At 36.2% G+C, this 72089-nt stretch overlaps 3 protein-coding genes and 2 non-coding genes across 5 annotated transcripts in view; 3 read left to right on the forward strand and 2 right to left on the reverse strand.

Moving 5' to 3' along the window:
* Positions 1-10238, forward strand: part of LOC146137033 (sulfide:quinone oxidoreductase, mitochondrial-like) — an 11575-nt gene extending 1337 nt beyond the window's left edge. The window contains exons 2-10 of the mRNA XM_083394987.1: positions 1-103; positions 1202-1255; positions 1807-2001; positions 3420-3509; positions 4732-4851; positions 5401-5584; positions 7024-7090; positions 7621-7800; positions 8255-10238. The exon at positions 1-103 is cut by the window's left edge and continues 68 nt beyond it. Coding sequence (XP_083251113.1) covers positions 1-103; positions 1202-1255; positions 1807-2001; positions 3420-3509; positions 4732-4851; positions 5401-5584; positions 7024-7090; positions 7621-7800; positions 8255-8315 — 1054 coding nt within the window. The 3' untranslated portion in view covers positions 8316-10238. The remainder of the gene's footprint in view (positions 104-1201; positions 1256-1806; positions 2002-3419; positions 3510-4731; positions 4852-5400; positions 5585-7023; positions 7091-7620; positions 7801-8254) is intronic.
* Positions 10239-17408: 7170 nt separating this feature from the next.
* On the reverse strand, positions 17409-41645 carry LOC146137034 (uncharacterized). The gene is made up of 22 exons (XM_083395562.1): positions 41559-41645; positions 39834-39980; positions 38335-38522; positions 37780-38011; positions 36478-36667; positions 35328-35604; positions 34750-34865; positions 34076-34161; positions 33302-33439; positions 32610-32776; positions 31924-32110; positions 30658-30781; positions 30014-30215; positions 27870-27991; positions 27334-27458; positions 25828-25975; positions 25345-25453; positions 24530-24664; positions 22794-23112; positions 20886-21019; positions 19003-19141; positions 17409-17596 (listed from the first exon to the last, which is right to left on the reverse strand). Exons 1-22 carry the CDS (start codon positions 41571-41573, stop codon positions 17465-17467), a joined length of 3432 nt encoding a protein of 1143 aa, XP_083251688.1. The 5' UTR covers positions 41574-41645; the 3' UTR covers positions 17409-17464.
* On the reverse strand, positions 23390-23464 carry Trnaa-ggc (transfer RNA alanine (anticodon GGC)). Its single transcript has one exon. It is a non-coding gene; the product is annotated as a tRNA-Ala (tRNA).
* Positions 28718-28792, forward strand: Trnaa-ggc (transfer RNA alanine (anticodon GGC)). The gene has a single exon. It is a non-coding gene; the product is annotated as a tRNA-Ala (tRNA).
* A 7894-nt stretch (positions 41646-49539) lies between the features above and the next one.
* LOC146137037 (uncharacterized) lies at positions 49540-60968 on the forward strand. Its single transcript, XM_083396322.1, has 21 exons — positions 49540-49843; positions 51051-51317; positions 51470-51584; positions 51914-52104; positions 52180-52294; positions 52804-52985; positions 53744-53855; positions 54657-54841; positions 55026-55143; positions 55486-55676; positions 56135-56246; positions 56312-56508; positions 57422-57715; positions 58046-58210; positions 58277-58375; positions 58830-59050; positions 59140-59307; positions 59384-59570; positions 59841-59964; positions 60037-60107; positions 60685-60968. Exons 1-21 carry the CDS (start codon positions 49540-49542, stop codon positions 60966-60968), a joined length of 3702 nt encoding a protein of 1233 aa, XP_083252448.1.
* Positions 60969-72089: the final 11121 nt, after the last annotated feature.

Genomic DNA, 72089 nt, shown 5'->3' on the forward strand with positions numbered 1-72089 from the left:
AAATATGCAGGATGTGATACCACCCAAGGCAACCTGGATAAAAGATTCGGTGCAGAATATTGATCCAGAAAACAATTGTGTCACCTTGGCTAATGGTGAAAAGGTAGCTTATTGTGTTAGATTTATACGCGCCGAACTTTCCAAATTCAAGGGCGTTATTTTCTAAGTCAATATGAAGATAAGTTTCGAGCCGGATTCGATCATTTTCTTGAAACCTTTTAAATGGAAAACAGATTGAGTTAATAGCTTCAACTCTTCTGTGGAAGCATAGTCGCTGAACTTTTTAAACTTAAGGGCGTTATTTTCTAGACAGTGCAAAATGACTTTTTAATTAGATAAAAAATATGATCTCTTAGATAACAGCTCTTGTCACTGAGCCAACCATTTCGCCTTTTAAAACTTTATTTTCGCACCTTTAGGCTAAAAAAGTTTCCATTGAAATTGGAAAAACGTATGCCGCCTAACAGTAATTTAAAAACAAATTGCATAAAACATAAAAAATATAGTTTTGAGATTCTTTGGCCTCGTGCCTATGCGGTAATTCAGGAATTGGTTAAACTATGCTACACAAATTGTTTGCACAGTTATTTAAAACTTGGTTTTTAGGGCGTTGTGACGCCCTGCCAGAAATTCAGGGTCTCAAAACGCTCTGCACATCCACGTTCGATGCTATGGTTAGAATATAGGTACAAAACAATTTGTCGGCATTTCCAACTCATATATAGCTTTTGAACTAGACCAATATGACTTGATTAATTTATTTAGAAATCATTTAACCCATAGTTTAAAATAATCTGGTTTTGGATTTTGGCTTTTCATGTTGGTTACAAGTATATGCATTGCACCTGTTAAAATTAGTTGCTGATTTGTAAGCACTTCAAAGCATACTTTTTATGCGTGTTTACTTAAAACATAAAATTTAACTAAATACCATCAGCTGCGAATTTGCGAATTCGTAACTTATTGGAGTCTGCTTTTCTTTTGTTGCCTTTGAACATAGAGATATATCTGAAATTAAAATAAAGGTACATTTCAAATATCTATGTTTAAGACTGTAAACAAAATCAAATTTTTACTTCATACAGGAAAAGACTAAACTAAATGTTGATTTTGCCATAATATTTATATATAGTTAGTTTTTTTTCAATTTTCAAGTAATATGTTTATGACAGCTAAAGTTTCTATTCATGTGTTTATTCAGGTTTTCTATAAGTACCTGGTAGTGGCTCTTGGGATTCAGCTCAACTTTGGTGATGTAAGTATTTTAGTTGTTTGTGATATAGGCTTACCAAACAGTATTTAAAAAATGTTCCCTAATTTCATTATTGTAGTAGAATGGACATGCAGAATCAATACACAATAACTTCAAAAAAATTTCTTTTGGTATTTTCCGGTTAACTTATTTTGTAAAACAGGCTGTCCTCATTATTTCATGTTAGTTTGTTTGTGTTTTACTCAAGCCAGAAAAGTATGTATTTTCCTGAAGTATAATTTCTGTGGTATTTTTTGTCCAGGCACGCCATCCATTGTAAAACCAGCATTAAAAGCAAGTCATTTAGGCCCGACTCATCAGCCCGAAAACCTAATTTAGTTCAAGTCATTTTTAAAACAGTGACCAACACTGGTAAATAACTTACAAGTTCCTATTAACTGGATTCATTCGAATTTCATTCGAAAACGATGCCACTTGGCGAAATATATTTTCCTTCTAAACAAAACGTCTGATACTGTTTTTACTCACGTTTTAACTATGAGTTTTACCAGTATTACCTGTATAATGCTTTGAAAATTGAAGTGCCTATTCAGATAAAGGGACTTCCAGAAGCGTTTTCCACTCCTGGCGTCTGTAGCAACTACTCGGCACAAACAGTTCAGAAAACCTTCAGTGCCCTGCAAGACTTCAAAGAAGGCAACGCCATTTTCACCTTTCCCAAACCTCCGCTCAAATGTCCCGGGGCACCACAAAAAATCATGTACTTGGCTGACGCTTACTTCAGGAAGGTATTGTTAAGGTTGAAGTTGAAAGAATAGGGTAAAATTTTTTTTTCTCGTGTCAAATATTGAGTTATTAAGTTTTGTCCCTTGGAACGTTTGTTACGTTGTAATTGGTGCCCTGACAAAAGGTTTTTTTCAGTCTTAAGACTGCCACCTGATTGTTGTTAAATTATTAAGAAAAGAAGAATGAAATAATATATTCCTCTCTTTGATATTGCTATGGTTGACTTTGCAAAAAAAATGCACTCGCCAGTTGGGCAAGTGTCTGCCAACCATCAGCATTGTCAGGACCTAAAAAACTGACCAAAAATAGTTCTTGTATGGTCATTGGTCAGCTAACAGGCTTGGGTTGTTTGCTTGCCTATTGCCAGGTTAGATGCACATACAGAGTGGGCCAAAAGTCGGCTTTCAGTTATTCCGCAGAGTTGGCTTGGAGGAAGAGGCAGCATTGAATGGCCACCAAGCTCACCTGACCTGACACCAATGAATTTATTTTTGGGGGGTGTTGTAAGAACAAGGTGTATGAGAAGAACCCAAAAACAAAAAATTAACTTTTTGACCCAAACCCTACTTTTTATCACTGTAAGCCTACTTTTGGCACACTCTGTATGTATTTTATTCGTTTTTTCGTGAGTTTGAGCCTCACCACAGGCTGGTTGTTTTGCTAGCCTGCCTTGCTTGCATCTTGGTTGACTGATTTGGTTAATCCGAACATGGGTGCGTTTTTAGACCCTCTGAACTTCTAATAGGGCATTAAATCGCGTATGTGTGTGTATTTTCATTGATTGCAGATATCGTTTTATCGTTTATATGCAAACCCATTGTTTTCTTGGGTATTTAATCTTGGTTGTTGATGTGTAAAATTAATTACTATTAAAACTACAGCTTTAAGGAAATAATCTTAAGTAGCAAATTCTTGTTTGGTCCTAGATACACAACATTTTTATATATTGAAAATCTATGATGCATATTTTTTGTTATGTATCACATCATATTAATAGTTTATTTGAAAAATATGGATTTTGAAAACCTAGCCTTTAGCATGCACATGTGCCAGCTTTTTAAAAATGTGTGCAGTGGACAAAATGGTGTTTGCCAGTGATAAACATTATGTTGTATAATGCAAACACTTATCAAACTGTCTGCCAAGGCTTTTTATAGCTGAATGTACAAGTCTGGTGTGCTATGCCAACAGCCAGGTGTTATATTAGCACTAAAATGTTGAATTGCATGTCATTTAGTTTGGCTTTTATTTCATTCTATGTAAAAAAATATTTGGTATATCACAAGAAATGTAACTTTCTGTATATATTTATATTCAATTACTATTCTTCAGATTTTTCTGTCATAATTGAACTCAATTTAAAAACATAAATATATGCAAAATTCTACAAAATACCTAAATATTTTTACTTTTAATTTAGCATGGAAAGCGTGATAAAGCCAACATAATGTTCAACAGCACGGCTGGGGCGATATTCGCAGTGAAGAAATACGCTGAAGCCCTCACTAAGGTATGTAAACAGTGCTATAAGAAGTGCTTTGTCAGCTAATGTGCTTCAGGTTCCACTTAGTCTAGCCTTCCACAGTTTTCTGTCTGCAGCAGTTGCTCTCACCTTGTCAACTTTAAAAAGGTACACATCTCTTAAACCACTTATGTTTTTTATGTGACGGTAAAGTATGTACTTAATTTAGAAGTTCAAAAATATTTTTTTGAAAGGTTTAGGAAATCTTTAAATATAGCTTGCTGAAACTTGTATGTCAAATTGGTTTTGGCTCAAAAAAAATGTTTTTGCTACCTATTTTTCTGAAGTTGCTTTCAAATCAAAATACCTTTATGTAGTTTTTCATATATAGAGTACTGCATTAAAAAAGAAAATTGTGGTCAATACAAAAAGCCATATCACTCCTTTTTTCCCGTGATACTGTTGCTTTAAGTTATTGGCAAAATAAAACGGTTAAACGTGATGAATGAAAATCTCACCTATAGCTTGTTATTAAACAAACAAAAAAATCCGATGGCAAATGACTTTATTATTATGCTCATTATTTCAAATTGATGACTGCAAAATCCATTGTTAGTTATTTGAAGTTTTAAAATGATATTTGCTTTTAATAATGTAACATTTCTCATAAATTAACTTAAAAATAGAAAACTCTCGTTGGAATGCAAAACAGCTTCAATGCACAAATTAGTTTGGACGAGAAGAAATACTATTGCTTTGCATCGTGTATCGGCAACCATCAAACATTATTGGACATCCCCGTACCTTAATGTTGATTTTAAAAAATATGTTTAACAATCATAGGCATAGCCAGGGGGGGGACAGGGGCCCTCCCAAACTTTATAAATATTGTTTTCCTAAAATAATTTGTTTTGTAGCATTTATGTGCAGTACCACAATAGTCGATGACAGGCATGCCACACTTTCAAGTGTTATGCACTGTTATGTGACAAACGATGTTCTTATTATTACGTTTGCTATATACTTATTAATGTAGTTTTACTGCTTTTTAGTTATTTGCTTTTGCCTTTTTAATGTTTTTTGAGTACTGCGTTAAAACTTAGCCAGTTGCTGCTCGAAACGGTTTGCTAGCATTGTTATTTGTGTTCGTTTCGGCGGTTAATACAATGGCAAAAGCTAAACAAAAAAAGTTTAAACTTTTTGACCCCCCCCAAAAATTTTTTTTCAACTGTCTACGCCACTGTAAACAATTAACGATTTCTACTTTTAGGTCGTTGCTGAGAAGGACATTACTCTGAACTTCGGCCTTAACTTAGTCGAAGTTAAATCAGATACAAAAGAGGCGATTTTCGAAAAAATGGCCTCGCCGGGAGAAACTGTGTCTTATGAGGTGCGTATAGAACAAAATCAATGTTTTTTATGTGCAAGTTGCAAGTCGCGTTCGTCAGGGTGAATGACACTACAATAAATGGATTAAAACGAGCGTTCATTCACCCTGACGAAGGCGACTTTGCATAGGTTACCGAAATGTTGGTAAATAATTATAAATACCAGAGGAGCTGCTTTTTTATTTATATAACTATGCCTGGTAGCAACAGTTTATATATCGAATGATCTATTTCAGTGGTTCTTAAACTGTGGGTCGCACCCCCTTGGGGGGCGTGTGAGGTTCACAAGGGGGGCGCGAGAAATTGACAAACTCTGTCTGAATTAAGACTAAACATTTAGGCGAAGTGATGTTTCCTGCTACTAATCCTTAAATTAAACATTTAGTATCCAAAAAAACATCCTTCGCATTAAAGCAACTTACCTGGAAATAATTGCTGTTCTTCTTTATGTTTTTTGATGTTGAAACAAGGACAGGCGCGAGTTTTGTTAAAATTGTAAAAGGGGGCGTGTCTCAAAAAGGTTAAGAACCACTGATCCATTCCAATTTCAGTACGAGATGTTGCACGTGTCCCCGCCCATGGGGCCTTTAGAGGTGGTAAAGTCGAGCAAGGTGGCCGACGCCGCTGGATTTGTGGACGTTGATAAGCTAACAATGCAGCACGTCAAGTATCCCAACGTCTTTTCGCTGGGAGACTGCAGCAACATACCCACGTCGAAGACCGCCGCGGCAGTAGGTTAGTTTTCTCCCTCACTACTTTTGGGTCAGGGGGTTTTTAAACTTTTTTTACCGCGGACCCCCACTTTTTTTTTGCTTCACGTGGACCACGGTAGGCAATACATTTTAAAAAATGACGTCATAAATTGACGTCACAATGCGAATAGACTTTCGAAATCAGCAGTTTTCAGTCCACAAAATGTGAAAGGAAACGGAATCTAAAAGTATTCAGTGCAAAAATGTTCTAATCTTAATTAAACTCCTTCCTTAGAATAATTGATTACTTCTTAAATATGCACTGATGTTTCAATTAGGCCTTCACAGACCCCCTAAAACTAGTTAACGGACTCCAAGGGGTCCATAGACCCCAGTTTAAGAACCCCTGATTTAAATAAATGTCGCCTTATTTTTAGTCGGGGGTTGTCAATTTTTTTTACCTTGGTTTCCGACCCTTTTTGCTTCCGTGAAATAATGAAAACCCTATTAAGTTTTAATAACGAAAAATTAAAACATTATGGTACAACAACAACAACAAGGTCAATATCAAAATGTTGTCTAGTTTAATTTTCCGCTGATATAGTTTTCTCAGTAGTTCTAAAACATGCTTGGAATTTGCTTAAATGCGGTAATTCCAATAAATACATAACATTTTTGGTCCTAAAAATGTTCCCATTGGACGAAATATGCTGCAATTTAAGTTGGGAATTCCAGCGAAAAACAACGCTAGAGGTCCACTGCTTATTCACTATTTGACTTAAAGGCCCGTTTACACTACAACTGCACTGAGCTGAGCTGAGCTGAGCGTGAAATTGTTTACACTACAACTGCACTGAGCTGAGCTGAGCTGAGCGTGAAATTGTTTACACTACAACTGCACTGAGCTGAGCTGAGCGTGAAATTGTTTACACTACAACTGCACTGAGCTGAGCTGAGCGTGAAATTGTTTACACTACAACTGCACTGAGCTGAGCTGAGCGTGAAATTGTTTACACTACAACTGCACTGAGCTGAGCTGAGCTGAGCGTGAAATTGTTTACACTACAGCTGCACTGAGCTGAGCTGGGCGTGAAATTGTTTACACTACAACTGCACTGAGCTGAGCTGAGCTGAGCGTGAAATTGTTTACACTACAGCTGCACTGAGCTGAGCTGGGCGTGAAATTGTTTACACTACAACTGCACTGAGCTGAGCTGAGCGTGAAATTGTTTACACTGCAGCTGCACTGAGCTGAGCTGGGCGTAAAAATCGCTCCAAAACGTAACGTTTTTCTATAGCTGCACTGGGCTTGAGTTTAGCAAAGCGTAACTTTAAGCTAGATACAGCTGCTGCACGGGGCTTGAGTTTAGCAAAGCGTGAAACGCTCGCCACAATAGAATTTAAATGCAAATTACGCTTTGCTCAGCTCAGTGCAGCTGTAGTGTAAACAGGCCTTAAATCTCGTTTTGTTTGTTTTTTCAGCTTGTCAGAACGCGATCCTCTCGAAAAACTTGCTCCGAGTGCGAAAAGGCGAAAAGGCCATTCCCAGGTAAGTTCTTGCAACTGAAAAAAGTGAAACTTCAATTTTCTCAATTCCAATGTATTGAGCCAAAATTTTAGCAAATTAGAATGACACAGAATGAAAATGGCTCAATTACAATTACATTAAAAACTGTAATTAATTACATAAAATGCAATTTTCAGCATTGAAACCTCAATTTTCTCAATAGCAATGTATCGAGCCCAAATTTTAGCAAATTACAATTACAATTAGAATTACATAGAATGAAAATGCCTCAATTACATTACAACTACATTAAAACCTGTAATTAATTACATCTATTACAATTACAAATTAAAGTTGATCCAACTCTGGTTTCCAACCGCTTACGCAGGGGTGTCCAACTCAAACATGCCAACGTGCCAATTTTTATCCTATAACTTCTTCCAATGCCATACGTTCTTATTTACAAAAACAAAACAAAAAAACGTTTACACAATTGGCAATCTCTCGAGGCACACAGTTTGGGAATCACTTCATAAATACAAGCAATTAAAGCTTATTCCTTATTTCCTCAGCTACGAAGGCTACACGTCCTGCCCTCTAGTGACGGGGTACGACTCGTGCATTCTGGCCGAGTTTGACTTTGACCTTCAACCCCTTGAAACGTTCCCCATAAACCAGGGAAAGCCCCGCCGGTCGATGTACCACATGAAGGCCGACGCAATGCGTTTCATCTACTGGCAGATGCTTCTCAAGTGAGTTGAAAAAGCCGGTAGACTTGACCGGGACTCCAGTCATTTCAAAATGACTTGGTTATAACACTGTTAATAGGTGATGTTATAAGTACTATAACACTGTTAATAGGTGATGTTATAAGTACTATAACACTGTTAATAGGCGATGTTATAAGTACTATAACACTGTTAATAGGCGATGTTATAATTCCGCGAGAAGCAAATTTTACTGTTGCGTACACAGAAGGAAAACTGCGCAGAAGAGTTACATTGATTCACACTCCAGACGTTTTTTTGCGTCTAGCGTCGCAAATTTCCTCGCTCCTAACCGAAAGCGTCAAAGTTGAAATACGCGACGCTTCGAAATAAAACAAAAGAGGATTAACACCAGAACCTCCCAGTCAGCTTAGGATGTGTGACATGTTCACAAGAAAATGATCGAAATTAAATTGATTTATTTTTGTATTGTTTTTAGGGGACGATGGAGCGGTCCCAAGTTTTACAGGAAGCTCATGCATTTGGGGATGTCCCGTTAAGCTACCCATCATCTGTGACCAGCGCTCGAAGATTTCGCCATTGCTGTTTATGCGCGTCACTTCAATATTCGCCATCTTTGTTTTTTACTAATGATTGCAATTTGCCTCAGATTCAGATTCAATTTATTTTGGTGAATCTTTGCAAACATTGAAAAACAAAATAACATAAAGGATAACAAAGGACAGCGAAAGTTCGGCGATCGGGTCGAGCTGCCTGACCAGAGCTTATCGCACAGTTTCGAATGGTTTTCCTTGCTACATCTCCAGCAATGTTATTACTCGAATGTTTCTGTGCGCTATAAGCTACATTTAGTAGGCCCACTAATGCTTGATACGCTAATTATTCATTTATCCCATGGGTCATCAAACTACGAAATCCGGCCGCAGAGTTAATTCTAACAAAACCCATCTTTTTTTCGGCATAGTTTTTATTTAAAATAAAGCGTATTTGAAATGTCGTTAAATTCGATTTTAAACCGAATTTTGGTGAAATGTTAATTTGAACAGATTTCTTGCATAGAGATACCAACTATTATTCATTAAAATCATTTACACCACTTAAAGACTTAAAACCTCCGTTGGGCAACGCAACCTTACTTTGGTAAACCGTATAAGATTAAAACTAGAATTACAGAACCCAGGCAATCCAGAAATCTAGATTAGAATTTGGCCCATTTTGCTCTATTATTTGAATCAGAAAACTTGAATTATCTAGTTGCCAAAATCTGCTTGATATGTTATGTCTTGTCGTCATTACATTTTTCCATCAAACATTAACCGTTTAACGAAGCAAAAATTTCCTAAAAAATAATACACATTTAACAATTGGTATTTTTGTGGCGGAGCGCCCGCCCAATTATACTTAATTTAATGAAAATATAATTTGACTTGGCGGACCACGTTGTACAGATGTTGTGTTTGCAATAATTTTATGCGGGTTTGGAAATCATGTGTGGCCCTCTGTATGTATGCAATTCATACGGCTAAAAGTACAAAATGAGTTTCTCTTTTCCTGAAAAATAGAGGTTCTTTTGTCGCATAACATCTTTCTTACTTGTGTTGTATCGTGTAAACCAGTGGTTCTCAACCGGGGTACCGCGGCACCCTGGTGTGCCATTTCTGATGCTCAAAGGTGTCGAGAGATATTTGAGAATCTTTAAGAATCTGATTTTTGCCAAAGAGTGGAATAAATCCAATTATAACTTCCTGCGTTCTGTTGAGTTTATATGCGTTGTTCCAGTTGCGTTTATTGTGAAATTATAGCGAATTACCTATGGTAAATAGGGGTGCCGCAATCTATTTGTTATTTTTGAGGGTTGCCGCTAGCCATAAAAGGTTGAGAAAACACTGGTGTAAACTCTCTAATCGTGTAAAGTTTTAAACAACGGTGCATTTAGTTGTATATACATTTGATCGAAACATTTTATTTGGATTTGTAATCTGTACCTTTTATAATTGTACGTTTCTTTTTAAAGTTAGCGCTAATCTTTAGAAATATGTCTTATTGCTTTCATTTAGCTTACCGCAACAAAACAATTACAAAGCTCCTGTTCCAAAATGAACCTGTTTGTTCGTAACGCGTTGCCATCTAAAAGGCAAAACTATAACAATCTATTAGGCCAGGGATGTCCAACCCACGGCCCGCCTGATATTTACGTGCGGCCCACCAATTATTCTCACTTTTAGTGGCCTTTTTTAAAAACAATTTTTTCGACTATCATCAAAACGTGTAGAACGCGCAGTATTTGAACTAGGCCTAATCTTGTCGCATTTCATCTTCCATCGAACACTCTGTGCACCCATCATTGCTAAGCAAGATGTGTGTTTTACTAAATATGTGTTTTTCCGGACCGCTTTAAGGAAATGTATCAGCCCAATCATGTAAAAACTTAAATTTTCGCGCTTCGCCATAATAAAAAATTTAATAAGGTCGAGATTACTTTCATATTTGCGCACGAGTTTACTCTAGAGTTTATAAGTTAAGTTGTTTTATGAAGTCACGATATGAGGTAACTTATGACATGACCCCTTTAATTTGAGAGGTTGTGCGGCCTATCGAAATTTTTAAAGTTGCAATGCGGCCCATCTCTGAATTAGGCCTACGTTATAAAATGTTATAATTTGCAGGACCAAGCTTTACATTTCCATACACCTGAACTATTACGTGAAAAAAGCTGGCAAAACTCCTAATACGATATCTTGACTCTACCAGGGATTTTGCACGATAAGCAAATTGCGATGCAACGGGTAAATATAAATTATATATATAATCTTTCAAATATAGACCTCTGCAGATTAAACTGAAGCTATTCCAACTTCAGTTTATCAGTTTAGTCACCAACACCGAAAAAAAAGCACCTGTCCTTGTGTATAATTCATTCATTCAGTCAGAGGCGGATTGATCTTCCGTAATAACGAACCTGGTGAAGTTAATGATGGTTAAGCTGGGTATATATATGCAAGGGCTATAGGCCTATACTGGGGATGCAAAGTCGATACTGATACCACATACTAGTGTCGATGCTTGTTCGATACTAAGGTAGTATCGGTGAAAAATCCATACCAAATAAATATAGGATTTTAAACGAATTTGCGACAACGCAGCGATTTTAACTTGAAAGTTAATTTATCAAAATAATAGTAGGTTAACAGCTGGAGGTAACTAAACGTTTAACTTTCATTTATTTTCTTGTTTAAGAATAGTAATGACGTCATTTGGTATCAGATCGCGAAACTTTTTCAAAAAAAAAAAAATTTTTTCCAAAATTCGGTTTCCAAATTAAATGTGTAAGACATCCCCATGCTATAATCGATGATGTTGAAAATGAATCAAGAGTTATTTGAAACGTTCAGGATGATACCTACCTCTGTATGGGCTTTAAAATTTAATTAAGTGTGGACTGTTTTTAAAGGAAAACACTTGTAATAAATCCTAAACGTACTTCGATTTAAAGCGATTGACTTTGTTATTATTATTTTTATGAGGCAAGCTGAATTCTACTTTTGTGCAAATGATAGCCGCCATGCGATTAAAGACGTGATTTTTACCTTAAGTTAGTTAAAGAAAAAATACAATACCTTTGGTTTATAATACCGTAACGTCGTCAAAACAAATTAAAAAGGATTTTATCTTTTTGGGGGCCTTAAATTTTCCAGCTCAATGTGAAGTTTGTTTGGATATTGGTAAAATGAACAGCAGGACCAGTTGACTAATTTAATGTTGCCTGCAGAGCTGTGGCATGAAGCTTCAGCGCAATTCGAACGTCGCACTCGTAAATGGTTATATTGTCTTACATACGTCATTTTACTACCAGCATCACGCATGTAGTGCTTGGTTAATTAGCGTCTTAACAGCTTTTCGAAACGTTGATCACGGCTTGTATAACTGTCTACGTCATGTTTCACAGCCACAAGTCAGATGTTTTTCAGTTTGCCGTTCTGTTTTATCTTCTATATAGCTCAACTAGTCGACTACTTTGGATACGAACTCGATCATTGAAGGTTCACTTTAAGACTGACTTGAGACAATGCGGGAGATAACCTTGGCAATCTCGATTTGGTTGACTCTGATAAGTACGATTCAAGGTGGGTTGCAAAACTTGCATAATTTATCTTGATTTATCAATAAAAAATATTTCGACTTTATGCCAAGCCACAGAATGAAGTTCAGCTAATTAGCCTACTGCTTCAAACCTGGGATATTGTTTAAAGAGAGAAATTAAACCAAAACGATATAGCAAGTTAGGCCAGAGGTTCTAAACCCGACACCTTAGGGTGCCATTTCTAAGTCTGAAGGTTGCCGAGAAATATTTGAGAATCTTTAAGAATCTGATTTTTGTTCAAATCTTACAAATCTTTGTGTAAGATTAGAGTGGAATAAATCCAATTGTAACTTTATACGTTAGAGTTGATAATTTTTTGCTCCAGTTTCATTTATTGCGACATTATAGTGAATTTCCTACGGAAAATCTTGTAGGGGTGCCGCGATCTATTTCATATTTCTGAGGGGTGCCGCTAGCCATAAAAGGTTGAGAACCACTGAGTTAGTCCCACATAAAAATATCAGGGCAAGGTTTAAAAGCTTCATTAACATAAATAAATGTAACGAAATAGTGTTTTGCGTTACGAGTGATGTTTTGGTGTCAGGATGCCATTCGGTGGTCGACATGACAGACCAGTCGTCAGCTATGATGCGTTATTCCGATGCACCAAATGAGGAAAACACCAAGAGGGTGCTGGAAGGTCACCAGCTACCAGCTACAATTACCGACTGCACTGTCAACATGGTGGGTCGCTATTAGGGATGTTCGAAGCTTTTCCTTTCCATACAGATACACAAAATTTTGTACAGAATTTTTTGTAAACTATCCGATGTGTAATAACGTAATTATTTTTAGATGAATCTTGACTTATTGGCGTGTATGCAAAATTTTCTTTGGCGCTAATTTAGTCACCACCAGTTGTTAATCGACTATTTTTTGGGTGAATTTGCCTTTCATGTAAATTTCTACGCTGAAAAGCAAAACATATAAATCCTATTTTACTTTGGTTTAGGATCGATACCACGTTATTATCGGACGAACATGGCGATAATATTACTTGATGTAGGGCAGGGATTGCAAACTAATAACCCCCTTATTTTCAGGAAAGGATAAACGTAAAAAAAAATTTTGCTAGACAACACTATACTGGTTAAATCAGGTTTGGCCAATCTGTGGGTCGTACAAAAATGTAGTGTTGACGCGTAGGCCTACATTAATTGCACTTCAACAAATGCGTGCAGAAAAGCAGACAACTAAAAGCATTTTGTTTATCGCTGTAAAACGTAGGTAGCGTTAATATTAGGGAAATTAGGAGCTCGCAGATGAAAATTCTGAAAACCCTGGTTGAACAATGCTTAAAAGCTTTCTGCTGAACTCCTGCAAAAATTGCTGCATCCGTGGAAATTTGTATTTGGAAATCGCCCTAAAACCTTGAATTACCGACCCAGACAATAAAACTTAAAACGACGCGGCAGCAAAATTTCGCATAAAATTAGCATATGATTAAATATATGACCCACTTGTGCACTTTGTAAGGATTAATGTCGTGTTTGTGACCCCGCGCAATGAAAAAGGTGAACTTCTGAACGTTAATAATAATTCATTGTAGGGGTCGTTTTCTTTAATGCAATATTATTAACTTTCGCTTATTGTTTCGCAAAATCATTTAATGCATAACTGTTCTGCAGCTCTAAAGGTCGAAAAACACTGTTATAATAGTATATATCAATGACTTATCGCCAAAAATATCGTTGAAAATAGCACGAAAATTAAAAAAATGACCTGTTTTAAGACAAAGAAGACGATCCGAGTGGGTAAGCGATCCGTCGAACCGATGAAGATATATCCAGCAAAAACAAAGCACAATGCGTCGCTGTATGATAGCTGTAGTGAGAACTTCGACATCTGCGAGGCTGTTCTGGTAAGAAATTTTTATTACTAGCACTGCCGTTCGTCTAATTTTCCGTTTTTTGGTATCAACTGGTTTGGTGAGTTTGTCCATCAAGTTAGTTAACAACTTTTTCTACTAACTTTAGAAATTTGTGCGTGTACAATATTTTCGCAACGCAAGTCGTTTGAAATGGCATTTAAATTTCGCAAATTCTCGTTGACCTTTAAGGGATTCAATTCAGTGTTGTTACGACTTAAGTCAATGACAATTGCACTTAAATCCCTGTTTTCAAATAACTTTACTTGACTTAAGTGTTTCGAACAAATGACTTAATTTGGTAAAATTAAGTGTTTTTTTAGCTTTTTTAATATAAATTGGGTTAGGTTGACCTATTTTATTTATTCTACATAAAACAATTCTCTTGCTCTTTCTTATGTTTTAGTCGATATATTGCTCGTGATCGAGTTAGTTAACCAACTTTAGTTTAACGTTGAATTTCATTGAACTTGGAATTGATTTGCCATAATTATAACTTGACTTAAAACAGAAGAGGCTTGACCTGAGCTTGGGATTGATGTTTTTACATTGCCCCTATAGCCTTTGTTTTGGAGTGTCAATATAATTTATTATTTAAGCTTTCTTTCTTTGTTTTAAAAGTAAAAAGCTTAGGGATATTAACAAAATAATACTTTGACTCTAAATCTCGATTTTAAGATTTGCTCAGAAAACCTTGAACCCGAAAATCCCGAACTAATTGTGCTTCAAGACGTTGTTAAGAAAATTAAAGAGGAAAAAGAAAAAGAACAAAGTAATGCTAGAACGCTGACTGCCACAACCACCAAAATGAAAATAAACAAATTTAAACCGAAAAAGGAAAGCAAGGACGTCAAATTTAAGGAAGCCCGGAGAAACGACATTTGTCGCCGCTGTCGCAGAATTGTATGCATGTTGTTGAGGTATGTACAGGTTGTAATGACTTTTTCAAATGATTTAATTTGACTTAAGTCCTTAGACCAAAATGACTTGACTTAAGTCTTGACTTGGATTAAAGTCATTTTGTCAATTAACTTGGGATTAAATTAAGTGTTTTTCATTAAAATTTATCTCAAGTTTTGCACATTACACACTTTTTGTGCAGTATTTTGCGTTTGTGTTATCTTTCAGTTAAATTGTTGCTTAAAATCGGACAAGTTTACCAATTTAAGTAAGTTTACTTTTATGTCGATAATATGACTTGCTCTCAAAATGACTTGGACTGGAACTTGACTTGTTATTTTTGCAAAAGACTGCTACAAAGCAACAATCATGTTATGGCCTACACCGACTTATTGCAGGGTGTGTAATCACATAGGGCACCAAATTCGTAAGTGATCAGGGTCTCCAAGAGTCATGATCAAACGTAGATGCATCGTTTGAAGCAGGGCTGCCGAGTCAGAGTCCGACTCGGGACTCGAATAAGACCTTGTAAAACTACCCGAGTCCCGAGTCCGACGTGCGCATGAGCAGTACCAAATTTTGAAACTGATATGGCCGCTAACTGTAAATGTAAAGGCGGAATGGTATTATGGTGGATATTTTCCAACCATGTTTTGTGAGTAGATGAATTAAATGACACTCCAATTACTTAATTGCTGGATATTCACCTATTTAGTTGCGTAAATTCGGTAGATTACAGGCTGAAGAGTCAGGGCCGGTCTTGGGACTCGATGAAATCGTACATTTGACAGGACTCGGGTTTATTTTTGTGGCCGGAGTCGGACTCGGGTTTTTTTTAACCGACAGGGTAGCGTTGGTTTGAAGAGTCAAATTCAGAAACATCGCATCCGTGAAACCTGTCAAGAGGTCATTAAAAGTTGTGTTGGCGTTTTACGAGGTTCGACGCAACTTTAATTGTTTTGTTTAATCACGCAAATTGATTGAAGGGTGGCATTAATGCTTGTTACAAAGGTGACTGTCAACACAGTTATTGCACCTAATGATCGGTTTTATTATTCAGGTGCTAAAAAGATCACTTGAGTATGACGCTAATTCAAACACTGATGAACCTCTTTCAACCACCAGTCCGAGATGTTCGACTATTTTGGTCCGATTTTTGCCATTATCAGTTATTTGACGGACATTGCAATATTCTTATATTCGGTTGTAATTTTATGCAGTCATACTTTCTCGTCAAAAGTGTGCTACACTTATCCGCAAAACGTCACACTTAAAACATATAATAACCGCTGTAATTAAGCAGCATTTAGCTTATAAGGCTGATTTGTAAACCAAACGTCGGTATAAGCGAAATATATCTGCTGTCTAAGACAGTGTTTTTTTTTTCGATGTGCACCTTGAACAACCTAATAATAGCTTTGTACAACCCTCACAATCAACATTGTACAAAAAAGTAAAAAAATAAACTAATAGAAAGACAGTTGTTTGGTAAATACGTTTCGTTTACCTTTTGCCAGTGGGATTCCCTCATATTTGACCCAGTATATTCTTGAGTAGGCCTCTTCGGTTTTCCAGTTTAATGAACACCGGTCCAAAAGCGAACTAACATAATCTTTTTAAAGCAATAGTATGCATGAAATCTGATATATGTAATATGAATGCAACCAAGGGTCTTGAACAGACGACCCTTTAAAATATTTGAAGCACTTTGAATTAAAAAAAAATTTACTGTGTCAGAGTCTCACGTGTTCCAAGATTCACAGGCCCATGGCAAATATTCAGCGTTTTTTTTTTTAAATATATATATATCTGAAAATTGATATCAGGGCTATCAATTACATATTGCTCAGCGTAACAATATATACCGTGATTTTGCAAAAATAGTTACACAATAAATAAGTGATTATCGTTTGAAAAGGTAGTTTTTCTTGTTTGTTTCACTTTGAATGATTTCTAGTCATCAGCGCTAGATTCAAATAGCGTATACTTTCTGTGGCATGTATACCAGAGTTTCACACCATTACATTAAACTGACATGTTTTATTAAGGAAAACAAGGGTTTACTCACCGACAGAAATAAAACGAATAGGCAACACGGTTAAGAACAAGGCACAGTAATAAGAAAAACCGTTTCAAAATACTTGTTACACATACAGCATGATGAGACCACAAGCAGAAACAAATAAGTGCCGCAAAAACGATGCATTTACGTTTTCATAGGTTAAACGTCGCAATTGTGAAGTTGTAAGACAGTTTACTTGCTATATGTTACGTTTATGCTCTTTGTATATTAAAATATTGCCCAGGATCGAAAGAATTTACCAATTTTCATAACTAAACTCATTATGTTGATGCAAACAACTTAAATAGAAGTTGAATTTTACAAATGACTTGACTAGGAAAAAAATCATTTAAAAATGACTTGTTTACAACAATGTCAGCAGATAGAAAAGCTGCGTCGAATCATTTTATACATCTGTAATTCCTCAGTTTTGTTCAGTCGCCACCAAGTATATAAAGATCTTTGTAAATGGCCGTATTTGTCTAATTCTAAATAGAGGAATCAGGTGGCACTGTATAAAGACAAATTGTATTGAGTTATCAACAAGCTTTCGCACAACCGTGCTTCATCAGGTCAAAGTATGTGCGAAAAGCTTGTCGATAACTCAATACAACTTATCTTTATACAGTGCCACCTGATACCTCTAAGTATATAAAGGACAAGAATGAATACTACAAAACAGCATCCACTCGAAAGCAATTTTCAGGACAGTTCTTCCTCAAAGAACGTCGCGTTTTTCACGCTCTTTTACAAACCGATAAACTAAGCTCGAGGCGTGCAACAAATCCTGAGCGGCAGCGTTGCGAAGAGCGATCACGTGACCATTAATTTCTCTCAAGGATCGGAGCGCCTGAAAGGTGTAAGAGTCGAAATTTACTTTTCTGAGACCTCCAAATAAAATTTTATAAGTTAAAGAAATACCTATGAATATACTGTAGCTGTCAGGCATTGTATCAATTATAAGGAGTTCTTCTGACAAATATGTATTCAGCGCCGACGTTTCGATTACCTATACGGGTAATCTTCTTTCAGGGCAATTATTGAAGAACCCCTTTATTAAACTATCTACATTAGGTCATTTAACGTGTTTTGCATATAATTTAAAAACAAAGCCGTTACAATGCCATGTTCAACCATGGATTAATAAAGTTAAAGATTTACTAACGCCATTTCTTAACACATAAGTCAAGCGGCATATAAAATAAATTCAAAAGCTTTTGGAAACACACCTGTGTTTTTTAAAGACTCTTTAATATGCAAGCTAATTTAACGGTTTAAAAAGACTGGTGGCAATTCTATATATGATCGCATTTTGTGTGACAGAAATTATAATGAGTTTCCGTTATAAAGTCAATAGTAAGCATAAAAAAACAAAAAACAATACTCTTTACAAAAAAATACTTTTTAAAAAAGTTGAAAACCCAATTGAAAAAGGGAGAGCGTTTAAAAGAATGTGCATCGCTTAAAAAACGCCAACTTTATTCGTGTAAAATTATAAAAACAATTGGTCGAGGCGAAGGCCAAATCGGCTCCTCCTGTATATTTATTTGTTTTTTAAACTTTTTTACTTGTTATCATACGCGTCAGCGGGGCAGTCATCAAAAGAGAAATGCAGTCATTAGTATCGGATTTCATACAAATACACGCTATTATACAATTTAAATTATAACATATCTCTTTGGGGAAGGGTGAACTTTTCAGCTCCAACAGAGATTTATAAATAAGTTAATTGTTTAAAATGTAAGGAGATAAAAAGAAATTGATTAGAAAATTAAATTAATAAAACAGAAATTGATTGGAAAATTAAGTTGATGAAGAATATATTGATTGGAAAAGTGAACAATGTGGAGAATCAAGTGACACAAACTTTCTAGAAGTAAACTAGAAGAAGGGCGGCGCTATAAAAATCCAACAACTTTCAATCGACAGGCGAGGTTTATCTGCTTGTGTGTTAAAACCCCAGCTCTCTGATGGATTTCAAGATAAAGAGATTACACAACTATTTCGCATTCAAGTTCCCCTGTGTTGTGTCGATAAATAAACAAACATCACCTAAAATGTTTAGTGGAATACAAACTGCCTTTTCATTATGTTGGCCGGTGCTGCGATGAATTTGCGGAATTTGCTTTTATGTAATGTAACATATTAATTATTTTATTTAATGTAACATGCCAAAAAATGACATTGCAAATGAAAAGGTTTTTATTCAGATTTAAAATAATTATGGCGGATCGTTAGCAGACTTGGACAACTTACTTCCTTGTCGTACTGGATGAAAACCTGACTGCTGTTTAAATCGCGGACTGCCACGCGATCGGCCATTGTCTGCAGAAGTACCGGAAGTGAGCTGGGCGAGAGGGCGCACGATTGTGACGTCACTTCCTTTAACTTGGCCCTGTTTAAAGAAATGCATCAACTCAAGTTTAAACAGGGGTTCTTAAACTGGGTTCTATGGCCTCTTTACGCTAACTAGTTTTAGGGGGTCTTTGGCCTCTTGGGGGCACGAGAATTAGTTCTAGGGGGTCCGTGAAGGCACAATTGAAATTTCAGTGCATATTTAAGAACTAATCAATTTATCAAGAAAACACTTTGATTAAAAATAAAACGGTTTTGCACTGAACGCGTTAAGACTCAATTTCAGTTTTGCATTTTTGGACCGAAATCTGCAGATTTATAAAGTCTATTTGTGCTGTGACGTCAATTTATGACGTCATTTTGTTACAAATTCTTTGCCTACCGTGGTCCACGCGAAGCAAAACAAAAATTGGGGTCCGCGGTAAAAAAAGTTGGGAATCACTGAGTTACAATGAGTTTCGAAAGCTAGGATACCTGTCTCCCGAGAACAAGCGACACCCGACTATTCTTAGGAAGTCTACAGTATCCGAATAATATTTTATCACAAAACACCATATTTTTGCCAATACACACTGTCGTATTTTTTTCAATACACACTGTCGTATTTTAAATAAATTGAAATTTTATTTGAAGTTGAAGCATTTTTACCAAGTAGCAACTTTAGTCTCACAACTTTAGTCTCGCCCTAAATTATAAGTTGGTCAAGTCAAGACAAGTTTAAATTTAGTCAAAGCATATTAATTGTTCGATTTCGAGTAATGACTGGCAAAGCAAAGCAAGGCAAGGCCCCAATATTTTTCACATGGTACACAAACTGTTTTCGTGAACAAAATTAAAGAAAATGAGCAAATTCTGACCTATTTTCAGGGAAAACCTTCAAGTCGAGTATTTTACCAAGGCGTTGACTTAAAAAACTCAAGCTTTAGACCTCGGCCATAACTTAACCGTTGTTCTATACCAGGGGTGGGCAACTATTTATAATAGCCGCCCGCATAATAAACAGAAAATGTCTTGGCGGGCCGTGTCAAAAAGGGTGATCTCGAATACACATAAAACAAAGTGTGATTCCTTTTAAAATAATCCTTAAATACCCTTATTTTGACAAACTGGTAAGAGTGGAAATACGGGAGGATGCTTTACCTGAGTAATTAAATTTTCTGAAATCAAGAAAAGAAAAGTTGTTTATTTTGCCTAAAAAAGTTAAATTGAAAATGAGCCGCGGGTCGGACTATATTGCTTGGCGGGCCGGATAAGGCCTGTGTGCCGTAGTTGGCCCAGAACTGTTCCAGGGCTGTGGAGTCGGAGTCGGACTCGAGTAAGACCACGTAAAACTACCCGAGTCCCGAGCCCGACGTGCGCAGTACTAAATTTTAAAACTGATATGGCTACCAACTGGAAATTGTAAAAGTGGAATAGCATTTGGTGGAATATATTTTCCAACTATGTAGTGTGGGTGAATGAATTATACGACACCTCTATAAGTGGTTTGCTGAATATCTACGTTATTTTAGTTATGTAAATTGGCAGAATACAGGCTTTATAATAAGGAACTCGGGACTCGACGAAATAGCATATTTACCCGGAGTCGGACTCGGGTTTATTTTTTAGACCGGATTCGGGTTATTTTTAACCGACTCCGCTGGTCTATTCCTTACTGACCAAGGTACACGGGCCCAGGAGGAGCTGGTCTAGAAACGAGCATAACACTGTTGCCTGTCCGTTGCCTGCGAAGGGATTCGCTAATATCAAATAAATAAAAAACATGGTATAAAACATCCACTCACCTGTATTGGAGTATCATTCTCTCGACCAAAGCCTGGTCTATCACTGAGGCAAGCGGCTGACCATCGTCCAATGCTTCTACTGCAAAACCCATGACAGACTCGAGTGCATAGTTGAGCGAACGAAGGTAGTCGATCTAAGCAGAGTTACAAAGTCAGTAGAATCGTCTCTTCAGCCCTGAAGCATTCTATGACAACCTTACAAAACTGCGCGAATCGTTTTTATTAAAACAAACAGAAACGAATCGGGTCTCTCTTTTGCGACGAGTGTGCTTTGATGACGTCATTATCTCGACACAGTTTGATGACGTCATACCTTTTTCCTTTCCAACAAGCTGGCATTTTATGTACTGTACCTTTGAAGCCAATGCAGAGTTTCGAGTTAGAAACTTTGACGAATAGTTTGCACTAGAAAAGTCACTTTAAACTCTACATTAGCTTCAAACGAACAGTTGGTAAAATTCCAGCTTGTTTTTATTGCAGGAGTCGCCGAAGTTTTTACTAGAGATAGACCAATATAGTGGTTTACGATAATATCGGCCGATGTTTGGCTTCTACCGATATATCGGTATCGCTAAATGTAGGCCGACACTTGCCGATATTTTAGAACAAAACAACATATGATTTTTCCTGTACAACACACAGCTTACCCATTTTTTAATTAAATAATTTTGGGTTTTAGCATCACACCACGTTAATATGCAAAATAATAGTTTATTAATTTAATAAAGGTAAATAAATTAAAACATTGTGTCGGTATCGGGTATCGGTTCAAAAAAGTGATATCGGTCGATCTCTAGTTTTATACACACAGGCCCGGATAACTGTTGGATCGAAGATTGCGGGCGGACATTGCTAAAGCGCATTTTGATGTAAGTGCTTTATGACCTATTTAATTGTGTAAGCATTCTATGACTTGCAATCAAACGGTCAAGGGTCACTGAGCACATGGTCCTTACTGCAGTTAGTGTTACTACCTTATCGCGGTAGGAGCTCATATTGTGGGTTACTTGCAAGTGTTTGCCGATGATGTTTATTGATGCTGTTTCATTTTTGTTAACATTGTTTTGTATTCAATCAAATTAAGATATGGATCCATTGGTGTAAGCATTTGTGTTATGAATAAATTACTGTGCACTGATAACGCCTTTAGTATCGGTTCGGATCCATTAGTTTTCATGGTATAAAATGTTGTGTCAAACTGCATTAGATTGAATTTTTACCAAAATCTGTAATGATGTTCATAATTTTGTTGGTAGGTTTATATTTTCATTAAAATTTATATTTTTCATTAAAATTTATTAAAATTTATTACGGCAATATAAAAAAATGAAAACACACATATTACAACAAATCCAAGTAGACAAATAGCTATAATTTTTAAAGTGTTGTTTAAAGCAGTTTTTCCACTAGGGATATTACTAGTTCACTAATATCCGAAGTAGAAAAACTGCACTCGCGACTTCAAGTAGAGTTAAGGCTGGTTCACACTAGACGCGTCTAGCGTTAACGTAAAACGTTTTTAAAAAACGCTTTTTCTTAGAAGCGAGGAAATTTGCCGTTAACACCTGCAACGCGTTAAGTGTGAACTGGATGACGTTAGCCGTTAGACGCCAGACGCTAACGCTAGACGTTAACGCGTGTAGTGTGAACCAGCCTTAAGGCTAAATTCGATTAATATAGTGATTATCTGATCAATAATAACCAGGTTTACAGGGTTGGGTTTAATGAACTATAAATCCAATGCTCTAACCAATCGTGTCAACAAAGTTGATCAAACACTTTGGATAACAAAACAAAACTAAAAAAAGTGTAAAGTCACACTTGGAAGTGGATAATAAAGTGAAAGTTGTCGCATTTATTTTAAACTACATATTTTTAACTAAATCAGCAGCCCTGATTTAAACACACCTGCCCAGGAATTCCACTGCTGTAGCGCCAGCAAAATGCTAATAACGCGAAGGCCTCTGATTGGACGCTGTTCGGACCAATGGCAGTCCCGGTTTTCTTGACGGTCAAGCCCTCGGCCAACGTCATTTGACCTCTGCAAGCCAGCTGCGTCACTAAGGTCAGCCAGTCACGTGATTGCCACGCGTGCGCCAGGGCGCCGTCTGGCGGTAAAGCGGCGATCGGAATCTGCTTGACGCAGTATTTGGCGTCGTTTGGGTGAAGAAAAACGGTGAAGGACCGATGATCTAAGCCCTCGGGGTTTCGAAAAAGCGGCTTTATCCTGCAAGAAAATGTGTTTGTCAATGGTAGGGATGTTTGCTAATATCAGGTCGGAGCCGATACCCAATGTCAAATGGTAGTATGGCGCTAGTCTTTCTTACTTAGTCAGGGGTTCGTAACCAGTGGTACAAAGAACCAAAGCAGGGGGTACGACAATATTTATGCGCTATTTAGGCATATTTGTGAAGAATTTACTAAAAGCACACCAACAGCCATTGCAGACTCTTCACCGAATCTGTTGATCAATGATGCAAGCAGGGCAGACTAGAATAACAACTAGCCTGCAGTGAGGTTCGAACTCACGACCTCCGGTCAAGCCGGGACCGTCGCTCTACCAACTGAGCTATGCAGGCTCAGAGAGAAGATAGTCGAGAAACAACCATGCGCCAATGCTTGCTCAATCTGTTAGTACAAGCAACTTCAATTGAAGGGGATTCACAGTACCATATCATATTCAATGAAACATGAACACACATATGTATAATGTTCATTGGATTTACTAAAAGCAACAACACAAAAAGCATTAATAAATTGAATAATTGTTTGTGTCTTGTAAATATTGTTGAACTTACAAGATTGTTGCATTTAACACGTAAGTTATAAATACATTGACTTTAATTCCTATTATTACAATTTTATTTACTTCCGTTGGCCATTGTAGACGATACGAGGAAATTTCATGAAAATTCAAGGAGTACGAGGGTTAAAAAGGTTAAGAAACACTGGAAGTCATTTACCCAAACCACTCAAGTCAAGTTAAATAATTTTGTTTAGAAGACGTAATTCAAGTCAAATAATTTAAACACAGTGACCTAAGACAGGGGTGTCCAACTGAAACATGCCAGCGTGCCAATTTTTATCTTATAACTTCTTCCCGTGCCAAAGTTTAGCAACTATTTTTTTCTAATTTTAAAAGCGCTTTTATACAAAAAATAAAAACAGTAGTCGCAATTGCTGGGAGTGTTTTCTATTATGAATAAACAACGACAATTGGTTGTATAATAAATTTAGCTTTTTTGACAATTGGCTGTTTTTTGGGGGGCCTGCGTGCCATTTTTTATTAGGTTTTTTATTTAGATCTTTTTTTTCTTAGCGCCTCATGTTGAACACCCCTGACCTAAGACTAAGTGCATGAAAGTCAGGTCGTTTAACACTGGTTACGACAAAGTGAAAATGCATTTTGGCTAAAAAAAAACAGCATAAAAACACAGGTATCTTTTTTTGAAAGAAAATTTTAGCAAAACTACAATTGTTTTTTATATACTAAATTTGGAGTCTCTATTTTAACCGCGCATCAACTTAAATCCCCTTATTTTATTCTTTGAAAACATCTTTCTATTAACAATTTTAATGTCCCAAAGTAGATATTTTCTATATACAAATGCAATGCGTTAAGTTTGGGCGCTATCTGATCTTACTGGTCGTTGTTTTCATTGACGAAGTAAAGCAGAATCCTTTTCCGTACGAGCAGGTACCGCCACTCGAGTGGGTAAAACAACTGGAAGGTGATTATCTCGCCTCCGTTCACAGCGGCGATCAACTCACTCTCGAACCTGCAAAACAATGTGTTATTATTATTACGGCAATTGGTTTTTTGCTGGAGTCGGACTCGAGCCTCGGGACTCATGTAGGATTACCCGAGTCCCGAGTCCGACGTGCGCATGCGCAGTACCTAAACCAGTGGTTTCCCATTTTTGACTGGAGGCACACTAAAAAATCCGCCGATGGTTTTGGATTCTATAAAGATATGCCCCAGTGCCATAAACGTAAGTAACGGGGGTAGAAAGTACTGCCTATTACAGTGATTCCCAAACTGTGTGCCGCGGCAGACTAGTGTGCCTCGAGAGATTGCCAAGGGTGCCGCGAAACTTTTTTGTAATTTCGGAAAATAAGTTATTTGTATTACCAATAGGCATACACGCAAGCATTTTAGACTTAAATACGTATTATTTATTACAAATTAACATTTATAGACATTAAAATTACTCTATTGTTGCTCTGTTAAAAGTGTGCTGCGAAACGGTTAAGATTTGTTTAGTGTGCGCGAGGCAGAAAAGTTTGGGAACCACTGGCCTAATACGTACGTAAAGGGGGGGCCTACCTTGCCGCCGCACTGGCAAAAAAAAATCGCGACTCGGAAAAATCACATATTTGGCCGAAGTCAGACTCGAAATATATTTCACCGACTCTTCAGCCCTCTTCAACTATTACACACCCCTGGACCACATCCTACCTTGCCGCCGCACTGGCGGTGAGGTTACTCAGTTTGAGCACGACTCCTCCGAGCGAAACTTGCTTTGTGATAACTCCACGAGTTCGTAAGCTTCGAAGATGAGAGAGAACTAATGAAAAATCAGAAATATAGCGAGGTACAAAGATCAGAGGTACACTATGCACTATATGCAAGGACCTGCAAGCACTATATGCAAGGACCTGCAAGAAGAAAGAATCTCAACGCCAAACGCTATTTAATGTAGACTTTAGTTTGATACATTTATAGTGTTGGCAAACTTTCAAACCAATTGATGTCTTAACGAATCTCAAACCCAAAAAGTTCGAGTAAATCGACATCATCTTTTTTGTACTGGGTTATGTACGACACTTACTGAGTATTGTGGTAAACATGGTTATCAGGTAAGGCGAAAAATACCCAACTTCATCGGAATAAGCCAAAATTCATCGAAATAAGAATATACACTTTTCAAGGGTTACCCACCTATTTTGGCCATTATGCTGGGCGCCTGGTGCGATTTGTCGCTGGGTCCGCGAAGAAAGCAGTGCTCGTCGAGATCCAATGAGCGCAGGTAGGGGGACACGGCGCCGTAGTGGATGGTTGGGGGTACAAGGCCACCGCAACTGGCCAGCTAAAGAAAAGCAAGTATAGAACGAGGCTTGCAAATGGTCATTTTTAAAACAAATTTTCAGCTGTAGCACACTTCACTTCTAACTTTTACAAAGCTATTAATATGTTGTGGGGTACGTTTACATAAATAAAGCACCATAATAATTAGAGCGTGACCAATATGTTTACTATTCGCATTTGGTGGATCATTATGTTTGACTGTGGTGGATCATGGCAGAAATCATTTGAACACCCCTGCTCTAAGGCCTGACCATCGCGGGCCGCAAAACTGTTAGGATTTACGATCGCGGGCTGTATATATATATAACTTTATCAACTTGACAATTAGTAAAAAATAAAACTCCCTGGCTTAGTGATTAAGCCAGTGCTTTTCAACCGGGTGTATTGTACACCCAAGGGTGTACCAAAATTCTTAAAGGGTGTACCACATAGATGGAGTGTACAAAATACCACATTACAAAAAGCTTGTGATCAGGTATCATAATAAGTAAACAGGTTTATTACCAGACTGACTGGAGTGTGTAAAATACATGGCACAACATGTATTACAGCATACACGTATAGCTTGTAAGATACTATCTATTTGTGATAGCATGATCAAATATTTTTCTTGATAATCGTTATTGTGATGTATTAACTAGTTCTTCATAACGGTTAATGGTTTCTTTTCAGCACAATAGGGTGTGTGTTTCTATAAGTTTAGCGCATCTCGTGGACTGGGGTGTACAAGTTCTTCAGTAAACTTAAAAGTGTGTCCTGTTCCACAAAAGAAAGCACTAGTTTAAGTACTTTGTGCGTGAAAAAGGTTTCAGTACCGGGATGACCGATAATAATAAAGCAGAGTTGATCCCCGATATCAAGTTGTAGTATCGGTACTCGTCCGATACTAGGGTGGTATTGGTGCTATTACGATACAAAATGAATGGGGTATTTCAGCCAGTATCGACGGTTGAAACAAGCGTTTTCTCACTTAAAAAACGCCTTCGTGATAGAGTAGCTGCATGTGGTCGCAAATTAAGGCTGAAATATCTATATTAATTTGAGTAGCGATTAGATGCTGCCGTATATCCCTACGCAGAACGAATGAAACAGTTAAATAGGAACTAGGTATCAATTTGAATGTTTCGAATATTTCTTAAGATAATGATTGGAGGTTGTAGTTAGGCGTAACAAGAATATCAAAGCCCGTACAGAAGTAGGTTTCATTTTGAACGTTTCGAATAACTTTTTATTATTTTCAACAGTGATTCGAAACGTTCAAAATGCTACCTACTTCTGTGTGGGCTTTACGTCTTACTACAACCTCCAACCATTATGCTCCAAAAGTGTAAAGTTAAATAGGAGATATCCGCTTTGTACCTGAAAGGGTGGAGCCTGAATGGGCTGACCAGATAGCGATTCTCCGGGCGGCGACATCAACACTTTAGCGGCGACATCGAGTACTTGACGGTGACCCAAGGGGTTCAGGAGGGTCAAAGGTGGCCCTGGTGAAAATATTATTATAGCAGCATTTTAATAATCCGAGTCCCGAGTCCGACTCCGGCTAAATGTGCGATTTTATCGAATCCCGAGTCCGGCCATATAAAACTTTTCAACCATTTACGTAACTAAAATACGGTGGATATTAAGTAATCTATAGGGATGTCTCATAACTGATCAACCTACGTCCTACAATATTTGTGTGCAATTAGAGACATTATATCAAATGACATTTCCCAACATGTTTTAAGTTGATTGTCTTGTTAAAGTTCCATTTATAGCGACATTTCAGTAAAATACTCAACGAAAATTCCAGTCGGGGTGCCAAAGATATATTTATTATTTTTAAGGGGTCCGTAAGCCATAAAAGATTGAGAATCACTACACTATGCCTATTAGAATTAAAAGAATCTTACTCTGGGCAAATGCGCTGGAACTTGTCACCGTCAAAAGCCCTTTTGCCCCATCTAGCGCTACAATCTTGCGCTGAATCATCCGTTTGGCGGCGCTGGCGTCCGTTTCAAAGAACGACTGAACGCTGTTGATAAATGGAAGTTGGTTTGCAAAATCGACATTAAAATCTTTCAACACAGGTGTATGCAAAACTACTTGAAATACACACTATGTTAGTCGAATGTTGATGGTTTTAAACACTTCCTAATAAACCTGGACAACACACCAAAATTTGTAAAACGAAAACAACCACAGAGAACGCTTGGCTAGCACTGTGTGCGTAGTTAGGATATATAGCTTAAGTCGATAATCAACAAGCCAGAAACTGCGCGACATCAGAAAACCTTGGATCGTGTTTTGTTTTACTGGAAATGACTATTGGAGAATCCACAATACACGGTTTCTAGGCTAGTATCGATGCCGACCCGTCGCCAATTATAACATATCAATTTCAACCACGATTTGCGTCTAATACAGCGATTTCAATTCATAAAACAACCTTAGGTTTATAAAACAATGGTAAGTTTAAACCTTCAAAAGTTCCTAAATTGCTTAACACTCAAGCAAATTTTGCATATTAACCAAGAAATTCTTCTATTTTCTTGTTTGAGCGTAGTAATGAAGTACTTATCGGATGGGCAACGATATTTTTGTCGAAAAAAATATCTTTTCAAATAAAATGTCAATTATCGTAAATCCCTGGGTTTGGATAATGATATGGTACTGTGAATCCCCTTCAATTGAAGTTACTTGTACTAACAGATTGAGCAAGTATTGGCGCATGGTTGTTTCTCGACTCGTTCCCCTCTGAGCCTGCATAGCTCAGTTGGTAGAGCGACGGTCCCGGCTTGACCGGAGGTCGTGAGTTCGAACCTCACTGCAGGCTAGTTGTTTTTCTAGTCTGCCCTGCTTGCATCATTGATCGACAGATTCGGTGAAGAGTCTGCAATGGCTTTCGGTGTACTAATTATACGTAAGCCGTAATCGTTGGTCAAAAAACAGCTTCAGAAGGGCTAGATTTCAGTTGTAAACACACATATGTGTGTTCATGTTTCATTGGAAATCCCTAGGTTGAAATATTTGTCAACTTTTTTTCGCGAGGACCTACAAAGCGTGAAGTATAACACGTAAGTTTTGGCGAACCAATTCTCCTAGTTTATACTGTTGTAAGCGAGCAAAAACGATAATGTCATTTATAAACTAGATAGATGTAGATAGCTACAAAAAGCTAAAACAATGACGTCACAATATTTTAGATTTTTGCCCCCCAGTCAAAGGCCCCTAGGGGTGAAGACTTCTAAACCTCTTATGCACACCTACATACCACTCTATGTCTTGTCTGCAATTGTGAGAATTCTACGATGTGTACTTTTTCTATAAAGCTTCGGACAAAAATCGGTCTGAAACATTTTTGGGCAAAAACAAGATATGTCCCGAAAATAAATTTTCGGCCCATATAATTAAGTTAGCTCCACCAGACAACATATCTATAAATTATACTTCTTAAGATATAAGCCAAATAACGCACTGTCCGCAATTAATAACGCAATTATTAACCCTGGTGAGGTCAGCTGGTATCTGCTGCCGAAACGTCGGTTTATACTTCGTTTACACCAGAAGATCGATTTCTATCTATTAATATCATTTATAAGTTGAAATTTGATTATTAGGATGATTAATGTCTTCGTGCTGATCCGCTATTTTTTTTTTTTTTATCCTGTTCAAAATAAATCCCAACAAATCTAACCATAAAAAACTAAGTGGAATCGATTTCGGAAAAAAACAACCAGAGGCCGACTCTTTTAAATCGGCACGTTTGTTTGGCCCCCTATCTGGCGTTAAATACCCTGTCGGCAATGAGTAGGCTTACAGGTATAAAAAGTAGGGTTTTGGTCTAAAAGTAAATTTATTGTTTTTGGGTTCTTCTCATACACCTTGTTCTTTACAACACACCCCTAGAAAACGAAATCCATTGGTGTCAGGTCAGGTGAGCGTGGTGGACATTCAATGCTACCTCTTCTTCCAAGCCAACGCTCTGGAATAACTTTAAGCCTACTTTTGGCGCACTCTGTATATATCCTAAAAATATTGTTCTTTTGGTCCCTACCTCGCGTTGGCCTTGCGCAGTAGGGAAACCACCAGGGGGTAGGGGTTAGGGGGCAGGTGGTCAATGGACAGCAGAAGGTTCTCGTACAACTCGCGCCACACCTGGTCGATTCTGACGTCAGCAGAGTATTGCATCATCGCCAGGTGCGATGCGACCGCTTTCGGTGCCTGTGACGTCATTGTGTTCACTTGCCGGTTTAGCTCTGGCGACGAAAAATACAAAAGGCTCGCCTGTGTGTCAGATTCAAAAGAAGAAATTTGAAAACACAAAATCAAGCAAAATACTTTAACAATAGTAAACCTACCTAGCATAAGGTTTGGTCAGTAACGCGTTTCATATTAACCTAAACACAACGTTAAAATGTAACTTGAACCAAGACGCAAGAAAGAAAAAAAAAAGGTTTAAAACAGATATAAAACTACTTTATCTCAATCTCCGAATAATGCCGTTAAACAAGTCTCATCAGTTTGTCTTAAAAGCGGCAACAAACACAAATTACATTTCAAAGAAAGGCTTTACGAAAATACAAAAATAAAATATAAAACCAGCTTACTATACAGTACTCCACTTACAAGCAAGTGGTTCAGTTAATAACTTTTTTAAACATATTACATACACAATGTTTAAAAAGGTAGTGAACCTACTCATTTTATCAGTTTGCAGCCAGGCTGGATTCTTCATTCCGTGTGGGTACACACTAGCGCCACCCTGCGACGAAAGTCGGGGAACCATTTGCGGAAACAGACCGTCCTGTTTTGCCTTGAACGTCTAAGTATCCGAAAAAAGTTATTTTTTTAGGTTATCAAAAGCTGAAAAAAGTACCACTTTAACCAATTTCAGGGTGGCAACACTTAAAAAAATGAATTCAAATAATTTGCAAAGAAAGTTTTTAGGTTTTCGAAGACCTTAAATTGGATCACACAACGTGTTCCGCATATAACGTTTTTTAAAGTATAGGAGCTGAAAGAAGTACCACTTTAACTAATTAGAGGGTTACAACACATTTTTATAGAATATATGCAAATAATTTGGTTAAATTTACAAAATTATATTTTATAAGACGCGGTGCATTGCATGAAAAAATGCACATTTCTCGATATAATTATTTGGGCAAATACCTTGTGGGATCCACAGCTTTATGGTTGCATCAATAAATGTTTTCGCAAAGTGAAAAAAAAGAAAACTTTTTGCATTTATTTTGTTTAAAAAGTGTTACTTAAAACACAATGGCCTTAAGGCAAACAGTTGAAGTTGGAACCGGCAAACAAGATTCACTGTAACTGATTCCACGGTTGCAACACTTTTTTTATAAAATAAATTCAAATAATGTGCAAAGAAAATTTCTAGGTTTTCGAAGACCTTACATTGGATTACTTGAGATGTTCCGCATATAATTCACAATTGAAAACGTTATAAATAGCTTAGTCAACAAAATGGAAAAAAGTAGAAAAAATAGTTTTCAGTGCGTCTATTTTAAAGCGAATAACAAATGCTGGAGATAAAACAATTCGAACAATTTAGGAAAGCATTAAGTTTTTCAAAAGGTTTTCAATACGCTATTAATCTAAAGACCAAAATGGTAGGTTTTTCTATTTAAAGACTTTGAACGATTGCCAAACTATTGCTACCCTGTAATTAACATTTAAAAGTGAATTAAAAGAATCCAAACGAAACATTAAAGACATGTTGAAGACGTTCTGTATGGCACGTCGCAACGTCGACTATAATACTGCTGGATTAGCAACACTCCGTTATATATTATGCCTTGTGGCGCTGGCAATAGCTTATTTCATCAGTGTAAATGTAAGTAATAATTTTAGCATTTTGCCCCCCTCCCCCCAAAAAAAAACAAGAAAAAAAATGCAGGACACTACCCTTAAAGAATCCGGCCAATCAAAGACCTAACTCACAGTAATAGCGGGTGATAGCTCCAGTGCGTCTTGCACCAACCCTAACATCGCACATGACACAGCGTCAGCCAGCTCCTGCAGGTCCTTTCTCCTCACCGACGAGTGGTAGGCACCAGCGGCGCCAGAGAGTCGGACCGCGTGCGCCACCATGTGTTTGAGGCACTGGGTTTCAGAAGAACGCGCGCTTCTGAGTAAAAGGTATAAGGTCAAGCGTTTTTGTTTTGTTGGCAACAGTGCTTTCCAACCAGTGGTCGCGAAGCATTTATAAATGTTCCAAAATTGCTTAAAAGGCTGATTAACTAAACCAAATTAGTAACCTATTAAACAGTGCTTTCCAACCAGTGGGTCGCGAAGCATTTCTAAATGCTACAGTTTTCCATTAGATCGTGAAATTATTGCATTATAAACTTTGAAACACAATACACGTTTTTTTTAGTCATTTCAATAAAAATATTAAAGCCATAATATTCGATAAAATCGTTCGAGCCGTCGCACTGAATATAACTGATGCAATTTGTTACTGTCGCCTTTTTAATAAACGAGCACCACTTTATAGATTGGGGGTAAATCTGATATTCATCTTTGTTAAAATGGTAAAACATACAAAAAAGGTTAAGAACCCCTGGTTTAGAACGAGGAAATTTACCCCAGGTTTAAAAAGGCTGATTTAGGCAATATAAGCTTACAGCTCAGGATCGACAATTTGCAGAAGTGAGTCCTTGTACTTAGCGATCATCCGATCGGCCACCAATCCGGCGGTCTCATCCGTTGTAGGCAAGAGCCTAACGATGGCGGAATGAAGAAACAAAACCGACTTTAGGCGCGCCGCTGTGCCGAGCAGAAAACGGCATATCTGGGGAAACACAGTAAACCTTATATATTGAAAAACAGTGCCGCAAAAGTCAGGGCATAGGTGTCTTTATTATATCAATACCGTCCTTATTATTACCGCCTTAGCGCTAAAATCGAAATAAACAGATCCAAATTCCAAATAACGTTTTTAAGCCGACTGATATTTAATCTTGACACCGTTTGTCATTGAAAAATACTAAATTTAAATAAAAAAAATACTAAATTCAAATAAAAAAAATACTAAATTCAAATAAAAAAAATACTAAATTTAAATAAAACGCCATATATCAAAATCATAAGTTAACAACTGAGCACGTAACTATACTTGTGGACACTTCTAGCATACTAACCTGGAAATCTAGCAAATAAAGGTTTCAATTTCATCTATTTTGCTTGATGAGCATATAGTGTAAAGGTAATTTGCTATCGAATCAAATTGCGACACTTTTTTACCAAAATACAGGTTATCAGATTTGAAATAAAATATATTGGACATCTCTAATTGCAACTACATAATCAACTTCACCTGAATAATAAGGTCGTCTTCCGTATGTTTAGCAAAGGACTTGTTCCTTGTTTGAGCTAAGGTGAGTAAGATCATGTAATGCAAAGTTAGAAAACTTGAATGCTCCAGCTTCAGCGAGGCTATCTTCATCTGCCAAGCCTACATTTATTCAATAATTGGGTTATATTTTTTAGTATTTGAAAGTTGTTGGAGTATTTATTTAGGTTTTCATGAAGCTTAAACATCACTGTTGCCAACAAATTATTTTTAATGACTAAAGTAACAGCCAAGTCATTTGAAAAATAAGTCCGAGTTCAGTCGTTTTCAAAAAAAGCAGGTCAAGGTCCACTTCAATTTATATTAACCAAACTTTAATTACGGATTTCCGCTGATAGAATAGAGTCTTTTAAATATAAAGAGATTTCATCAAACGAAATAACAGTCTAAAAAAGAATGATTCGTTCGCTCGCCGAAAATTTACTACTATATGTGTAATAAAAAAGGAAATATAAGGTTAGGAAAGCGACAGTGGCAGCGTGCAGTTTTATTTGAGATTATGCTTAGAAATGATAGCTTAGTTTTATCTGTAGGCAGTAAGATTCTTTTATCAAGAGAGCCTTACTGGGTTCCCGACCCCTGGTTTAAATGGTGGTAAATTCTTTCTGAAATTATGTAGCGTAAAGAAGGTTTTAAAGAACCACTGCCCTACAGTAATGGTTCAAATTTCGCAAGCACGCACACATATACTTATTTTAGGCCAAACAATGATAATTAACAATTATTTAGGCTAAACACCTGCAGAATCGGGTTGAGCATGTCCGGGTGCATAGGTTCAATTTTGCTCTTGATTTTTCTCCCAGCAGCTGGTTGTGGAGCTCCACCTAAAGCAGGGGTTCTTGACCAGGGGTACGTGGAACCCTTGGTGGTACGAAGCACCAAATCAGGTGGTACGACATGCAGTGTGAAATTATGCGCTATTTAGGCATATGCAAACTGAATTTGCAAAAAAGAAGATATCTCCTCGCCCTAATACACGTTAGTGACGGCAATGACTTCAAATGGTAGCAATATACTTTATACGTTTCTGTCTGAGTCAGTCATTGATTTTGAATCAAACAAGTAATTCTAAAGTATATTCCCATTTAGGCAAATTTGTAAAAAATACGTAATTTACGAAAAGCAACAGTAAAAAACAATTAGTAAATTGACTGATTGTTTGTTGTAAATACTGTTGAACTTACAAGACTGTTTTAAACACACGCACTCAGCACGTAATTAGAAAAACACACCGTGGTTAAGGTTAGTGGTGAAAATAACCGCCCAAATAGATGTAAAATTTTTAAATATACTGAGTTTATTCCTATTATTACAATTTTATTCACTTCCGTCGACCATCGTAGACAAGAGTACGAGAAAATTTCATGAAAGCTCAAAGGGTACGAGCGCTAAAAAAGTTCAGAAACACTGACCTAGAGTGTAGTACTTCTGGTAGGTGGAGAGATACTGCTCAGCTGCGCTCCGACTGAAGTAGATTCCTTCGTGAAGTGCTTGAAATGGAAGAGTTGAGATCACTAGTCGAGGAGGACTGAAAACAGAATCCGGGATTTGAAGCATAATGGTTAGAGGTTGTAGTAAGACGTAATAAGAATATCAAAGCCCATACAGAAGTAGGTAGCATTTTGTTTTGAACGTTTCGAATAAGTCTTTATTCATTTTCAACATGAAATGATTAAAGAGTTGAAAATGTTGAAAATGAATAAAGAGTTATTCGAAACGTTAAAAACGATACCTACTTCTGTATGGGCTTTGATATTCTTATTACGATAAACATTTTTATTCATTGATAAGTTTCTGATCAGTCTGCTGAAGTTAAACATCTCGTACGCACAGTTGATTTCAACAACTATTTTAGTAAAACAAAATGTGCAGTTGCAATATTTTCAAATAACACTATGGGCAACTTAAAGTAGTCTCGTGGCCCTGAACTGGGCCATGGCCCACAGTTTGGGAGCCACTGGTGTATGACTTAAAAATGTGGACCTTCTACCTTGCTTTAAAACTGCCTTGCTGATTGGCCGCAGTTTGAAGAAACATCATATTGTAAGTTTTATTTGCCGGCAGATAGTTTTTCGAAGCAGAGGCCTTGGATGATTGACAGAGCAGTAGATTAAGTTGGATTCGTTTCTTGGACATGACAGCATGAATCAGCTGTCGTTTAAGGTCATCTATCTCCTGGGTGGTGCCAGAGAGCGAGGTCTGGATGTCGGCGTTTGTAAAAACCCGAGAAGTCCAAATATCTTCCTCTTCTATTGGAACAGATAAGTCTACAAACAAAAGGATTTTTTACACATTTTTTTCAATGCAACATTTTGTTAAATAAGCATTACGTACACCGAAAGCCTTTGCAGACTGTCCACTCTAGCCCTTCTGAAGCTGCTTTTTGACAAACGACAACGGCTTACGTATCATTAGTACGCCGGAGGCCATCGCAGACTCACCGAATCTGTCGATCAATGATGCAAGCAGGGCAGGCTAGTTGTTTTTCTAGTCTGTTCTGCTTGCATCATTGATCGACAGATTCGGCGAGTCTGCGATGGCTTTCGATGTACTAATGATACGTAAGCTGTGATCGTTGGTCAAAGAGCAGCTTTAAAAGGGCTAGATCACAGTTGTTAACACACATATGTGTGCGTGTTTCACTGTATATGCATTTTAAGGAATAAAAAACAAGCAGGGTATCACAGTCAAAGCCGTTTACAATTCAAAGATATTGCCATTGCAAGTCAGTCATTTGGATCAAAATAAAATGTTAAATTATTTAAAGTGGTAAAGTCTAATTCTGAGCAATTTGATTATCAATTAAAAACATTACAAGTAGTGAGCAAAGCAAAAATTGGGGTAAAAAAAACTTACTAAGTTTTACTTTTTTTAAATGTAACTGTTTATATCTAAAACATACATCAAGTTAAGTTATTTAAAAACAGTGACGTGAGTACACTTTATTGACCTAAGTCATAAGACAACTGAATTTTATACGTATATTTATATATTATTTAAAAATTAGTGTTTTTTTAACTTATAAAACAATCTGTTTTATTATTTTGCTTTATGTTATAACTTATCAGATGGAACAAGGAAGGTTTACACTTGAGCTTTTGATTTTAAAAGTAAACGAGAATAACAAGGTTGATTCTTACCAATTAATAAATGCTTGCTTTTTAGTACGTAGCCTAAATCGGCTACAATTGCAAGTGCAAAGTACTTGGCAGCCACAGCATAATCCTGTGCTGTGATTAGAACTGTACACTTGACTTCAATTTCCAACCAATCTTGGTAAATTGAGCCATTGAAGACACAAGGTCCAGACATAGATACAAGTAATGAAATCTGAAAAAATGAGTAATAATTTTTTGGTGAATGAACTGTTTAAGCACAGGACATAACTGTGTACAGAAAATACCATACTTGTAAAACATTAAAAATAGGTTATTAGTTATGTCAATATCGTGCATTAGGTAACTAGGATGAACTAATAGCAATATTGCCAAGTTACCATTACTTTGTTGGTATAAATCAGTGTTTTAAAACCTTTTTCTTGTGATGTTAATAACTCTTGCAATACATTCAGCTTGATGAATTCTTTTTTATGTGTTTGTTTGTTTGTAAGAGAAAATAATAATTAATCACAGTGTACTTTGGAACACTATATACGGATCTGTTTATAAGTTTAATGGTGAAAATAGCGGCCCAATTAGAAGTAAAAAGCGGCATGCTTTATACAATAAAGCATGTCGCTTTTTACATCTATTTGGGCGGTTATTTTCACCATTAACCTTAACCACAGTGTGTTTTTCTTAAATAACAATAATTTCAAATGATAAATAAGGGGGTAAAACAGTATATTTAGCTTTGTAGTACTGGAATAAAGTTTACATACAAAAGGAAATTATTGTGAAAGCTCTTGGAAAATTAACACGATGCACCAGGTCATCGCAATGTACAATGTTATCCTTCTTTCTATAGATTAGTTATTATTCAAGAAAATTAAACTATGATTCTTTAACAGAATTTTTCCATAATGCATAATATGTTAATTGTATACAACAAGATGAATGAACTTTTATTCTTCCATGCAATGCTTTTCGCCAAAAATATTTTTCAACACATGGCGTTTAAAGATTACCAACAGTACCCATGTTAATACACAAGAAACATGAGGGTAATACGGATAGAAATGGTAATAAATTTTTTAGACTGATATGTAACCGGTTTGATACAAGTGCGAAATGCGCCAAATGTCAGGTGATTAACTAAAGGTCTGTTTACACTACAGCTGCGCTGAGCTGAGCTTGGCATAAAAATCGTGTAACATTTTTCTATAGCTGCGCTGGCCTTGAGTTTAGCAAATCGTTCCAAAGCATATTTTTTTTCAGCTGTCGAGGGGGCCTTGAGCTTAGAAAAGTGTGCTTCTAATGTAAACAACCTTAAAGCACACCTACCTGTTGTTCCGTTTCTTGTGAAACCTGCTCATTAGAAATTGTCGAGGACTGAACAATGTCGCTATATTTTTCAAGTGTTTTCGGACTGACGTGAGCAACAATGTGATCCAAACCCCAAATGCTAAAATCTGACCCTTTAATTGAAGCAAAGATTTCATTATCGCTGCTTGTAAATGAAGGACAATCAATGCTCTGTCGAAGGCTTTGAAGCGATTGTTTTTGTAAATGAAATCTAAAAAAAACAATTAAAGTAAGTATGTAACAGATTCACTATTGATAGCTGGTAGCCTAAGTAATCAGCATATTTTATGAGACACAGCCAAGTATATCCTTGGTAAATATCTTTTAATCCAATGTTTAATTATTGCAGCAAAAAATATCATAAATTTTCTGACAAGTTAGTAACTTGACATAGAAAACAAAGTAATAACCACTACAGGGACATCACCATAAGCAGAATTAAGCTAAACTTCAAATACATAATTTTCAGAACGACTAGTTTTTAAAGACAGATATATTGTTTTAACTTTTTAGGCCTATTCAGCTAAAACCAACCTCTCCGCCAATTTTCTGAAACGTTTAATGTAACCAGGATAAGGGTTGTAGGGCAAGATGTTGTTTTGCAACAAAGACCTGGTGCTGTTATACATGGACAGAGTTACACCACTCTCCTCAAGATATTGCTTGACAATATCAATTTCATGAGATACTGTTTTGTTTGTAATGGGTTGCAGAACAAGCCTCTGAAATCAATATATGTAGGTTTATAATAGAGATAGACCGATATATTGGTTCACGACAATATCAGCTAATATTTGGCTTCTACCGATATATTAGTATCGGTAAATGTAGACGGATACTTTACCGAATATTTTAGTACGAAAATTTGATATAATTTTTCCTGTACAACAAACAACTACAAAATTGGGATTTCCAAGTTATTATGCAAAATAATAGTTTAATAATTAATATAGCTATATAAACTAAAATTTGGATTTTATTTTTAATTAAATTCAAGTTTTGAACATTTCCTAGGTATACAAAACAATCGGTATCGGGTATCGGCCTAAATAAGTGATATCGGTCAATCTCTAGTTTATAACACACAGAGTAGGATATGTTAAATCTTTTAAACTATTAAATGTCCTGTTTATATCTTCTAGTGTAATAACATGATTTTTCATACCCGTATTTGACAAATTAGAACTCTGGAAATTCGATGGCATTGTTTTCATGTTAAAAAGCTTTCACACAACTGTACTTTTTTAGGTCAAAGTAGGAACCTGATGAAACACAGTTGTCGAAACCTTGTTCAAATTACAAAAAAAAATTTGTCACATAAATATGTGACCAAAATTCCAAATTTGGTTTAATTTTAAACTGAGCTATCTCATATAAAAATTTTTGATGTTGGTTTAAAATTCCATAAGTTAAGGTACACTACAAAACAAGTTCTCAAATTTTAAATTACAAGAGAGAATTCAATATGGGTGAATAAATACAATAATTATACTTGATGTTAGCAATGTTATAAACTTCCAAACGAAAAATGATTCTATTTTTTTGTTTAATCAAGCAAATCATTTATAATTGAGCAAAACTGCTTCTTGGCCTTAAGCTGTGTAGTAGCAGCGCAGATTACTGCATCTAAATGTCCACTTCTTCACACCAAGCTATATTATTATGTGAATGCTAGCCTCAACTACAGTATAATGTTATAATATCAGAAGAAATTGTTAGTTGTCGCAATTGTTTAATATTGTGAACTAAAATGGCAATTGGCTGTATATCAAATTTAGTATTTTTTGACAATTGGCCAGTAACAAATTAAGTATTTCGGGAGGGCCATTTTTTATTAGGTGGGGCGTGTTGGGCACCCTTGCTTGAACTACAGTACAATGTTTTAATATCACAAGTAATTGTTAGTTGTCGTGATTGCCAAGACTGTCTTATATTGTGAATAAACCATGGTAATTGGCTGTACAACAAATTTATTATTTTTTGACAATTAGCTGAATAACAAATTAAGTATTTTGGGATGAAAACTCTCTTACAGAGCCACTTGGAACAGACACATCGACTTGGGGTTTTTCTTCTGGTTCTGTCAGGGACTTTCTGTCTTCAGGCAGTTCTACAAGGTCCACTTTTGGTCCACGAGTTGCAGCATAGGGAAGAAGCAGCTTGTAGCGTCCAGCCGTTACCTTTTTCGTCAACAACAAAAATTACTGTCAAGCCAGTCTGCATTTAGTTACCCTTTATGCTGAGATCTTGAGTGTGTAGTGCCAAATTTTGAGGTGTGTATGCATACAAGCATGTTTTTTTGCACATGTTTGAAATTTTACCACAATTCAATTTATTTCAAAATTTAGGTGATCAATATACTAATTACAGAAAGACCGATATATCGGTTTACCGTAATATCTGCTAATGTCTGGCTTCTACTGATATATCAGTATCGGTAAATTTAGGCCGATACTTTGGCTGCTATTTTACAACGAAAATATAATACAATTTTGCCTGTACAACAAACAACTTACCTATTTTTGATAAAAAAATTTGGTTTTAGCATCACGCCAAGTTAATATGCAAAATAATAGTTCAATAATTAATAAAGGTATATAAACTAAAACGTTATTTGGATTTTATTTTCAACTAATTCAAGTTCAAAACATTTCCCAGGTACATAAAAAAGTCGGTATCGGTATTGGGTATCGGTTGACAAAATTGTATAAAATCAGGTATCAGTCAAAAAAGGGATATTGGTTGATCTCTAATAATAATTGAGGTGTGCAGATGCATCGCTTCAAAAAATGTGAGATGTGGGCCTGCCACACAATGCATACTGGCTGGAAAGTATTGGGTATGGTACCAGTAATGTAAATAAGATCTTGAAATGACTTATAGGCCTCAGTCAAGTCATTTGTAAAATAACTTTAGTTCGAGTCCAGTCTTTTCAGATAAATAACAAGTCAAGTCCCAGTCAAGTTATTAACATTAAAAAAAACTTTCAACTATTAAAACTGGCTACTTTGATTAATTTTGTGCAATACCTGAAACTAAATATTAACATAAATGCAACATATAGCGGCGCTCCTTCAGTTATGCACATAGAAATTAACCAAAAAAACGATCCACAAATATTGCATACCACAATGCACATTATTTCGGTTAGGATGCAGGTTAGCATTTGGGTGAAAGTGGGTCAAGTGTTATTACTTATAATAAATATAATAACACTTGACCCACCTACACCCAAAATCTAACCCACATCCTAACCCAAATAATGTGCGTTGTGGTATGTAGTATCTTTTTGTTTTATTTTTTGCATAACTTTATAGGTGCGAAAGTGAGCGCCCATATAGCAAGCAAATTATTTTATGAGTAAAAACTACTTAAATTACCCAGTTTTATGAAATAACAATTATTAAATTAATGCACAATATTTGGATTAGGGTGCGGGTTAGCGTTTGAGTGTGGAAGAATTATTACATTTATTATTTAATATACTTGATCTAACCCAACTCAATTACTCAAACGCTAACCTGCACCCTAAGCCAAATAACGTGCATTGTGGTAGGATTCTAGACCAGAAATAAGAAGAAGTCAATTCAGTTACAAACACTGACTTAGGTTAACTAATTCACTGACTTAAGTGCACTTAGTCATTGACATGAGTCGTTACAATTCTGGCACTAGTACTAACACTATTTTGGCATAAAGTAACCAAAATTGTACAACACAGGACTGGAATATACGAGTAACTGGCCTAAATGTAATACCTTCTTTTTAGACATTTAGCAACCTTCGTTTTACGAAATGTAGTGGAGAAAAACAAAATAAGCATTCAAAAACATTTACAAGTTTCAGTTGTCAAGCATTTGTTTTAATGGTTGATAAACCGGGGGTTACCCTAAGTCGCAAGTAACTTTTAAATAAATAGAACGATGTAACGGGAACACACCTAAAATTTTTCTATAAAACCATAGTGTTAAGACCAACGACATATTACTGCCAAATACGCAGTAATATCCAGGTACAGAAAAATATCAAAATCGTCTGAATAAGACAAAAATCTGCCGAAAAGCGTCCTAAATTCATGTAAATAATACCTAAAATAACACCTGAAACTGAATAAAAGGAGGTGGCAGAACGATCAAGGTACGTCGGTCTGGCATCGGCCGTTTTGGTGTAGACGTTTGGGCGTCCAAATTTGACCGGCGCCGTAAGGGCGCCACTGATTTGGCACCGGGTTGTCTGCCCTGTTTGAGGTGAGTGGGAGATAATAATGGTGGGGGTTAGAAATTGGGGTTAGGGTTAAAATTATTAGGGAAGTTAGTGATGTACTTGGGAGCGGGGGTTTGGGATCTAGATAAAAGGCTTGACTTTAACCATTTAGTCTTATTCCGACGGATACGGGACCTATTCCGATTTAGACGTTATTGCGATTATTATGTACCGGTAGGCTAATAGTCCTATTTTGATCTTGTTGCGAACTGTGTTTTATTCCGACGTTGATGTTGTTCTTTTTTCGATCTTATGGCTATAGTCCGACATATCGTTGAAAAGACAAAACAAAACGCAAAAATACAACTGAAATATTGAGCTATATACCACATAAAGGTTTTGAAGGCTACGAAACAATAACAGTCATTGCGATCGCACTTGTTCTTACAGGTTTTTAATCGCACTATTGTCGTATATACATACCTATATCACTTCTACTGTAAAAAATAATAAGTGTTTTTGTTTTGTTTCTATAGGCTACATACAGGCCTATATTTGTTTTCAATTTGCAATTTATAGAAATGACTTTTCTTCTTCGCTATTACTTTACTTCTAGTTCAAGTTTGCGTCACTTTTGCGATGTTGTGTCAATAAGTTTGATTTGGTGTTTGTCGATTTTGGCGTAAATGTGAACAATTGAGCAATTCCACCTCCAAACACAGATACAGAAATCATGAAGGAACATACTTGCCCTTTAAAAATCTCTTTCCTCAATTGTTTTCGCCAAACCCTCAGCTTAACAATATTTTAAATATGACTATAAGGACAGTTCGTTGTTTGTAACCTCAATTTTATATAGTTTTTTTTTTCGATTGTATATTTTTGTTTCATGGACCCGTATGTCCAATGAGTGTACGACTGCTTCACACTGTTTACCGGCTGCTTTCAGGCCCAAAACATCCTAATTTTAAGCTAAATTAAAAAAAAAACTTCTTTAATGCGACTAGTCGTCGTACGTAAGAGTAGCATTTGTTTCTTTGCTCCAAAGTTTGAACAATAAATTGTTATTTTTTATACGCGATTCTACAAAATGGCTATTGGGTATTCTGTAGTGGCTGTCTGCATTTTTGGGCTAAAAAATAAAAATGGCTTAAAACACATCAGCTATCACAGTAACCCTAAGTGTTTTTATTCGATTATTGTAATCTCATCGTGACTAACACCGTAAAAAGTCCGAAAAACTAGCCGGCGTTTCCTTGTTTTAAATATTTTTTAACGTTAACTGAAACGATTTGAGTCTCCTGTTTAAAAATTGTCTTTCTTTCAAGGCATATAATTTGTTTGTTTTTCACGCGTTACTGTACGTTTGTCGACCAATAAGCGACATCAACAAGGAAGTCTTTATATTTCTAACGGCAAAATACCAGTAAAATATAATGATAATTGTTAAACCGTTATACTGCTTTTGTGCTTAAGCCGAATCCAGCTTCTTTGAAAATATATTAACGTAGTGAGGCTGTCCCGATACAGAACTGCTATTCTAATATAGAATGTTTGTTTGTCTTTTATGTGGGATGTAAGTCGTAATGCCAGTATGACGCCTGCAAGTTTATTTGTAGCCCTACTATGGTTGAATCCTTTTAAAACTAACCTTATTGTTTTTGACTTTCTTTTAAACAGTTTTAACACATTTATGAATGCTTTTTATATTTGGTGAATGCTTTTTTTAAAAGTTGTTTAACTATAGCTTTGATATGAAAGCATCCTTGGCATTAATACGTATTTGTTTATTGGTGGCATGTTAGAAGATTTGTTAACCCCAAAAACCTAATTATTGCATGTTTAAGGTGAAGTGATAAAAAGCACTTAGTGTATAGCAGAGTTGGATCAATTTTAATTTGTAATTGCAATTGATGTAATTAATTACAGGTTTTAATGTAGTAATGGAATTGAGGTATTTTCATTCTGTGTAATTCCAATTGTAATTGTAATTTACTAAAATTTTGGCTCAATACATCGTTAGTGAGAAAATTGGTTTCAATGCCTAAAATTGTAATTGTTTTATTTTTACAGTAATTGTGATTGTAATGCAATTGAAACATTTAAGGTAGTAATTGTAATTGAACTGAAATGATGTAATTGATCCAACTGTGGTGTATAGGCAAATTCCGAGAGGCGACCAATCAAAACTAATGCTTGTTCAGCTTCAAGCATTAAGCGTTTAATCTGTCGCACGTGTGGAACAAAAAAAATGGTTACCGTTCGAATAGACTTTAGTGTGAAATTCAATGAAAAGATACAGTTGTCTTTAACTGCTGTCTTTGGCTAGATAATGTATGGAATCATAATTGTTATAACTCCTAATTACCTCCTATTTTATGTGTGTTGAAAGAAGTTTAGGTTTGATGTATATCAAACACTTGTAGTCTAATGATCCGGCTAACTAGGACTTTTTACTAACTAACAAGTGTCGCTGTAGACAAGAAGTTTTCGTTAAGAAGAATACGGCTGTCAACCAAGACTAATATAATTGTTTGTATTGCATGTTAAATCTGCGTTGTTTTTAAAATTATACATATTATTGATGTTTTAATAACGTAAAGCTAACAGAAAAAATACGCATCCCCAAAAAAGTTGTTTGTTTTTGTTTTAATGGGCGTCCTGAATTTGTTTATTAACTGCTCTTTGATTGTTCTTACTATAATTATATTATTTTGCTTGTAACGTTGTTTGGCAAGCATTCAGAAATATTTAGGTAGTTTTTACATGCAGTTATCTTTAGCTATTAAATACACGGAGTAATGGATAGGTATGACCTCACATTATAAGTGGGTCCTAAGACCTATTCTCACCATTTTATTCCGATCCAAAAACATAATATTTGAAGGAAAAAATAAGAATACTGTTTACTCAATTTTCCCATTTAAGATAGAAAAATCTACGTTGGGTCGCAAAACATGGCAGCACCGGAAAAAGTTATTCCGTATCGGATAGATTCCGATAACCGCCTGCTATCGAATGACTACCGATATTGCCACTTCGTATCAAATATCGGCAACGATACGACATTATCGGACATAACAAGTGGAGCCCTTCACTCTTAAAAAGCAAGAAAACATCTGTTGGTGGTATTTTTCAGCTTGTTTGAGCAATATATATAACAAGTTTGTCTACCAAATTAAAATCGTTTAAGTGACAAAAGCTGCTGTATGTGGTGAACATCTTGCCAAAACAATTGCCTGTTGTTTTATGTACCCGTCATATCAGCCTTTTTACCACCTCTGTAAGATTTGAAACGCCTCGTTTGTCCATCAACGTATTTCCCACTGATATGCTTGGCCCACATATACCCAATGATCATTAGTTTATTATGCTTTGAATGCACAAGGAAAACTAGCTTAACTGTTTAAGCTTTTTTGACAAAACGTATTTGCCTGTATTTTTCTGATGTTATTCTTATCTGTATTATTGTTAACGTCCGTTTGCATCGACAAAACAGGTTTGTACTTGGTATTGTTTTTTTACTAAATTTCTTTGAAAGTGTTTTTTATAATTATTTTATCGTATCCTCACTTTCTCATTTTTAAGTCCAATACCGTTTGATTTAACAGATATTTGACTGGGCATTCATGTTTACCAATCGACAAAATACGTTGTAATGTAACTTTACGAGTAAGATTATTTCATATTTAGGAGGAAACAGTCTCCACACAGATCTGGTCCTGTTTAACATATAATCGAAACAGTAATATTATAGGCGAATACGATCAGAGATTAAAAACAAAACTTTAATTAATGCATTACTTTCTTGTAAAGTGTCGTATCAGCAATTTTTTTGCTTCATGTTTCTTAAGTTAACAATATTTCGTCAGACTTTGGTGATTTTGCCTCACATTTACAACAATCGCTGTATTATACATTGGTTGGGTTCGCTTGGTGAAAGTAACATAGACGTCATATATAAGCATTGTGTGTTGTTTTAGACGCTGCAACATGCAGGGGAAGGAACTTCGTGCTTTCAAGCAGCCAAGCAACTCAAGCAACAGCCAAGACTGCTTGCACTGTTGGAGGTGGTACCTTGGCAAGTATTCCTGACGAAGCAACACAAAACCACCTCAGCATTCTGGCAAGCAATAATGTTGGAAACGGGTGGTCTGGAAGTTTAAACATTTGTAAGTAATAAAAAAACGGCAGTGCTCAAATTAATTTCAATGCAAATAACAATTCATAGGCATAAGTAGGTATATGGAAACTTCGTTGTACTTTGAATGTTGTCAAAACTATATGCTTTTTGCTTTGTCAGACGCTTTCATCGGCGGGCAACGGGTTGGAAACGACTTTAAGTGGCCAGATGGAACAATATTATCAACCTATTCAGGTTTGGAAACAAATTAAATATTAGAAATATCTGTTAATATCGGATCGGAGCCGATACACGATGTTCAATATTAGTATCGGTACTCGATCGATACTAGGATAGTAATCCGATACCAATTTATTTGTACATTACTGTCATGTTTTACTATACAACTTAGATTTTAAGCGGTAAATTTTATTAGATAATGTTACACTGAACATAGAAGATAAATAGGCTTATTTCAAAATTAATTCGGTCCAATGCCCTTAAAATCATTATCATTGCTACAATCAATTTTACTTGTTTGGTCATAGTAATGACGTCATTTGGTATAGAATGTGTTTTTTGTGTAAAAAAATTACTATCGGTATCAGAATAAAATACCAATTATCGGGCATCCTAGTTGAAATTCAACTGAATATGTCGTTCTTGCGTTGGTCCTACTAGAAAAACACAACAAAACTTGCTAATAATTGACGTACCGAAACGGTGAGTCTGGTGTAATATATTCCTAATGCATGCATAGCAACTTTTTGGCTATGAGCATAAATTGTTAAATTAATAAAAGGTAATAAAATTATCGGTCAGTTAAACTCAATTCTGCGGTTCCAATTTAAAAACTAAGATTTCCGTAGTGACATTTAGCGACGTATTTTCCAAAAATGTAAGCAGAGCGCATAAATAGTTAAGAGCCCGAAGAAAGGGCACATCTTGCATGGAAGGTTAAAAAAATACTGTTTTATTGATCTTTAAAAACAGGCGGCACTTGGTCCACACCAGGATACAACGGATGGTGGAGTGGAAGCGGACCTTCAGGCAGTGGAACATGCATGGTGATTGCTGGGACACGATCTGGCTCACCAGGCAGCTATACTTACACTTGGAAGTGGGGAGATGCGGCGTGTACTAGCACATTCTACTACATTTGTGAATATCAAGGTAACGTGAATAAATTTGATGAATCGTAAATCGATACAGGTTGCCGCCATTTATGTAAACCATGTGACGTGCAAATCACAATGTCACAGTATTCTACAAATCCGTCGTACAAATCTTTATAACAAGTTCGACTGTTTTTACGTTTAAGAACAATATTAAAAAATTACGATAGATAACTACAGTTAACATAGAAAACAAGCAGTGGTGTTAATATCAAAAAAATATATTTATATGACATTTCTATATCTTATTAAGTTCATGTATCAATCATATCCACGCAAACTTTGGTAGCATTAAGCACAACGTAATTCAATAGTTTAAAACAAGTTTGGTGTGGGATTCCCACCGATAGAGTACCGATACTGTGACTTGGCATCGTGTATCGGCTCAGATCCTATAATATGGAAAATTCCTACTTTCAATAATAAATTACGAAATATTCAAAAGCTTGTCATTTTATTAGTCGGCATTAAAATTTTGTTCTTACAAGCGCAGTTCCCCGCAACTTGGCTGTGACGTCATCAACCAGCACACCAACATTGGGAAGCAGTTTGACATTCACAGGAACCATCTCTGGCTTTTACAATGAACCTCTTAACGTGGTTGTTACTCATGGTGGAACAAACACCAACGTTGCAAGTAATTTCGTTGGAACGAGCTTTACTTACGTCATCAACTTCGTCACCTCGTCACACAACGGAGATTTCGTGTTCACTACAAGCAATAGTGCTGGGACTTGTTCTGGTTCAACAACTGTTCAACTTACAGTCGGTAAATCACTCTCTTTAATTTGAAAAAATGTATATAAATTTTAGTTTATGGCACAAACTCCTTGAAAAATACGTAATATAACAACAAATTAGTACAGAAAATAGAAAAACATTTAATTTACATGTATAACAACGATTAAAATGGGCTTTATAAACACAATTTAAAGTTGGGGTAATTACACGCAGTTATTAGGAGGTACGCAAATAATAAAAAGTTTATCTTTTTTTAAGTTAAATAATCTTTTCCCCCAAAATCGTTCAGTTAATCCAACAAGGCCGACTTCCGTGGTATTAACCCCTTCAACCCCTGGTGGATCGTCACACATACAAGTGACTTGGACGGCTGTTACCGGTGTGACGGGGTACAGGGTGAACTGGAACCAAGGTGGTGTTCAGCAAAGAGACGTTGGCTCTTGCACAACTATAACCACCATCACTGGTTTAACACCTGGAAAAACATACACCGTTGATGTTCGATCTAAAAGTGGATCGGTTGTAAGTGGTGCTACTTCAAGTACAACAACAACAGGTTAGTGTGACACAGAGGACAGAGGCGTGCAAAATACGATTAGCGGAATAGAGTTGTTATTATATTTCTGATGGAATTTGTCCACCGCTGATGAAAATGGCATAATTTTATTTATACTATACCTTTTAAAGGATGTTTGTTACAGTGTACAGCTAGAAATAAGGTTATAGGCGCAAAAGCTACGATAACTTTTTCAAATACCTAAAAGTGGAACATAATTGTCGACTATTGAGTGCTTGTCGTTTGGGTTTTATTCTGAAATATGTTTTATGCCTTATGGCAGTAGTTTGCTTGTAGCGAAAAGCGCGAAAACTTGTTTATTTTGTTTTGTGGAAAAGAAAGAAAGGCTAACGCATTGGCAATGTTTAGAGATTCACACATTTGTATTGTAGGGTGTGGGTTTTATTGTATAGGCGATTTTAAGAAGTTTGCTAAAAAGGCCGTTTGCATGAGAAACGTAAAAACTCAAAGATAGAAGTTATTTGTTTTAGTTTAACCATCGATGCATATGAAAGCACCGGTGGACCGAAATCGCGTAACGAGATCGCGTAAAGCACAGAAAAACATAATGCTACCCGGTTTATTGGTAATATTGCAAAGACGGTATAGATTTGCGCAAACAATAAAAATTTTTTTTCTAAAAATATTGGTAGAAATCCTTAACAGCAAAAAGTGAAAACATTACACGCTGCATTTAGGCTAGAACGAATCCCTTAAAATATCCAAAATATAATATAAAATCGGAAAAGACTTTTCACTTTTAAACATATAGTTTAGGGGGCTGGACATGGCCGTCTCCGTCTGGACTCTTCAAGATTGTTAGACTGCATTCCAGGATTTATAAAAAAAAAAACTCTTCTCTACCGTTTTCGTTTAACAGTGATAAACATTAAGATGTAAGGCTATTCGCAACCCGTCTGGCTATTGGCTTACCGTGCTCAATGATCGTTATTCCTTTTATTTTAGCTCCATCAACTCCGAATGCTTTAACATTGACGCCGTCAACAACTGGTGCAAGTTCTCAGGTCGCAATTAGCTGGAGCGCTGTTGCTGGGAATGTAGTGACAGGATACAGAGTGACTTGGAATCCAACTGGTGGTTCACCCACACAACCTTTAGATGTTGCTTCAACTGTTACAACCACAACCGCCAGTTCTTTAACTCCTGGTCAAACTTATACGTTTGAGATTCGAGCGAAAAGCGGATCAGTTTTAAGTGACTCTGCTTCAAGAAGCACAACAACAGGTACTTTACTTGAGTTGTGTTAAATTTACTAAGAGTCATTTCTGTTCGGATGTCAAATGAAACTAGTAAGCTGACGAACCGATTGTAGGCGAAACTACAAAATGGTTGTTTGTGAAATGGAAATTTTCGTGTCAATTTTTACCTACTTAAGCGATTCAATTTAGATTAAACTTACTATGACAGTTTACATTTTTATCCTTTACCCAAGGTATGCCTATTATTTAATTTACCACGTATTAAAAAGTGCAACACTATTGCTGCAAACCATACATATTGAGCAAAGCCCAAATATCCACCTCATTCATTTTTTGTCTGAAATACACATTACAGGTTGTCTTATATAAGGGTCTTAAACAAGAAAAATTCGGGAAAGTAAAAAGTTATACCCTTTTAGTGTTGTTGCCGCCAAGTTCTGTGACTTTAACTCAATCAACCAGCGGTGGAAAGTCACAAATTACGGTTCAATGGACAACTGGTGATGGAGCTACATCTGGATATTTGGTGACGTGGACTCCAAATGGTGGATTCGCTCAGTCTAAAAACGTTGCGGCTGGCACAACTACAACGATCAGTGATTTAACACCTGGACAAACATACACTGTTGATGTTAGGGCTAAAAGCGGAACAGCAACTAGCGATCCCACTTCAAAGAGCATAACAACAGGTCATAACATATCAATATTTCGACAGTCACGAAATCAGGTTTTATCGATGTAGTCTTGTTTTTCAAGCACATTATCTAATAAACTCCTTTGTTGATTGATAGGTATTGACGTTTTTGTTTTTACTTCGTCTGGTATCTGTTGAGCGTACAAATATTTTGACTTGGCAAGGAAGATAAATTTAATCTCTAAGATGACGGCCATTGTTTACATTTTGACTAGTTTTAATTTCGCGCCATACGTGGGGAGAAAATACACAAAGCTTATTGGCGCTACCCACACGAATAGAAGCTACGATACTTCCGTGTTGCTTTGCCTGCTGAAAATACTAATGTTTTTCTTGAATGTAAGGTTTTATTAATGATTAAGACTGTATGCCATCTTAACGCTTACAATACAATTCATTGCCGGTTAAAACTGATTTAACTATAGAAATTATAATACCGTCTTATTAACAGCTTTTAAAAACGTTGCTGAAACCTTTGTTAGGAATAGACGTTAGGCTTTTAAATGTGTAAATGACAATTGTTTTTTTATTTCTGCAGCTCCTTCGCCTCCAAATAATGTGAGGTTGACGCCTTCACAAACACAAATCAAAATTAGCTGGGCAAATGTTCCTGGGGAAATTATTATTTCATATTTCTTGTATTGGAAATTAATCGATATAGCCTCTTCTGCCGCTTCTACATTTAATCCAACAACAACAAGTTACACAATTACTGGGTTGATTTCTATAAAAAGATACAAAGTACAAATTACGAGTAGAAGTGGTTCAGTCAGCAGCGCAACTGTTACAAAAACAACTTCAACAGGTTAGTATACGTGAAGTCAAATTGAATTACATTTGGTAGTATATTGCATAATGCTGTCTTGTCAATACAATTTCAAATTTTTCTGATTAGCTTTTGCTGGCCAACAGGGAATACAGTCCTAATAAAAATAATTTAAATTTCTGGTATTTCAGGTTCCGTTCTTGTCAGTTATTCCAGCAATTCACCTCTAACAGTAACTTTTGAAGCGGCCACATCTGTAACTTGCACTTGTTCAGGATATTACGAGCCACAATGCAGATGGTTCAGGTATTTGCAATTATTACACTTCATTTCTGTTGAACGGCGACGGCCCAAAGATATGTTAAAATAACGCTCTTCGGGTACTTATTTATAACAAACGAATAAATAACAAGGCCTAAAAACATAGGTTCGTTTTGAGAATTAATTTAAGAACTAAAAAATAAACAATAAATTAATGCAATAAAAATTAAAAAAAGTGTCAAAATGTTAGTTTTAAGTGCTATTGTTAAAATGAAGAGCGCACACATTTGTAGTGTTTCAGATGGATAGAACTACAATACCGTTGGCAAATTGGCTATTGCACTTAATAACAACGTTTTGTTTTACCTCGACAGAAGCAACGTCGAGCAAACCACAGTTACTTCGGCACAAGTTTACCAAACCTCCACCACAGCAAGTGGAAGTACGTCAGGAACATCTACACTTCACATCAACATTGCAGATTCAAGTTACGCCGGTCATTACGAGTGTAAGGCCACCAACTGGGACGGAAGTGGAACCAAAACTAAAACTTTAACCATATATGGTAAGTAATATAAAATAATTTTATTTCATTCCTGCTTACATGTACTTTTTAACGTCGTGTGTTTTTCTTACACAGTTAGGCCAACTATTGCAACCAGTAGGTCTTCCATTAATTTTCCTTCATACAACACTCCACAACAAGTTTACTGCGAATCGCGAGGTCACCCCAAGCCTACAGTTGATTGGACGAGGTAAGCAAACGACTTAGTGGTACACACAGCCTGGGCAGCCACTTTCAGTAATTACATTAAATCTTGTTGCTTCTAACTGGATCATTTGGATTTTAAACATATCCTTGCATCACACTAATATTACTTATTTTTTATCATTTGCCACACTGCCATAGAACTTAAATTTTGGCTCTTGGCGAAAAACAACCTATGCTTTGTGACTTTCAGTATATTATACTGCCATTCGTCGTGGTTTATTTTTCTACTTTGCACATTTGTTATGTACTTTATGATACTTAAAAGTCTAGTTACTACACATGCGACGCATTTTGCTTATAAATTGTAGTTATACATTGTAACTAATTAGCTGACTATTGAATTAATGTGGCTCATGTCGTGATTATTTTTTCGATTTTGGCCAACCATTGAAAATTGTAACGTGGTACAAGCAGTGCATATTTATATTTTTATAAACAGTGTATATTTATTTCTCAACAGGAAGTGGTTAATAGAAACGTTTAATTGGTTAGGTCTGGCTCTTCGGTTGCAACAAGCAGTGGTCTAAAAATCCGTCAATATGAAGAGAACTCAACTGCTTTCTACGTAAAACAAACCCTCGACATCAGTCTTCAGAATGTTCTCGAATGTGGGGAGTATGTTTGCAAAGTTACAAGCTCTGTTGGAAGCGAACAAAAGTCGGTAACTGTAACAGGTAAAATCAAACTATACACACGTTCGTCATTTGTAAAACATTTTTGCATCTTACGCTCATTTATCTGGAATCAGGATACTAAATTTTCCTTTGTTAAAAAATTACTTTCGCAAAACATGTGCTTAATATCGTTTATGTATGCAATAACAAGTGTCGCATATCCCTAGTTAAACCAAGATTAACATTGATTTAAAACATTTTGTTGCTTTTCAAAGCGTAAGCAATTCAAAAAGTATTTTAATGACTACGGCAAGTCTGGCGCAATTTTCTTTACGTATGATTGGAAGTCACAGTAGCAGCCCACCTTCCTCCAACGCTGATTATTTCCTTGATGAATCCTGAATTGAAACGTGACTGGGAAAAACGCGTTTAAATGTTATTCACCGAACAAAGTGGCCTTTAACCTACTTTTTAAAGCTAAGTGTTTAAATCGTTTGTAAATCGTTTGTAGTGTGTCGCGTAATCATCACTTTGCAAATTTATGAATAAACTTGACAAACTAAATAAAAAGCAAATTATTTTTGCCTAATTTTTGGTTCCAAATCAGTGCCTATTGTTTGTATGTATGCTTGTATATACTGCGTAATTATTAATTTTATATACATAAGAATATATATCAGTACATAATGGGATGATAAGTAGATCGCAAAAATCTTCATATTTGATATTTCGACTCTTAAGCTTGTGTCCTAAATTCACCCTGATTAAAACTACTTAAAAAACAATTTTTTTACTTCGTTTCCCTTAATTTAATACAGTTCAACCGAACGTAACGTTATCCAGCAATGAGTTGTCTGCAAAGCATGGAGAATCAAAAACTGTTACTTGTACCAGCTACGGTTTTCCAATCCCAAAGATTACTTGGAAAAGGTAAGTAATGATTGCGAAATGATTACGTTTCATTATACAGCGATTAACAGTGTACAAAGAATTAATAATTTCTTACAAATACACACAAATATGTTTCGCCGTTTAAAACTGGCATGCGATTTATAGAATGAAGCAAGCAAGTAATAGAATGGCGGTTATAAACCTAACATTCGTACCGAAAATTGTTTTAAGTCATTTATTGGCTACGTTGTAATTCTTATAATAAAACGGTTTCGGCAAAGTGGACTTAACGTTATAAAGTTTAGCCATTTCGATGATTGTCTTACATAAACACATATAAACAAGTACATACGGTTTGTTTACACAAGCCTCAGACAAAACATTATTGTAGCACATTTCTAAGCCTTTGTTTTTATTGTACAAATATGGCATTTGAGATTCTTAATAAACTGCTTTGGCATGGAATGCTTGGCCTTTGACAATTCGAGTTTTTTAAACAGAGGTTAACATTTTTTTTTTAACTGTACTTATGGCGTAACACTTTTAAATTGAAAAAAGCACATTTTTAGGATTGAAAATCATAATTTGTATCATCAAATGGAATATAAACTTGTAAACCAAAAATAATTTTCAGCCCATTAGTGATAAGTGCCGTGTTTCATCAAATAATGGCTTACATAATTTTAATTAGCACCGGCGGTGGATTAACCGAAATTCGTCACCTTTATTGTATAGTTGCGTTCAGTAACGTCATTTACTGGATTAAATAATTATAAAGAACTCGACGAATATATTGCTACAAACATTTGCAAAACTTTCTTGACACATATTTACTTTTAGGTCAACCTTGTTGGTTTCCTCCGACACCAGCCAACAATATTATCAGACCATTTCCACCGACAGCACAAATTATGGGAAAACAGCAAACCTACATCTAACAAATATTGGCGTTGCTTTATCGGGGCGTCATTATTGCGAAGCGAACAACGCAGAAGCAGTCCATAGTAAACTATTTCAACTTCTGGGTATGTAAATACTTCTATACTGGTTATATCGATTCTTTAAATACCCTGGAAGCCTTCAAAAGATTAACGAATCAATAGATCTATTAAAAGCTTCTATGACGCGTAAGCCAATATATATTTTATCAAAAGACCTTGTACACGTACGTGTATACATGTTTATATTTTAAAATAATCATATTTTTAGTTCGAGCAAATATATCTCTTTCGCCATCATCGACGTGGAAAGTTACACAATTTCCTGAGGCTTTCTACGTCGATTGTGTGTCACTTGGTTGGCGCCAGCCCAACGTTTACTGGTCAAGGTACGGTCTATATCAGGGCTACTCAATTAGAACAGCTTTATCTTTATAGTGTTGAACGCGGATCTCAGCACATATTATATTAAAAACAGAATTATTACCCGATTTAGTAGAAATTATTTTCGCCTAAAGATTACTTTAGCATCAAACAAACGAATTGTGCTTTTACGACATGTTGCATTTTCTTTTGTTATAACCATTTTTTTCAGTGCAGGTCCTGAAAAAAACTTTAGTGTTTAGTACATGATCTATTTCAAGAACTATTTACATATGTCCGCCCTATATTAGCCGTGTTTGTTAATAGGTGGTTTATTTTAAAACTGAACGCGCATTTATTTCATATAGAAATGGCCACACAATAACCAATATATCGGCGTCGGCTAAAGTGCACCAAGTTACTACAGCAGTTTCCCACAACCAAGTGAAGTCGCGTCTCCACTTCACAGCCACAAGCATTGAACAAGTTGGAGCTTACAAATGCACAGCAACCAACAACAATCCTCCTTCCGTTGTTGACACCACATTCTATTTACAAGGTAAGTGCGATGCATCAGTAGGCCCTAGTCCTGTTATAATAAACCATGAGTGGGATAGGAGGTACTTGATATTACATCCCGATAGCGATACACAAAAGGTTTGACCAAAAGTATCGCTCTTCGACCTGATAACAAATGACGTCATTCCTTTGCTGAAATAAGCAAAGCATGGTGAGATAAAAAAGTTTAGAAGGTCAACAAAAGTGCTTTACCGTACCGTTTAGACGTTTAGTTATCACCAGCTCTCAGCCAACTATTTTTTTTAAATTAACCGTTAAAGATTAAATTGCTAAGTTTGTGTAATGGCCAAAATTTCTATTTTGATTTGATATCGGATCGGCACCGATACCACTCCGTTCCGATTTTATCGGACATCCCTAGCGATTGGTGTTGGTCATGGGCTCACACAAGTTTTTCGAGTAAATTTATTTTAACGTTTTGTTACGAATTGGTTTTAGTCAAAGCAAACATCTCCTTGTCAAAGAAAACAGTTTCGCTTAAAGACGGCATCAGGACGCAAGTTAATTGCACATCATTCGGATTCCCGCAACCACAAGTTTATTGGACAAAGTAAGATACTCTTAAACTTGGAACAAATAGTTTACGAGAATAAAACTAAAATGTGATTTAAACAGAAATTCGGTGAACGTATCAACCAATACTGGCGAAGGTATATACCAAACAGTTCACAAAAAGACAGCCTACAAGACTGTGACGTATCTGGATTTTGTAAATCCTTTGCCCACTACAACAGGAAGTTTCGTATGCCACGCCAGCAACACAGTCGGTGAAACCAACTTAACCTCACTGCAAGAAACATTAACGGTTGTTGGTAGGTTTTTGTTTTATGATTTTATAAACTGGCACCTCGACTAGTTCTACTTTGTATTTTTTATAGTTACTTATAATTAAGGTCTTAATGCATCGTTTAGCGCATTGCTTCTCAAACGTTTAGACGGCACAGCATATATATAAAAACATTCGCGGCAAACTTTGAAGAAAATCGTACAAATATAAATTACCATACAACCTATCTAGGCAAGGTATTAGGTAAACAACATATTATTTTCAGCTAAAAATACAATGGTTTTCAATCGTTTTAAGAAACACTCAATTCATTAAAATAAAATTACTGGAACACCAAACGAAAAATTATGAATTAAATTTAACAACACAACAGCCATTTACCCCCTTTCAGTTTTGCTAAAGGCGATAGATTGGCATGTTTGGATTGTGTGCAATGTCTCACACTTGCCTGCCCGCCTGCCTATTTGTGTTATTATGAGTTTAGTTTCATGCAAAACACAGGTTAGTGGCACAATGGAGTATGTCACGAGGCACACGGTTTTCGAATCACAAGTTTAGCGGGCCAATATTTTTAAGTCCTAATCTAAAGGTGGTTTATATTTTCCCTTTATCAAGTCAAAACAACTTTATTAAAGTCTATAACTGTGAGAGGTAAGATTTCAAATAGGTTTAAGGCATTTTGTTTTGTAAGTATGTTGGCCAAAACCGACTTAAGGTTTTTCAGATTTTGAATTTTTTTATTTTAAAGAAACTATGGTGCAACTTTTGCGACCTGATTGTCATATTTTAAAACTTTTTCATGGTTTGCAAAGAAATCAGGTATTTTATAAAGCAATAGAAATTAAGCGCGAATTAGACGAAATATAGTTTTTAAGGGGGCATGGCCACTCTTTAACCTGCCCCTGATTTAAATTCCCGATATGTTTTGCTTTTTTTAGTCAAACCCAGGTTTCTGAATTCGTCAATTCCAAGCGAATACAGCCAATTACAGTCGTTGAATTGTACGTTTGCCGCCGACCAGTCGACCACCTTTCACTGGACCATCAACCACCAAAACGTCACAATCCACAGCGACGCGTCGCCAACCTACGTCACAATCCACCGGACAAACAACACAGTGACGTCACAACTAACAATAGAGGCTTCCGCGATATTTGGCGCCAACGCAAGTGTAAAGTGTTGGGCTGAAAATGGACAAGGTGTCGCAAGCAATGCTGCTGTAATCAACAAAGGTAGGGTATTTAAATAAAAGTTTGATTTATTTATTCATATTTTTGTTTATTTTTCTTGGCTATATCCGTAGAAAATACGCGAAATATTGTCCATGCCACAACGATTTAAAAATACCATGTTAAGATGTTGAATGTAGATCAACGAAAATTGATTATCGTGATTTTTTAAGAGTCAAATAACGTATGTTTATATTTAGCAAATGTTGAACATGTAAATATGTTGAAAATATTTGAAAGTTTTCTGATGTGTTATCAAGTCAATATATGCTTAAGGCAGAACTAATTTAAAAGATTGATTTACCATATGTTTTTTCTTCAACCATTTTGTAGACTTGCTGTTCGACAATGGACAGTTCTTCGTCCGCTACAGCATCAGCAAAAGTCAAGTTAATGCCAAACTGCATTGTGAAAACAACGGAGGGAAATTACCGTCATCTGAATATCTCAAAGGAAGTTCTTTAGCCACTTCAACAAAACAAGCAGTTTGGACCAACGGTAAATCTGACAAACTTTGACTTGTGCTTTGTGATTTACTGTTAATATTGTCATTTTATTTTAAAGCAACCAACGTAACTCAAACTGATTGTACAACGTTTCAACACGGAGGGATTCAATTGAAAAATTGCAACGCTTCTTTACCTGTCCTGTGTGTATTTCCTGGTAAGTAGGATGCCCTATAGTTACATCTTAATTCACATACAGCCTAAGTATTGTGATAGTTTCTTAGCTTTGTAATAAAACGCTTTATCTCTGCCCATGACTTTATGGATTAACTATTTGTTTTAATAAATATCAACAGCCAACCTTTGGTAACTAATGGATAGATTTAAATTTGTTTCGGAACAACGGTACCGGTACATGCATGAAAAATTTGAATAAAAAAGAAGCGTCCGTAGTTCCCAGGGGGGCGGCGAAAGACTGTTAAGTCATCTAATACATTTCTATTTTACACGCTACTTTTACAAACTGCTTACAGTTTTTTTTTGTCAAGACTAACTATAGTTAAAAGATGGCAATAGTTTAGACAATCAGTTAATTGTACAACTTGTGTATGTGTTGATATCTGTTGGGTTATTTACAATAGTTGATTAACATTTCGTTTTTGATATTTTAGTAATTCGTTTTACTGAAGCTACCAAGTGCCACCGCGATAAAATAACTGTGAAGTGGGTTGACGAAACAAAATATTCCCGGGATTTCAAATTTCAGCTGATTGCACAAAGTTCTGACAAATCAATTAACATCATTGTAGATTACAAACAAAGCGCTTCTACAAATTACATTTACACAACAACATCTCCAACACTGGTTGCAAATCAAAAATACAATATTCAAGTAAATAATATTAATATTTTTCATTGAAATTAGCTCGATAACTTAAGAATCATAGTTTATTTTTGAAAATATTATGGTAATATTTTTAGATCAAGTTGTTTCCTGATTTCTGGAAAGTCCCTCAAACACCTTCAGTTTCTGGATCAACTTCAGATGTTTTTGAGAAGATTGTTTCACAGCTGACTCTTGCAAATCAAATCTGCCAAGTCAGAATCACAATGCCCCACTCGACTGTGGCAGCCATCTTAAGCGCTAAGGTTCGAGTTACTCTATTGTTTTCTATTAATATATACAGGAAGTCATTGAATTCATTGCTTTATATTTTATTTTTAGCTGAAATTAAAGAGAAGCATCAACAACCAAAGTATAATCTCCGAAGTCGCCTTGAAACCTTCAGTTTTAATAACTCATAATTTTTCAATAAATCGAGGAGAAACGATTTCAATGGATTTTCATCCCATGACGTCATCTTGTAGAAATACAATTCTTCCGGTAGATGGCGTATGTTACTTGCCACCAGGTGAGAAAATATTTTTAAATGACAATAAAACTATAAATGATTAAAGCCATTATATTTAATAAAATCGACATTTTGCTGTTACAACGTTTCGGCAATACCTCGTGCCATCATCAGTGTAAAAATACAAGTAAGTAAGTCACTTGTATTTTTATGAAATTAGTTTCTTGTGTTTAAACTTTTTTGAATAAAATACGTAATACAATATAAATAACTTATTGTCACAAGATAGTACATTAGTACAATGTGGTTATTTGATTTTTTTAAATACAGATTCGCCATCTATTTCAACCACCGAAATACAACCGAATATCAAATCTTCCGTAGGTGTACCAGTGGGTGTTGCCTGCGCTTTAATAGTTGTCATATGTGCTGCTGTTGTTGTCTTCATTAAAAGGTAAGCAATAATATACGGACAATGTGTCTGAACGGTAAATCAAACTTATCACGAATGTACAATTTAATACAGAAACCAAATTCGGTCTAGTTTCGGGAAAAGATCAAGCAACAATATGAATTCGGGAACAACTGCTAATAAAGGTAAAGTACTATCCATGTATTATTGTTGGGTTTTTCTTAGCAACATACGTTTCCCGGGTAAATTTTTTATACAATGTAATGCTTTGAGCATTTTTACTGCAATATAGCATGAATAAATAAGATAGAGACGCTGAAAATATGCGACAATATAATCATAATATTCCGTATAACTGGGTTCCTTAATATTACATTTACCGAGTAAACCAAGCCTACAAGGTTACGTTTGATTCAATTAATGCATCAAGGTTTTGTGGTTGGATGTTTAGGCGAATTTTTGTGCACCAATGTTGCGCAACAAATCAAGCCAGCTTAAACACATGTTAGTATCAGCTTTGAAAACCAATAAGGTCCCAAACTGTAAATTTCAAAAATGAAATGGAATAGCATATATTGAAATATTTTCCAACAACTTTATGAGGGTGGGTGATTTACATGGCACCCCTATAAGTTGTTAGCCGAGTTTAACTACTACTTTAGTTAAGTAAACGGGTGGAATAAAGACTGGAGTCGTACTCTGGTTGATTTTAATCGACTCCGCTGCGAATAACAAGTTTTGCGATGTTAACATTATTTGCAGCCAACGACTACCATTCTGACCTTGACAATGCTCAAACTTCACGTCACAACTACGTCAACACCAGCTTTGCAGCTTCCCCGAATGCTGACGTCATCAAAGCATCCGGTGACGATTCCGATTACGTCATTCCCGTCGCTTACGTGTCGAACAATGTCGCTTACGAAAACGTAAATGTTGGAGCCAACAGCAACCAACTTGCTGGTGCAAGTGAAAACACAGCTTATGAGCAGTTTGTTAATAGTGATGCAGCTGTTGTGCAATCTGTGTACGAGAAAGTCAAATAGAGCAACTTAACAAAAACATGAATGAATTAAACGTATACTGTTATGTACAATCTCCCGACTACGAAACACCTAGATAACGATAAGTTCTTAAATGCTCCAGTTAAGTGTAGCCTACAATGCAGTAACAAACCATTGCTGTCACACTTTGCCGGTATGTTTAAATCCTGCTGTTTCTTACATATATTAGTTCTGTTTTAAAGCACATGATTGAATATTTTTTTGTTTTGTTTTTTTAGGTATATATCTTTGTTTCCAATGTGCAATATATTCATATTGCTGCTGCTACGTTGCTATTCAATAACCCCAATGTTGAAAATGAATAAATACTTATTCGAAACGTTCAAAATGCTACCTACTTCTGTATGGGCTTTGACATTCTTACTAATGTGACAAATTGTGCAATTCCACTCACAAACACAAATGTAGGAATGTAACAAACAATAAACTCAACTGTGTATTTTCCACCTTAATTCTCACTAAACCCACAGCTAAAGAATCTTTTAAAACTGATTGCAAGGATAGTTTTACAGCTGATAACAATTTAATAACAATTCATATTCTTTGATTTGTTTCGTTTCGTTTGACAAAACGACTTATTTACAAAACTAAAAGTAATGTAATTTATGGAACCCCCTGATGGTGTTATAAATTGGTAACCCACATTTTATGAAGCAACACCCCCACTGAATATATGCTCCTCCATTTTGACGATATTTTTTATGCGTTAAATACGTGTAAAGATCAATGTTCAACATATTATTGAATTTGTTTTTGTCATGATTCGTATTACAACTGGACAAATTCTATCGATGAAAAATGAACAGGATTAAAATGCTATGATAAATGTTATACCTTTTCTGTCTTTGTGTTGAAGCGAAATTCAAAATTCGAATTTTTTAAATCTACAAAACAATTAGTTTTTCCCGATATAAAAGTGCTGTCCTAATATAGAATATTTCTTCCTTTTATGTTGGATGTAAGTCTTAATGCAAGTATGACACCTACAAAGTCTATTTGTAGCCCTACTATGGTTGCATCATTTAACATAAGTCACATGCCTCTACTGTTCGATGACGTCACATGCCTCGGCAACCGTATGTATCATAATTCTACCAACGCGTTTTAACGTTGTAAAACAACAATCCTTGTCTTTGCGTATTTAACTGACTATTATCTCGTTTAGCGTTTTTCATTTTAACCTTATGATTTTTTTACTTATTTTCGATATTTTAGATACAAGCCCGCCAGTTACTGCAGCTAACTTGTTCTGCTTCTACCGGTAATGTGCGTTCTTCTAAGTTTTGTCTGAAAACTGAAATCTGTTTCACTATACTACTAAGAAACAGGACCTTAATTCTCACTATGTTGAAAGTGAAATTATTTGAAACGTTCCAAATGCTACCTTCTTCTGCATGGGCTTTGATATTCTTACTACTACAACCTCCAACCCTTATGCTCCAATGATTCATTATTAGTTCGGTATTTTGGATCACTCTAAAATATTCCAAGCATTTTGCGCTGGTCCTCTACAGCCCCACCTCTGACCATAGGGTCTGTCACCTAAACTAAAAACAAAAAAATCTATATTAGGAAAAAAATTATACCACTTTGACAATTTATATGGCAAGCGTTCTTACAAATATAGATCACCGTTGATTTTAGCCAAAATGATCGACCTAATTTTGTGGTGGAGTCTAAGGATGACTTATACGGATGATTTTCCGTGGGGATTTTTCAGGGCAAAAATTTGCTACGCTAAGCATGCTGTCAACGCAGTTGTTTTCCATTGTCTTTGTTCCAGTCATATCCGACTGGAACAAGGACAATAGATATTTTAAAACTGCAAGGTGGGATTTTCATCTACGTATTTCCTACTGATAAGCTTGGCTATACAAAATGATCTTTGGTTTAGGTAAGATTGCGAGCGCTCAAACAGTTTAAGTTTTCATCGACTAAAAAATTTGCCTGTATTTTACCCGATGTTAATCTTATCTGTGTTATTGTTAACGTCCGTTTGGATCGACCAAACTGGTTTGTATTGTGCGTTGTTTTTAAAAAAAATAGGACGTTTTTAAAATAATTATTTTGTATATTATACCGTCATAGTTTTAAGACCTACAGTATATAGTTCAAATTAAACAGGTATTTAGCTGTTTATACAATTTCACCGTGTCGGAATACTTGGTCGTCCAGTATTTAGCTTAGTTTGATGTCAAGGAGTAAATAGCCACCAACCAATCTAAATCATGCTTAATATTATGTCAATGGTTGCGTAAGTAACAACAGAAACAATAGGTAATAGATTAAAAAGCAAAGATTTGTGAATTAATGCAATAGCTTTTTAGGGAAAATGTCCTATCAGCAATTTTTGTTCCAATTTTCTCAAGTTAACAACATTTTGTCAGACGTTTGCATCACATTTGCAGCAACCGGCGTAGTATATATATATATTGTGTCCGGCTAAAGTGACAGCAAAATGGTTTGAGAGCATTTTGTGTTGTTATAGACGCTGCATTATGTCAGGGAAGGAACTTCATGCTTTCAAGCAGCCAGGTACAACAAGCCCCCGCCAAGTCAGCTTGCAACAATGGAGGTGGTAACTTGGCAAGTATTCCTGACGAAGCAACACAAAACCACCTCAGCACTCTCGCAAGCAACAAGGTTGGAAACGGGTGGTCTGGAGGTTCATACGTTTGTAAGTATCAAGAAACAATAAAATGTAAATATCAATTGAAAAGCAACTAACAAAAATAAATGTTTATAGACGCTTACATTGGCGGGGAACGTGATGGAAACGACTTCAAATGGCCAGATGGAACAATATGTTCAACCTTATCAGGTTTGGATAAAATTAAGTATTATGTCCGATAAAGATCATAGACGATACCCGGCGTAAAGTTATAGTATCGGTACTCGTCCGATACTAGGGTGGTATCGGTGCTCGTCCGATACTAGGATGGTATCGGTACTCGTCCGATACTAGGGTGGTATCGGTACTCGTCCGATACTAGGATGGTATCGGTACTCGTCCGATACTAGGATGGTATCGGTACTCGTCCGATACTAGGATGGTATCGGTACTCGTCCGATACTAGGATGGTATCGGTACTCGTCCGATACTAGGATGGTATCGGTACTCGTCCGATACTAGAAAGGTATCGGTGCTGATCTAAAACCAAGTTAATTTGTGCATTACAGCCATTATTTGAGTTTTGCAATTTAAACAGTAAAAGATTACACTAAACATTAAAAATAAAAAGGCTAATTACGACAAAAATCGGTCTAATACCATTAAATCATTATCATTGCTACAATTTCATCAATTTAACTTGTTTGGTCATAGTAATGACGTCATTTAGTATGCAATTGTTGTATTTGTCGCACAAAATATCTTTCGGTGTCGTTATCGGAATACCAAGTATCGGACATCCCTAGTTGAAATGTAACAGGAAATGTGGTTCTTTATGTTGGTGCTACTAGAATAACACGATAAATAAAAAAGCTTGTCAATATAAGTCTGGCGTGGGCTTGTATATTCCTAATGCATGTATAAAAATTTCTTGGCCATGAGCATACATTTCTAAATTAAAAAAGGTAATTAAATTGTCTGTCAGTTATATCTGTGGTTTCCATTTTAGCAACCAAGATTTCCGTAGTGACATTCCGCGACGTATTTTCCAAAAATGTAAGCAGAGCGCATAAATAGTTAAGAGCCCGAATAAAGGGCACATCATGCATGGAAGGTAAAAAAATACTGTTTTATTGATCTTTAAAAAAAGGAGGTACCTGGTCCACACCAGGATACAACGGATGGAGAATTGGAAGTGGACCTGAAGGTAGTACAACTTGTATGATGTTTCTTGGAACACGATCTGGTTCACCAGGCAGTTATACTTACACTTGGAAGTGGGAAGATATTTCGTGTATTTCAATAATTTTCTACATTTGTGAATATCAAGGTAACGTAAATAAACAAAGTACAGAAATTGTAACACAATACAGATGGCCGCAATATATGAAAGCCGTGGGTTCAATCACTTTCGCCAGTATACAGCAGGGGTCGGCAACCTACGGCCCGCGGGCCGCATCCGCCAATGTAATTCAACAGGCCCTACCCCTCTTTGACAAACTAGACACGAGTCCATTTTAAGTAGGCCTACTTTTTACTATTTTACCTACGTAAGAACGACAAATTTGAGTGCTTCGCGCGAATGATCTTTTACCGTCCGGTTTGTTTACGTTTGGATGCTGTCTTTTGAAATATAGATCAGCGCTTCTATACCGTTGAGCCGTGGAATGCTGCCAAGTACTTCGCGGACAAACGGAAAACGTATTCAAAAATTGATATCATACGTGTTAAACGTCGTATTAAAGTTTTTCACATACATGTAAAACTGATCTTTAAGTTTAAGGCTTAAACGAGTTGTGTGTAGCCTACTTTCAAACAGATGGGCACAACACTTTGTGACGTACGATAAAGCAGCATTATGACGCACGATAAAGTCCAAAGTAGACCATGAACTCTATGTTACGTAACAATGCTGCAAATTGCGTAACTGGCGAAGTTTTAGATTTGATGCAAAAGCTTTCAACATCTTGCATTTTACAATTGAGATATCAAATTGTAATATATTTGGCGGAACGGCAGAAAAGTTGATGCGGACCGTCGGTTGAGAACCATTGGTTTAAACGCTTTTTCGCACTTTCCGCAACACTTTCCTGCCTTCTTAAATGTAATTAAACACGTTAAGTGCAAAAAAGATACGAGGGCCGTCTGATTAAAAGCTGTTAGAACATTTTATTAACACAATTCTTAGTTACCATTTTGTGCGGCTCGCAGAGACCTTTCTGAGTTTAGTTTTGGCCCGCTAGTAAAAAAAGTTGCCTAAGTAAATAATTTGTAACAGAATACAGATGACTGCGATATTTGTAAACCGTGGGACATACCATCACTTTCGTTGGTATACAAGTTATTTGAAACGATTTTAACAAGAACATTTAGGAAGCTGATGTTACGATTTCGAATAATTCCGTTTTCATAAAAAAATTCGCAGTTGTTTGCTGCATAATCAGTTTTTTTGATACATCTTTTCTGAGTTCATAAGATGCTCTCATTCTGTCGTGCAAATCTTCATTACACAAAATTTGAACTATTTTTATGTTTAAGAACAAACTTATAAATTTACGAATGATGACTACAGTTAACATAGATAACAAGCAGTGATATTTCTTTATCTTATTAAATTTCGAAGGATATATTTACAAAAGTTTATACTTTAATCAAGATAGAAAAACGAAATGTCGTGTGTTAAGATTAGATTCATGTAACCTTTCGTAGCATTAAGGTCAACTTATTTCAATAGTTTAAAACAAGTTTAGTATCGGACGAGTATCGATACCACCCTAGTATCGGACGAGTATCGATACCACCCTAGTATCGGACGAGTATCGATACCACCATAGTATTGGCGAGTATCGATACCACCCTACTATCGGACGAGTGTCGATACCACCCTAGTATCGGACGAGTATCGATACCACCCTAGTATCGGACGAGTATCGATACCACCCTGGTATCGGACGAGTACCGATACCAGCCAGTATCGGACGAGTATCGATACCACCCTAGTATCGGACGAGTATCGATACCACCCTAGTATCGGACGAGTATCGATACCACCATAGTATTGGCGAGTATCGATACCACCCTACTATCGGACGAGTGTCGATACCACCCTAGTATCGGACGAGTATCGATACCACCCTAGTATCGGACGAGTATCGATACCACCCTAGTATCGGACAAGTAACGATACCACCCTAATATCGGACAAGTACCGATACCATCCTAGTATCGGACGAGTATAGCTTAGATCCTATATCATGGAACATTTCTACTTTAAATAATGAATTAAAAACAAAAGTTTGTCCTTTAATTAGTCGACCATATTATATTTTGTTCTCACAAACGCAGTTCCCCGCAACTTAACAGTGACGTCATCAACCAGCACACCAGCATTGGGAAGCAGTTTGACATTCACAGGAACTATCTCTGGCTTTTATAACGAACCTCTTAACGTGGTTGTTGCTCATGGTGGAACAAACACCAACGTTGCAAGTAATTTCGTTGGAACGAGCTTTACTTACGTCATCAACTTCGTCACCTCGTCACACAACGGAGATTTCGTGTTCACTGCAAGCAATAGTGCTGGGACTTGTTCTGGTTCAACAACAGTTCGACTTACAGTCGGTAAAACCTGTTCTTTTATTTTCATATAAACAGAATTGTTGGGAAGTCAAACTGTATTAAAAGGCAACAAATAACAAAATTAGGTCTTTTAGGAGGATTTGTCCTCTTTTCCAAAGAAAAGTGGATGGTCCTCCGAGGACGCTCAAAACTGCCCAAATGTCCTCTTTTTCGTATTTCGAGTTAGTTGCTTATATTTTCAACAAGACTTTTAGGCAAGGCGTATTGATTTCCAATAAACTACTGTAGCGATGAGCCATGCTGATTGACGATAATTGCTGGTTTAAAAAAGCTTTTCCGACAAATTGCCCGACCAGCCTTACCTTCTGGATTGTTATTGCAAACATTTTGCCAGAAAAATTGCAACAGAGCATGTAAAAAGGCCCATTAATTAAGCAAAGGTGTGAGTTTTGTAGGTTCGGCTCACGTTCTCGGGAGTTCCCCAACAGTAACTAACGCGCGTTAGCTAACACGCTCAGTCGCTCATGTAGAGAGGCGTAACATTTCTTCAATAAAGTAACAAAAATACGTAACAATTAGATGTCTTGTGTCGCATTAACCATTTCAGTTTGTATACGCCAGTATAGTAAAGATGCAGGTTTTACCTAAATGTTAATCATTTTCTCATTAATTTGTTTGTTTTTTTCATTAAAAGTGGGTCGCGAACGGAAACAGTTTGGGAAGAACTGGTCTATAGCATGCAGGTAGTTCTCAGCAGATGTTTTAATTGTTCTTTATTATTCTTTAAATCTAGACAATCATAAAGCAAAATAAGCTATAAATTATAGTGCCGAAGAAATGTCCTGTTTTGGGTGCTGAAAATATGCTAGCCCTACAATAAATATAATATGAAAACTGGAAAATATTACCATAAAAAAACTATTGTAAATAATAATTTATGATTTAAACATGTTGTCAAAAGTAAAGTAGTAAAATCCGTTGCCCTAAACTAACCTTTTAGACTTAGAGTGAAAGTAACATGCAATTGACCATTTTAATTACTGGCTTTTACTTTTAAGCAAAGTGGAATTATGCATTGTATGTGAACACTGCACCAGGTTTTAGCCAATCATTATTGATAATCTTTCCCGTGAATCTCAGGCAGCCCAATGCGACCGACTTCCGTGACAACAACCCCTTCAACAACTGGTGGATCTTCACAAATACAAATGACTTGGACGGCTGTTACCGGTGTGACGGGGTACAGGGTGAAGTGGAACCATGGTGGTGCTCAGCAAAGAGACGTTAGCTCTGGCACAACTACAACCACCATCAGTGGTTTAACACCTGGACAAACGTACACCGTTGATGTTCGATCTAAAAGTGGATCGGTTGTAAGTGGGTCAGCTTCCAGTACAACAACAACAGGTTAGTGTGGATTGTGTTTATCGGATCACTTCCTTATATGGCTTGATGCACATATAGCTTGAAACTTAAAGGTTTAAGTAATTTTAATGTTTCAAATACCCTTTGTTCACACTTTTAAGTAGATATTTGAATATTAGTATAGTTTTTGAACACAATACACGATGTTTTTAGTAATTTTAATAAAAATATCGAAGCCATAATATTCGATAAAATCGACATTTCGCAATTTACCGACGTTTCAGCAATAACTCATGCTATCATCAGTGTAAAAATCAAGTGAAGATAAAAGCGATAAAACGTAAAAGAAAAGAAAAAAGGAAAAAATAGCAGCGAAAAAAGGCGATGTATGGGTCAGTGCGTACAGCTAGGTATTAAAAAGATATAAAGGTGCCGAGGTTGTATATATATTAAGCAAACCAGGTGGCCAGCTTCGTTTCGTCAACAAACCTTAGCTTGGCCTTGTCGTTTGTGTTTTGTTGAATAAAACGCTGGAGTTCTCGTCTTATGTGCTGTGAATCAGGTCCGACAAATGGAAGTTTCATTACGCTAAAGCGCACATCTGCAACAGGTGTAATTTCCAAATCCTTTTTATGGTGGCGATTATTAAGGAAATTGCGAAATAGCACGGTCTACAAATGTATTGGGATATCCACTGCCCAACAACATGTTCTTTATTGTGGCAAACTCAGCGTGCATGATTTTATATGAACTGTCGATGTTATACGCCTTGGTTAAAAGAGCGTTAGCTCTAGCTACATGTTGTTGGGCTGTGGATATTTGTCGGACCTGTTTCACAGCTGTAGCGACTTTTTAGTTATGTTTCTGTGACCGATGGTTATATCCCATATGTTTAATAATTAACAAAACCTAAAGTCGCTGAGTGAGTCCTCTTCGGGAAATGATAAACCTTTTTCTGTCCTTATGAAAATCAAACACCACAAATTTACTAATTCAAAATATATTGTGTTATATGTTATAAATGAACGCTATTACTCATCCCAAACGAAAGGTATTAATATTCGGCATTATACTTGTTAAATCATTACATTTTACTTCAATAACCACGAATCAAAACGGGCATATTAGAACCGAATCGTTCTCAAATATATAGCACAAAGTAACACAATTTAGCAAACTCATCACCCTCATAATTCTATTTCTGGCCAAGTTGTAAATTTAGAAACGCAAAAAGTCCAGCATTCACTTAACGACCGGCAGAGAGAAGAGGCCAGCAGGAAATTGCTATATACACAGAACACGGCACTGGGCGCCCAATTATCTCGCCCATTGCTTCGGGCAGCGAATTTCGCTCGCACGCACAGGGTACGTTAACATTCTATGCTCTAAATGACAGAAATAAAATCTTGGTAATGTACACGAAAAAGATAGAAAGGAACAGATAATACTCTAACGTTTTATTCAATGAAGCACAAACGACAAAGCTAAGCTAAAGGTTTGTTGACGAAACGTCAAAGCTGGCCTTCTGGTTTGCCCTAAAATATTCACCATCGCTACTCCACAAAACCAACGTGGTGTACCGACTGCGATGCACCATACATACATCGGCCAAACGCAACGCAACCTAAAAACGCATATGAAAGAACACCAGTCGTAACCAAAGTCGGAAGTTTGTGCCCATTTGCTCGCCAATCCAACACATAAAGTTAATTTCAACAAACCGGAATTATGGGGTTCGCGGCATGACAAATATCGCCTTTTTGCAACATCACACACCAGAACTTAATATAGATACAACCTAGGCACCTTTATATCGTTTTAATACCTAGCGCTACGCACTGACCCATACATCGCCTTTTTTCGCTGCTATTTTTCTCCTTTTTCCTTTTTTTTTACGTTTTATCGCTTTTATCTTCACTTGATTTTTACACTGATCATGACACGAGTTATTGCTGAAACGTAAATTGTGAAACGTCGATTTTATCGAATATTATGGCTTTAGTATAGTTTTGTTATGTAGTATTGGTTAGCTAATGTAATAACTTTGTAAAATTATTATCGGTCATGAATAAAGAAATACTATTTGAGGTTGAAAGCATTTTATACTTTTGTTTTATATACATTAGCATGTCCTACTTGGTCATTGTTTTGTTGTTTTTAATTTCGCGCAATACGTTGGTAGATAAATTTACAAAGTTAATTTGTGCTCCCACACTAATAGCGTCTAACATAATTTCGTGTTGTATTGACTGCCTAAAATACTAACATTTTTTTATGATTTTAAAGTTTTTATTCATGAATAAAACTGTGCTTCATCAGAAAGCTAACAATACAATTCACTGCCAGTTAAAACCGATGTAACTGTAGAAATTATAATACCGTCTTATCAACAGCTTTTAAAAACGTTGCTGTAAACTTTTTTAGAAATAAACGTTAGGTTTTTAAACAAAGATAGTTACTTTTGTTTTGCTTTTTATTTCTGCAGCTCCTTCGCCACCAAACAATGTGACGTTGACACCTTCACAAACACAAATCATTATAAGTTGGACAAATGTTCCTGGGGAAATCGTGACGTCATACGTTGTGTATTGGAGACCGGTCGATGGTAGTTCCAACTCCACTACAATTAATTCCACCACAACAAGTTACGCAATTACTGGGTTGATTTCGATGAAAAGATACGAAGTACAAATAAGAAGTACAAGTGGTTCAGTCAGCAGCACAAATGTTACAAAAACAACTTCAACAGGTTAGTAAACGTGAAGTGAAATGGAATTACATTTAGTAGTATATTGCATAATGTTGTCAGAATATTTAAAAAAATCATTTAAACTTTCTCACTAGCTTGTGCTAATTAACCGTTATTATACCACACCCAAATACAAATGTTTAAATCTTCACTTTATACGTATTTCAGGTTCAGTTCTTGTCAGTTTTTCCAGCAATTCACCTCTACCAGTAACTTTCGAAGTGGCCACATCTGTAACTTGCAATTGTTCGGCATATTACGAGCCACAATGCAGATGGTTCAGGTATTTGCGATTATTACACTTTATAACTGCTGCAGGTTTTTCAAACATCCGAATGCCTAACAATATGCTCTTGTATAAATTTAAAAAATGAAACATATAATAATGCATTAAAAATTTTAAAAGCGCGTTAAAAAAGTATTAGAAATGTTAAATTCAACTATCAGTTGATGAAATCAACAGCGCTTTACAAATAGTTTTACGTATTAGGAGCAATGGGTCATCGAAACAGGTTTGTATTTGCAAACAGGCTGTTACAAGACATCTTTTTAACTTATAGCGAATTACGTTTTACTACAACAGAAACAACATCGAGCAAACCACAGTTACTTCGGCACAAGTTTACCAAACCTCCACCACAGCAAGTGGAAGTACGTCAGGAACATCTACACTTCACATCAGCATTGCAGATCCAAGTTACGCTGGTCATTACGAATGTAAGGTGACCAACTGGGATGGAAGTGGAACGAAAACTAAAGCTTTAACCATATTTGGTAAGTGGCATTAAACTAACCATTT

Source organism: Ascidiella aspersa, chromosome 8 (assembly GCF_963924565.1).
Source record: "Ascidiella aspersa chromosome 8, kaAscAspe10.2, whole genome shotgun sequence".
Lineage (NCBI taxonomy): Eukaryota > Metazoa > Chordata > Ascidiacea > Phlebobranchia > Ascidiidae > Ascidiella > Ascidiella aspersa.

Excerpts from the sequence above, each read along its gene's own strand:
- LOC146137034 (XM_083395562.1), bottom strand. Across the intron at positions 38,012-38,334 it reads TTCAGAAAATTGGCGGAGAG|ATTTCATTTACAAAAACAAT; the intron begins GTTGGTTTTAGC and ends TGTTTTTTTTAG. Across the intron at positions 36,668-37,779 it reads CACAAGAAACGGAACAACAG|ATTTCATTACTTGTATCTAT; the intron begins GTAGGTGTGCTT and ends TCATTTTTTCAG.
- LOC146137037 (XM_083396322.1), top strand. The coding sequence starts at position 49,540 with ATGATCGTTATTCCTTTTATTTTAGCTCCATCAACTCCGAATGCTTTA. Across the intron at positions 54,842-55,025 it reads TAAACTATTTCAACTTCTGG|TTCGAGCAAATATATCTCTT; the intron begins GTATGTAAATAC and ends TCATATTTTTAG. Across the intron at positions 58,211-58,276 it reads ACAAGCAGTTTGGACCAACG|CAACCAACGTAACTCAAACT; the intron begins GTAAATCTGACA and ends TTTATTTTAAAG.